The sequence below is a fragment of the Saccostrea echinata genome, unplaced genomic scaffold (genome assembly GCF_033153115.1).
Source record: "Saccostrea echinata isolate AGI-Se365-2 ecotype Australia unplaced genomic scaffold, CSIRO_AGI_Sech_v1 ptg000064l, whole genome shotgun sequence".
Taxonomy (NCBI): domain Eukaryota; kingdom Metazoa; phylum Mollusca; class Bivalvia; order Ostreida; family Ostreidae; genus Saccostrea; species Saccostrea echinata.
In genome coordinates, this window is record NW_026889813.1 from 6,052,501 (window position 1) to 6,111,565 (window position 59,065).

Here is a 59,065-nt window from a genome sequence, read left to right on the forward strand (position 1 = left end):
AGGTAGCTGTAGAATTTGGATGATGAATCAGCAATTAAGCTGGGAAGAAGCAGAAACCAGTACAGTATTGGAAAGTTGAGGGGGGGGGGCAAACTGAATTTACTATATATTCCTATGTAAAACTTTGACCCCCTGTTGCCGCCCTGCCCTACCCCTAGGAGCATGATTGGAACAAACTTGAATCTTCACTACCTCAGGGTACTTCTGTAATAATATGACCAATAATGGCTTTGCTGTTCTTGAGAAGAAGATTTTTATTAAAGACATTTCCTATAAATTTCTATGTAAAACTTCACATTTTTTGTCCTCCAGGTTCCAGATTTATGGGCAGACCTTTAAAGTTTATATTAAACCATATTCTGGGCAGAGTAAAGTATATAATATAGAGTAGGACTTGGATTATTCTTATTGAGACTGAACCTTTTATAATTTTATGTATTTATCATGTTTTCTGACTCTTTTCTCAACTAGGAAAAGGAGTCTTTGCAGTAAAGGATTTTAAAAAAGGAGAGTTTGTCCTTGAGTATGATGGCGAATACATTACCAACGAAGTTGGCAAAGAAAGAGAAAAAGCCTACCCACTTTCATTGGGAAGTTATATATTCTTCTTAAAAAAGTTTTGGTAAGATTTATCAATTTTTTACAAAGCATGTATTTCTTTCAAAAGAGTAAAAAATTCTAACAACTTATGTCACCTCAGGGCTCAAAATAATTGATGGCCTGCTGGTATGGGGCCAGTGAATTTTTAATCAGGGCTAGTACATTGTAGAGGGCGTGTGCCCTTTGGGTCAGTATTTTTTTATGCATTACAAATTCGTTCATGGTCAGGCTAGTTAACTTGACAGGGTTTTGAGTCCAAATTCTGTCATTTCTTGTTTTGTTAAGCTGTACTATTAAGTACTATTAAGTATCATAATGTTAACAAAATATTACTATTTTTATTTTGGGCCAGTCTTTTTAAAATCTACTGCCCCAGTAGGATGGTGAAAATACTGAGTTGACCTGTAAAAATTTAAGGTGATAGCCTGAGTGACCAGTGAAAAAAATAATAGTTTCCAGCCCTGGACATTGATGACCTATTGCTATTTTTTTTTGCCCACACATAACATTTTAACCCAAATGAGCTGAAAGTTCAATTGAACTTTTCTTATCATATGTTGTATAGCTGTCTCTCCGTCTATTCACAATATCGTCTTCTTTAATCATGACTAGGTCAATAGTAGCCAAAATTGACATAAAAATTATTATGTATGACATTCTGAATTATTAAAGGACATGTTAGGAAACAGTTTTTATGCCCCACCATGAATATGGCCGGGGCATATAGTGTTTGTCATGTCCGTCCTTCTGTCCTTCCGTCACACTTCGCGTTTAGCTCTGTTCAAAGCTCAGTTTCAAAGAAACTATCCAAGATATTTTTATCAAACTTCATATGCTGATAGATTTTGATGAGGGCTATGCAACTGTATCAACATTTTTTGACCTTGACCTTTCCTTTGACCTTGACCTCACTTTTCTTAAATTAGTGTTTAGCTCAGTTTTAAAGATACCATTCAAGATAGTGTAATCAAAATTCATATGTTGATACATCTTGATACATGAGCTATTCAACTGCATCAAAATTTTATGACCTTGACCTTTCCTTTGACCTTGACCTCACTTTTCTTACATAAGTGTTTTGCACAGTTTTAAAGATACCATTCAAGACAGTGTAATCAAACTTCATATGTTGATACATACTGATGTAAGCTATTCAACTGCATCATCATTTTCTTGACCTTGACCTTTCTTTTGACCTTGACCTCACTTTTCTTAAATTAGTGTTTAGCTCAGTTTTAATGAAACATTTCAAGATATTTTTCACAAACTTCATATGCTGATACATACTGATGAGAGCTATTCAACTGCATCAATATTTTTGACCTTGACCTTTCCTTTGACCTTGACCTCACTTTTCTTAAATAAGTGACAAACTTCATACGCTGATACATACTGATGAGAGCTATTCAACTGCATCAATATTTTTCGATCTTGACCTTTCCTTTGACCTTGACCTCACTTTTCTTAAATTAGTGTTTAGCTCAGTTTTAAAGAAACTATTTATAATATTTTTACCAAACTTCATATGCTTATACATACTGATGTAACCTTTTCAACTGCATCAACAATTTTTGACCTTGACCTTTCCTTTGACCTTGACCTCACTTTTCTTAAATTATTGTCAAACTTCATATGCTGATACATACTGATGTAAGCTTTTCAACTGCATCAATATTTTTTCACCTTGACCTTTCCTTTGACCTTGAACTCACTTTTCTCAATTTGTGTTAAAATGTTGCATTACTAATATACCCTCGGCGAGGCATTCATGTCCTATGGACATATTTCTAGTTAACACTAGGCAGGTGCAGATCCATGAATTTTTAGCTCACCTCAATGAAGTTGGGGGAGCTTATGTAATACCCTCGGCGTCGGTGTCGGCTTCGGCGTCCCAGGTTAAGGTTTTTGGAGCAGTTTTCTTTTCAAGTACTTCTATGGCCTATATTAGTCAGAGATGCATGGAGGATGCTTCTAGTGTGTTTCATTGTACCAGTCAAGGTTTCAGATGCTGCAATTTCAGCTAAAGAATGACCAGTTTAATGTTTTTGGAGCAGGTTAAAGTTTTTGGAGCAGGTCTCATTTCCAAGTAACTATAGGCCATATATTGACCAAACTTGCATGGATGATACATGTAAGGATGCACACCACTAGACTTGCTTCAGTTGCTGGATCTGACCTACATTTTCCGGATGAGTGACTAGGTTAAGGTTTTTGGAGTAGATCTCATTTCCAAGTAACTAAAAGCCCTATATTGAGCAAACTTGCGTGGATGATACAATTAAGGATGCACACTACTGGACATGCTTCGGATGCTGAATCTGACCTATATTTTCCGGATGAGTGACCAGGTTAAAGTTTTTGGAGCAGATGTCATTTCCAAGTATCTATAAACCCTATATTGACCAAACTTGCATGGATGATACATCTAAGGATGTACACCACTGGACTTGCTTCGGATGCTGGATCTGACCTACATTTTCTGGATGAGTACCCAGGTTAAAGTTTTTGGAGCAGATCTCATTTCTAAGTAACTATAAGCCCTTTATTGACTAAACTTGCATGGATGATACATCTAAGGATGCACACTACTGGACTTGCTTTGGATGCTGGATCTGACCTAATTTTCCGGATGAGTGACTAGGTTAAGGTTTTTGGAGTAGATCTCATTTCCAAGTAAGTATAAACCCTATATTGACCAAACTTGCATGGATGATACATCTAAGGATGCACACTACTGGACTTGCTTCGGATGCTGGATCTGACCTATATTTTCCGGATGAGTGACCAGGTTAAAGTTTTTTAGAGCAGATCTCATTTCCAAGTAAGTATAAACCCTATATTGACCAAACTTGCATGGATGATACATCTAAGGATGCACACTACTGGACTTGCTTCAGATGCTGGATCTGACCTATATTTTCTGGATGGGGAACCAGATTAAAGTTTTTTAGAGCAGATCTCATTTCCAAGTAACTATAAGGCCTATCTGAACCAAACTTGCATGGATGGTGCATCAGGGGACGAACAATCTCAAAACTTGCTTCGGATGCTGGATTACATTTTCTGGATGAGTGACTAGTTTTAAGTTTTCAGTTAAGTCTATTCCCAAGTAACTGCAAGTCCTCTCAGACCAAAATTGCATAAATGTTGCATCTAGGGATGCACACTCCTAGATTATTGGTTTAGTGTGGGACTTTGCCTTACTTAAAGACAACATTCGTTGAGGTGAGCTCTGTAATCTCTGATTACCTATGTTTTTCTGGGGGGTGGGGGTGGGGGGTCCATCCCAGTCCAAAAAATATTTCTAACCCAAAAATTTCTTGACAAGCAAAAAAGAAAAAATAAACAAAACAACTAAATTCCCTTCCCAAATGTTTTAAACCCAGAAAATTCCTTGACAGGCAAAAATAAAAAAAAAAACAACAACGTAAAATTCATTGCCCAAAGGTGATCAACACCTATTTTGTGGTGGTGATGGGGGGACGTTCCAAAGTCATTTTTTATTTGCTTCAGTATACACTTTTTATAACTCTGCAAATTCCAAGGGGAGGTGGTTCTGGACCCCTCGACCCCCCCTCTAGATCCGCACATGCTAGGATATCACCTTTTAGACCTAAAGCTATAAAAAAGAATGTTGAATTACCAGTAGTTATATTTTTTGGCCTTTCCCTTACTGGGAAATAAAGGTGAAAATAATTTCACTAGTTACATTTCTTACTCGCTTATCATTCTTGATTTTGTGGTTTTATGACATCACTGTGATTCACAAAAACCCACTCATGAGAACAGAGGATTAGACTTAATGTAATGTTATCTTTTATCAAGTTAATTTTAGCCATTTTTGTGGAAATAAATGATGTGTTGTCTGATTTCGTAGTTCAGTCAGTTAAGTTAACTAACTCAGTTTTAAAGAAACCATTCATAATATTTTTATCAAACTTCATACATAATACATTCTGATGTAAGCTTTTCAACTGTATCAACAATTTTTTACCTTTGTTTTGTCATATATGACCTTAACTTCATTTATTTTAAATTAGTGTTTAGCTCAGTCCATTGAAAATATTTTTATCAAACTTAATATGCTGATACGTATTTATGAGTACTATTTAACTGCATAAAAAATTTTTGACCTTGAACTTTCCTGTGACCTTGACCTCACTTTTCTTAAATTTGCATTTTGCTCAGTTTTAAAGAAACCATTTAAGATGTATTTGTGTAAGCTTATGCACATAAACATAATTTGGTGAGAACTGATCATCTATATCCAACTTTTTAGATATCAATTTTAAAGAAACTATCCAAGATATTCTTATCAAATCTCATACACTAATACAAATTTTCATGTTGCATTACTAATATACCCTTGGCAGGGCATTCATGTCCTATGGACATATTTCTAGTTACATTTTCATCTTCTTCTCCAGAACCGCTGGGCCAATTTCAACCAAACTTGTCACAGAGTATCCTTGGGTAAAGGGGATTTAAGTTTATATATATATTATATATTTATATAAAAGGGCCACACCCCTCCTCCAAGGGGAGAAAAGTAAGAAAAAGGAAAAATTGGGTGGGGTCATTTTAAAATCTTCTTCACAAGAGGCACAGGGTCAAAAAAGATGAAACTTATCACAAATCTTGCTTGAAAGTACAGTGGCTGCAACTTTATTGTTGACAACTTACACGAACGATCACGTTACACCAACGATTCCGCACGATTAACGCACGATAAAATCTGATACATGCACGATCCTTCACGCACACGATACACTAAATATTTATGTAAGCATTGAGGATTGTTTATATATTTGTAAAAATATCTATTTCTGATCTATAGATTTTGAAAATATCTTGACCATAATTAGCAGTAAACATAATTAACATCAGAGAAAAAATCCTTAAACATCTAAGTACGGTTTATCACAAAAAATCACGCTATTTTACGAGAACACAATATTGGACTTACTATATTACTTATTTCCAGGCGATAATTAAGTTCGTTCTGCTTTCAATTATGTAAATTGCGCTTCATTTATTTTATTATGCCCCGCCATGAATATGGCCGGAGCATATAGTGTTTGTCATTTCTGTCTTCCGTCCTTCTGTCCTTCCGTCTGTCCTTCTGTCACACTTTGCGTTTAGCTCTGTTCAAAGCTCAGTTTCAAAGAAACTATCCAAGATATTTTTATCAAACTTCATACGCCGATAGATATTGATGAGAGCTATGCAACTGCATCAACTTTTTTTGACCTTGACCTTTCTTTTGACCTTGACCTCACTTTTCTTAAATTAGTGTTTAGCTCAGTTTTAAAGATACCATTCAAGATAGTTTTATCAAACTTCAAATGCTGATACATGCTGATGAGAACTATTCAACTGCATCAACATGTTTTGACCTTGCCCTTTCCTTTGACCTTGACCTCACTTTTCTTAAATTAGTGTTTAGCTCAGTTTTAAAGATACCATTCAAGATAGTGTAATCAAACTTCATATGTTGATACATACTGATGTAAGCTATTCAATTGCATCAACGTTTTTTGACCTTGACCTTTCTTTTGACCTTGACCTCATTTTTCTTAAATTACTGTTTAGCTCAGTTTTAAAGATACCATTCAAGAAAGTGTTATCAAACATCAAATGCTGATACATACTGATGAGAACTATTCAACTGCATCAACATGTTTTGACCTTGACCTTTCCTTTGACCTTGACCTCACTTTTCTTAAATTAGTGTTTAGCTCAGTTTTAAAGATACCATTCAAGATAGTGTAATCAAACTTCATATGTTGATACATACTGATGTAAGCTATTCAACTGCATCAACGTTTTTTGACCTTGACCTTTCTTTTGACCTTGACCTCATTTTTCTTAAATTACTGTTTAGCTCAGTTTTAAAGATACCATTCAAGAAAGTGTTATCAAACATCAAATGCTGATACATACTGATGAGAACTATTCAACTGCATCAACATGTTTTGACCTTGACCTTTCCTTTGACCTTGACCTCACTTTTCTTAAATTACTGTCAAACTTCATATGCTGATACATACTGATGAGAGCTATTCAACTGCATCAATATTTTTTGACCTTGACCTTTCCTTTGACCTTGACTTCACTTTTTTAAAATTAGTATTTAGCTCAGTTTTAAAGAAACCATTCATAATATTTTTATCAAACTTCATATGCTAATACATACTGATGTATCCTTTTCAACTGCATCAACAATTTTTGACCTTGACCTTTCCTTTGACCTTGTCCTCACTTTTCTTAAATTATTGTCAAACTTCATATACTGATACATACTGATGTAAGCTATTCAACTGCATCAATATTTTTTCACCTTGACCTTTCCTTTGACCTCACTTTTCTCAATTTGTGTTAAAATATTGCATTACTAATATACCCTCGGCTGGGCATTCATGTCCTATGGACATATTTCTAGTTTGGATTGAAAAAAAAACAGACAAGCGAAATGCTTGTATAACAAAAAACATTCCGCTAAAAACTTATAAAACAAAATTTACACGTTTCTTAACGCATGATCGTGCACGATTAAAAGCGCAAACGTTTGAGTCTGATACACGCACGATCTCGCACGTTACATGAACGATTCTACACGAATGGTTTGTCAACAATAATGTTGCAGCCACTGTATACACTATGACCGAAATACTGATGCGTTCAGTGACAATTCTATTGAATCTGACTGAAACTCAATTGAATCTGACTGACATACTATAATTATGAAATCCAACAAACAATCTGATAGAGTATAAGAAATGTTTCATTCAACCAAAGTGTCAAACAATGAAAATGATCAAAATACAGTGCTGATTGATAAAACATGCAAACACACAATGAAATTTTTAGAAAGAAACACTAGCTTGTTTGTAGAATTCAAGCCCCGTTTCAAGGGGAAGTAATCAAGAAAAGGCAAAAATATAATACAGGTGACTCTCGAACTGTCGAAGTTTAAGGGACCATAAGAAAAGTTCGAGAGATCGGGGAATTCGAGAGATAGAAAGTGAATAAAATCCGGAATTTTCAGTTCCGATCATCATTGCTCTACTATTATACATACCGGAAGTATATGTTGATAATGTCACCTTTTCATTCGTATTTTACAGGTAATTCACTTGATTTCAACAGCAGTGATTGTGTTAAATAAAATGATTAATTTAAGTTTCAATATTTATTTGTTCTCATTTCATGATTACATGAAACCTGAATAGCAATTAGCTAACCCCTGGGCGGGGGCTTGATCTGTCCTTCACAAGATTGCTCGTAATCGGTATACAGTTCTTGAGATAGGATTTCTTGTGCAATGTTTGCAAAACTGGGATTGTGTAGACTCTAGTAATATTAAAATCATAATCTATGGAAAATTACTGACACGTCCCTAAATTATATATTCTCAAAATTATCGTCTCGTCCAATCAAAATAAGTTGTGAAGCGATTTGTTTATAATTTACCAATTAACCAATTAATTATATCAATACTCGGACGACTCAGAGGTGCAGTATCATCTATGTAAACACCCAATTAACACGTCCATCCCAGCCCCAGGCGTTTACTGTTATCCAGATAAGTCCAAGCTGAATTAATTTTACGCTTGATTGACATGTATACATGCGCAATCAAAACTTCGAGAGATAGAGAGTAAAAAACAATGAAATATGTGTAACGGGACCAAGGTCTTGGTTCGAGAGATAGAGAACTTCGAGAGATCGAGAGTTCGAGAGATCAGGAGTAAATTTGCTTAGTTATATAGAGGAAAGAACGGGACCAGAGGTTCACTTCGAGAGATCGGAGTTCGAGCCATCGAAAGTCACCTGTACGGTCATTAAAAACTCTTCCTTTGAAGAACCACTGTACCAGTAAAGACAAAACTTGAATGGAAGTTACCTAAGGTAGTGTAGATTCTAAGTGGTTCAAATCTTGGCCCCGGGTGTAGGGTGGGGCCACAATAGTGGATCAAATTTTACATTGAAATATATAGGAAAAATATTTTAAAATCTGTAAAAAAATAACTGGATCAGAAAAGATTAAACTTAAATAAAAACTTGAGGTAGTAATACCTATGAAATATATAGGGGAAATCTTTTAAAAGCTTCTTCTAAAGAAGCACAGGATCAGAAAAGATGAAACTTAATATGTGAAAGCTTGCAGATGTAGTGTAGATTCTGAATTATTCAAATAATGTCCCCTAGGGGTAGGGTTGGGCCACATTAGGGGATCACTCTTTTACATGTACATTGATACATTGAAATACTTCAGGAAAATCTTTAAAAAATAAAACTTATTCGCTTTACATTGTTCAACGAATTTGTTATACAAATATTTTAACGAATTACTGATATAGCAAAGGAAATATGCAGGTCCCCAGAACTTGCTGAATTTTACTGCATATAGAAATAAATCTTTAAAAATCATATTAAGAAGCACTGCATCAGGAAAGATGAAATTTAGAAGAAGTCTTCCTGAAGTAGTACAGATTGTAAATTGTTTAGATCATGGTCCCCAGGGGTTTCATGGGCCACATAGGGAATCAAAGTTTTACATAGGATTGTATAGGGAAAAATCTTTGAAACTCCTCTAGTTCTCAAGAAGAGCAATGCCATGATGAATTATATGAAAGTGGAAGCTGTGCCTTGGCTGGCATAGATTCATATTCTGTTGAAATCTTGAACCCCAGGGGTAGGGTGGAACCACAAAAGATATATACATAGTTTACATAGGAATTTAAAAGAAAAGATTTAAAGCCTTTTTTCGCAAGAAATGCAAAGCAACGATTAGTCATATTTATATGAGGGCATCCTCTGGTAGTGTAGAATCATTTTGTTCAAATCATGGCCCTAGTGTATAGAGGGGGAAACAAAAAGTGATCAAAATCTTATGAAGGAATACAGTACAGCTCACGAGTATCTTCCGGAAAACACCGGCCATGGTGGACCCTTGGTCCACGCTTTTGCGTGGACTTTGAAAAATGTCGGTGTCTTTGATGTTTCGTTTTAAGCGCTAAGCTGGCACATGGTGCGACACGGTGTGTACACGGTGGGACACGGTGCGTTTGCTCCGTGGAACTCCGTGCTGGTTAATCAACGTTAAGTGGTATGAAATGACTTTAAAATAATTCATTGAAGATTTTAGAATAAAAAGCATTGAAATGCATATCATCCGCAGCGTGCATTTTCCTACTTTCGATATTGTACTGACGTGTCAATGAATTTAACAAAGACGGAATTTTACAATGCAGTCAGCAATCTTTTGTTATTTGGAAGATATCTTCTTAAAGATTATTTTGTTTGTAAAACAAAAGCTAAATCTAAATTTAAAAAAAATAATAAGAAAGGAATATTCTGCATTTGTACTGTGCTCAGGAAATCCATGTGGAATTGTCAATTGATTATCTTATTCGACGTACTTTTTTTTTAAATTATAAATTACTGTAGAAACTGGTGTATATGTAAATAGTTACTACATCAAAATACGACACAGATAAAAATATTGTTTAATTTAATTTGAATCGGATGAAAAAAAATAGTTATGAAAAGATTGACTTAAATTTCCGTCCCGTCATATTGAGATGAGACCCGATGTAGTCTCTGTGTAATGAGTAAATCTCTGCCCAGCCCATCAGAAAATATGAAATGTTGATATTCAGGTATTGAAGATGCCCCACTTTTTCATCTGTGTCTGTAATTGTTCAGAATTATGTGTAAAATATAAACCTTAATATTTAACTTGCATTTTGTGTACAGATCGAAGCATTATGGGCACAACATTTTCCACAAAACTTGTCGCCAAGAATAATCACAATATGTAAACGATAAGATGTAAAACGTTATAAATAATTATGCTCAACAATTGTCAATGACGTCGATAATGGAAAAAATTTCCAGTGATACTATTCAATGAAAATGATATTTCTGCAATATGTTCTATGTTAAACAATGATGTAAAAACTAAAAAGCCAAACAGTTTTCTTCCGTAATGTGTATGGAAAAAAAGTCTGCTTTAATTGTTAATAGGTTCACTGCCTAACTAAGCATATGCATAGGAAATATGAAAAACTAGATTGAAAATTTTATATTTTACTAGTACGTAGTGGAGATTTTTCAAACCATTAAATAAAAGCAAGCATACTGTATATGTGCTCTCCCTACATGTAATAACAGCCCAGCCCCCCCCCCCCCCCCTTTCCATAATGAGTTTTATGGGTAATTTCTACACGGACATGTTAAAAAAAGAACAATATTTACATATGTCTATTTATTGTATTACTTGTCCTTTTTAAGGATTTATTCTAATCCTTTTCAAAAATAGCGTTTTAATGATAAATAAAATCAACGAAAGAGAGACAATTTTACGACATGGAGAGTTATGATTTTTTTTTCTTCATTTCACCAGTAAGTTATGTTACAGTATATAACGACTTTATATAATCTAGATACAGTTGAATAATATTCAAATAATATTCGTTTGTAACTGTAACTTGTTTTTTTTTTTAAATAAGTTGCTGTACTAAAAATTCTATAAACAATTAAATAAATAGTTGTTTATTTTTCAAGTTCCAATTAACTTCCCGACACGTGTAAGTTTCGAAGCCATTTGAGGTGTATAGTTTACACTCGTCTAGAGTGAATAATGTCCCAAGGGCCACAGCAACTGAATGTCCCAATATATTTTTCTTCTGAACAGGTGTGAAATATACTAGCCAAAGAGCGACTCCATACTTACACGAGAAGTTTCTGCAATTCATCGATATCCGGTATTTGATTGACAGGTAGAGCACGTGGATTCCGTGTGTGATGCGTTGAACTTGTACCTAAATTGCACCAATTCTATTTCGTTTCGATAAATAAAAACTGGAGGTGAACTATGATTTCTTAAAAAAAAAAAAACAAGAGAGATACATTATATGTATAGGAGAAAAAAAAAAGAACAGAAGGATGAACCTGAAAGTAAACTCTCTCTTTCTCTCTCTCTCTCTCTCTCTCATATCTTAACATTATAAAATATGGACTTCAAAATAATTTTAAATTATTACGAAAAAAGTGAATAGTATATAATTTGTAAAAGAATTTTTAGAATGCTGCATTGGCAGTTCAAGCGATTTTTTTTTTTACTTTTCGTACTGATCGTAGAAGATTAAGTAGTAATAAAAAAAAAATATCCAGATAGAAATAATGACACTTTACATATTCGACAGAAATAAACGTTCAAACATTGATTTTTTTTTTACATTTATGTCTCTTAATGTCAAGTTTAATCAATGGATGCATACAACTGCTTGATTTTCATGTGAATTTGTCGATTGTACGACTACCAAACTGCGTATAAGATTTTGTAGTGAATGCTACGTGTTTTGCTTTTTTTTTCTTGCATGTACATATACTTTTTCTTCCTCACATGTAGCAACTTAGTATCTTCATTGATAAGTGGTCTACTTTTTTTTAATTTTATTTCTGCAAAATAAGACTTACTCATATACCATATGAATATCATAATATACTGACTAGACATTTCTTTTTTCACTATTATTATTTAAGATGTAGTGATCAGATGATGCTAAATTAGTTATCTGATATCATAGGTATTATTTGTAAATGCCTTTACTGTCAATACCTTAAATACCATATTATTTCACAGAGAAAATAACAACTAAAATTATCGATCCGTATGTATGTTTGGCATTGAATAATTATTAAGTTCAAAGACAATGTACTTGGATTTGTACCTGCGCATTTATAGCATACGTCAGAAATGTATTAATTTGCACAATCGACATGTAGTTGCTTTTGTTTTCAAATGAATATGAAATATGAATTCAACAGAAATCAAAGTAGATTTATTCATTTGATATATACATGTATACCGTCAACGGTGAACCAAAGTCTACACTAAACGCCGTATGATAGAGAGCTGTTTGAATTAAATTTTTTAATTTACTATTTCTTTCTAGCAATTAAACCAACATACTGTACCTATGATTTCAATTCTAAATTTATTTTTATAAACAAACCATTTTCTTCCGTAATTTTCTTGCACGGTGGAACACGGAGGGTCACCCGATGAAATGGTAATGTCCACAGTGTGACACGGTGCGTCTTTGGTGTAATCGCAATATACGCACACGGTGGAACTCCGTGTACACGGTGTAACACGGGGTATTTTCCACCGTGTGTTTTCCACGGTGGGGTGGAAGAAACTCGTGAGCTGTACTGTACATGTATACATACATTTACTGGGGAAAAATCTGATGTAAAAAAGCAGGGCCAAAAATATTAGTTGAGTGTTGTGGCTCATGAACCTCTTCTTTTGGTTTACCTGAGCCATTTAAGTCTTTTAAAAATCTTCTCAAGAACAGTAGAGCCATGTTCAGTCATATTGATTTGGAATCATGTTCAGTCAGTGAAGATCGAAGTTTGTTCTAATTATAATCCCGGGGTGTAGGATGGGGCAAAATTGGGGATCAAAGTTTAAACAGGAATACATAGGATAAATCTTCATATAAGTCTTCTTCTCAAGAACAGCAAATCCATGATTAGTTATAGTCATATGGAAGCATCCTGCCCAGATTTTCTCCCTCACCAGTTGGTGCTTTAAAAGAAGTCATTGTGATCACTAATATTTTAGTACTTTAAATGGTCTTTTCAAGTTGTGTGTTCTGTTGAATTTTTTTCAGCATTGATGGTACATTTTCCACAAGGATGGGGAGGTATGTGAATGATGCTCCAAGTGGTGACCCTGAAAACAATACAGAAATGTTGCAAATATATGTGGATGATCGTCATCACTTGGTTCTCTTTGCAAAACGATATATATATGCAGGAGAAGAAATCAGATATGATTATGGTGTTAAAGGCTTACCTTGGAGATGTAAAAAGGTAAGTCTTTGTTAAGTTAAAAGCAAAATATTACAGGTATGTAATAGGTGCCTGCATATAATCATTACCTGCTAATATAATATAAGTACAGTTTAGAATACAATGGTATGTCGAGGTGACTTGGAGGTCTCAGATGAGATTATGTGATAGTATGATGCCCTGCATGTACCTGGACCAAACTTGCATGGATGATTTATCTAGAGATGGACACTTCCAGACTCGCTTAAGATGCTGGATCTAACCTATGTTTTCCAGATGAGTGGACTTTAGCATATTTTAACCAAATTAGCATGGAATGTGTATCTAGGGATGGATACTTCTAGATTTGCTCCAGAGTCTGTGTCTGTCCTACAGTTTCCAAATGAGAAACCAGTGTAATATTTTAGGAGTAGCTCTATAATTATATGGCCCGTTTTGATTATACTTGCATGGATGATGACCTAGGATGGATGCTACAAGACTTGTTTTGGATGTTGGAACTGATGTACATTTCTGAATGAGTGAACAGGTTAATGTTTTTGGAGCAGGTCTATTTCCAAGTGACTATAAGTCCTAATGAAATCAGACTTGCATGGATATTATTTATCTTGGAATTCACACTAAGTAGTAAAAAAAATATTGGGTGAGATTTGCCTTATTTATTTTCAACAAAGATAACATTCATCGAGATGAGCTTCGTCATCTTTGATTACGTATGTTTTTATATGCCCATCTTAAGACGGGATGTATTTTGTTATGGCGTTCATGTTCGTCCATCTGTCCTTCTGTCTGTCGGTTAGCTTTTTCGTGTGGGGCTCATAACTTCAATATTATTAAGCCTAGAATTATCAAACTTTGTCAGCTGATACATCTTGGGTAGTAGGTGTGTCACACATTAAAAGTAGGTCACTCTGACCTTTAATTAAGATGCTATGGTCAAATATGGGAAAATCTGGTCCAGGTTTTAACTAGAAAATTATAAAACCTAATATCATTGAACTCTGCCAATTAATGCAATTTAGGTAGGAGGTGTGTCACATTGTACTTAAAGGTCACTGTGACCTTTTATTTTAGTGAAATTAAAAAAAACTATGTTTTTACTTCTAAATTACACAATCCCAAAAGATAAAGTATTGCAGTATCATTATTAAAAAATGTTAAATCAACAAAATATACTTTTTTTCCCATTATATTCTTTACAGCATTCTAAAACAAGTTTAAAGTTATAAGAGAAATTCCTTTCCTCCCATGGGTGTAATTATCAAGCACTGGTCCTGGAAAATTTTGATAACAGAAAATTGCATGTCAAATTAGAAATAAATTGATGGGTTTAGTGTGAGGAGATAAGTGGTAGAGCATATCTGATCAAGCAGATGTTATCTGTATCTTGGGAATTGGGCAAGGGAATCGACCTCTTAATTGCTTTTATTTTTTTTAATTGTTAAATTTAATACTTAAATTTCAAAATAAAGTTGGTGTAAAGTAATTTAAAGTAATTTGATATTGTATAATATAATTAAAACATTTGATATTATTTTGTATCTTTACAACAAATTGCAGAGTGTCATGTCTCACTAAGATGACAATTTTATAGACTAAAGAATACACAAATTTTTTTTTGATGTTTTATTAGGTTGTAGCATTGTTAATCAATCATAAATTATACAATAAGCAAAGCTTCAGATGGGCATTTTCTAAGCTTGGACAAAACCAGTTGAGAAATATACGATGCATAATTATAATTAATACCTACACCACAGGAAACATTTCAACATTATAAAGAATGGAAAAAAATCATTGAAATTTATGTATCAAGGTTTACATGATTTTCTTGCACTCTAAACTGTTTATGATAATTGAACAATATTTGACAGATGTATCATGCTGTGATGGGGCACTTTATTACTTTGATGAACAATGTTGCCATGATTACTAAAAAAAGAAATTTCTGTAAAATTCTTGCAAAAGGCTACTCCTCCTACAGTTTTAGTCTGATTGCAATAAATCTTGCCACTAAAATAAATGAAAGATCAATATTCTATATATTGCTGTTGGATAGTTTCAAGTCCAAGTGCAACTTTCTAAAGTACAAACTGTAGAACTACAGTCTCTTCAGGTTTGACCAGAAGTGACTTCGATCTGTTTTTTTTAAAATTGATGAACAGTGTTGCCATGGTTACTAAAAATTGTAAGATCTGTAAAATTTATGCAAAATGCTACTCCTCCTATAGTTTTAGTCTGATTGCAATGAATCTTGGCACAAAAAAAACTAAACCAAGAAACATTATTCTGTTGTTGAATTTCGGTATCTTGAACACGGATACATCTACCTTGAATACCATGGATATGTTCGAAGTGATTTGGAAGTCCCAGCCACTTATACTATAACTTTTTCACCCCTTGAATATCTCAAATACTCTGATATCTCAAAGTTTTTTCTCGGTCCAGTCAAAATTAGAGATAATAAGTTTGACAGTATTTTATGCTGTTGCATAGTGTCAAGTCCAACATGTTCAAGTGTGACTTTTTATGGCGTCGAGCTCTAGAGCTCGAACGTCATCTAGTTATGGCCCCAATCAAAAATGCCATCGAATTTTGCGTGACCGAATGTGTCAGTCGATGCATCCGCAAAAGAAAATAGTAATACATGTAGCTATAAATCAATTTCTTTGAAAATGCTCACAATTGATAATAACTTGAAAAGAAAATTGCATCAATTATACCTACAATTAATTCTGTTACAAAACAAAGATACTATGTTTATTTTCACACAAGAAAAACGTGATAGTTGTTGCGGATGAATTTCTAAAGAAAGGGCGCGTCGAATGACATGAATAAGGTTTCGGAACAATAACAACCCAATAGGCAGTGAAACATTCACAAAATTACATAAACACGAATACTAGAAGACCTAAAATAATGAATTTCAAAATCTGAACTTGCTTTTACAATCTAATGACCAATTTTATCATTAAAACCGAATTTATTGACCTGTTTTACTGTATTTATCCATTTCCCAGTATACCCATATACCACGCTCGATCGTAATCGTAACAGAGCAGAGTTAGGTTGTGTAGATGCAATTACTAAAACAGCGCTTAGAAATTTGCAATTAGGAAAATATTATATAAATTTTATAAAATAATATATAAATTCTTCATTATGAGTTCTTCAACTGACTGGAAAGAGATGAGTTTGATATTCAGAATTAATTTTAGACTGACCTGCCTGTCTGATATGTCGAACGGTGTCTGGTCAATTCAAACCAAGCTCTATTCGGATCATGACATAGAGGCCTAAGACTATAATAATTGACATTTTGTGTACAAAAAATTTTGTTAGGCTACCTGAATCATACAATTGACTTTTGCTTTCTTCAAATTCAAAAAGATCTTTTGACATGCATTGTTTTTCATGTTCGACGCCATTGAAGCCTTTCAGGCTTTTGATCTTTCATTTTAAGTACAAACCAGTAGAGTTACGGTCTCATCAGAGACTTTTGGTTGGTATGTCTCTTGATATTGATGAATCACAGATCAAATTTGAGTTTCATGATGATCATGATTGAACCTATGGCTCAGGTGAGCTTTTTTGATCAAAATTTGTCCATTGTCGTTAACTTTTTACACTCATTTTTCTTTGATCGGAATCACTTCTGGTCAAACCAGAAGTAGTTTTAAAAGGCTTATTTTTAAAGGTATCGCAATGGAATTGAATGACTCAAGTCCTTGGCCGGAGATGTCTGCCTTAAATTTATTTTTCGTCAATAAAAGTTTTTGTTAGAAATATCTTTTTCTTATAAAAAACTAATTCACATTTTCTTTGCTAAATTGGACTGAAGACCTGCTTGTTACTCTGGCAACAAGCTTTGCTCTAGTTTAAATGCTCTTATTTTTATAGTTTATATTTTACTTATTTAGGTGCCAAAAGAACATATAAAACCAACAAAAAAGATAACTAAAGCTGAACAGGTAAGAATAACTTAAAGCTTATTAATGTCCAAAAACAAACAAATTTGAATGAAGCATTTCTCCTATCTTTTTCTCTTCTGTCTTGTTAGATGATTACTTTTGGATTATTTAGAAATTTTGGGAACAGGACCATTGCACTCAGTGTCCTTCCTTTGTATGTAATGAGCTCTGGATATAAATATTTTCTCCATCATCAGAGAAGTTGATTCCTCACTCATAACACTATCTGTATCATGTTGTGCATTCCTTTTATCCCCTTCATACATGAAATACTATAAAAAGTAAATTGTAAAATCGCGTAATTCAAATGGAAAATTATACCAGATATCATTTTAAAGATACAGTATTATATTTCAGCTGAAAAAAGGTACAAAAAATCCAGACATTCTGGAGATTGAGTCCAGGTTGCCCACCTGAAAATTGAACATGCATTACGCTAGCGGGACCATTTCTTATAAGAATCTCTATTATCCCTAGTAAAAAATCAATAGAAAATATTGAGAGACAAAAAAAGTTGAAAATTCAACTTTTCTTAATTCGCTTCTTGTAGCGACTGGAAACTATTGACGACACACAAAAGGCAATTCCGCAAATCTAGAAGTCATGTTCTATCATCTCTAATAAGTCTCGAGTTCATATTTTTAGCCATTTTATAGATCTGTTGGAGAAAAAATTCCATTTAAAAATCAGGAAATTGCCTGGAACATGGAACTGGAAATGAATTTTTTCAAAATTCTTTCAAATGTAACAATGGCTTTTCAAAACGCATTATCCCTGAAAATTAAATGAAAAACTACTGAATATTTCTCGAGATATCGCGTGCACAATATTTGTCTAAAAAATATATTACTAATAATTATAATATATATTTTCAATTTTCAAACAAATTATATATTATGCATTCTGAAAAGAGCCTCTATTAACCCTACCAAAATCATCAAAACATATTGAAAAATCAAATTTGAATGAAGCATTTCTCCTATCTTTTTCTTTTCTGTCTTGTTAGATAATTACTTTTGGATTATTTACAAATTCTTGGAACAGGATCATTGCACTTAGTGTCCATCCTTTGTATGTCATGAGCTCTAGATAAAAATATTTTCAATACACTTACTGGTAAATGCACCAATTACACACCATGCATTATGGGTGACATCACAATACCCCATATCAACGATGATCCAAAAATACCTATCATGTATCAGACAAGTGTGCAAAAATCAGTTTGAAACTGGAAATAATGTTTTGAATTTTTTTGAAATTTAGTTACTTTAATTTTTCTGAAATATTCATGTTAAACAATTCATGCAATAAACTGGCTCAGTTTTAAGGGGAAGAAGGACCTTGGGCTGAAAAAAAAATTGTCTGTCATCGTTGTCGTCGTCGTTGTCGTTGTTGTAAACTTTTCACATTTTCATCTTCTTCTCAAGAACCACAGGGCAAATTTCAACCAAACTTGCCACAAAGCATCCTTGGGTAAAGGGGATTCAAGTTTGTTCAAATGAAGGGCCACACCCTCTTTCAAGGGGAGATAATTAAGAATTAGTGAAAATTTAGTGGTATCTTTTAAAAATCTTCTTCTCAAGAACCACTGGGCTGTAAAATTTGAAACTTATGTGAGACCTTCATTACATAATGTAGATTCAAGTTTGTTCAAATCATGACCCCCTGGGGTAAGGTGGGGCCACAATGGGGGATCAAAGTTTTACATAGGAATATATAGGAATAAATCTTTAAAAATCTTCTCCTCAAGAACAACTAAGCCACGATTAGTCATATTGATGTGGAATCATCCTCAGGTAGTGTAGATTCAAGTTTGTTCAAATCATGACTGCCAGGGGTAGGGTGGGGCCACAAGGGGGGATCAAAGTTTTACATAGGAATATGTAGAAAAAATCTTTAAAAATCTTTTTCTCAAGAACAACAAAGCCACAATTAGGCATATTGATATGGAATCATCCTCAGGTAGTGCAGATTCAAGTTTGTTCAAATCATGACCCCTAGGGGTAGGGTGGGGCCACAATGAGGAATCAAAGTTTTACATAGGAATATATAGAACAAAATCTTTAAAAATCTTCTTCTCAAGAACAGCAAGGCCACAATTAGTCATATTGATATGGAATCATCCTCAGGTAGTGTAGATTCAAGTTTGTTCAAATCATGACCCCCAGGGGTAGGGTGGGGACACAATGGGGGATCAAAGTTTTACATAGAAATATGTAGGAAAAATCTTGAAATTGTTTTTCTTAAAAACAACAAAGCCACAATTAGTCATAATTTATATGGAAGCATCCTTAGGTAGTGTAGATTCAAGTTTGTACAAAATCATGACCCCCGGGCGGGGGGGGGGGGGGGCACAATTGGGGATCAAAATTTTACATAGGAATTTATAGAAAAAAAATCTTTAAAAATCTTTCTCTCTAGAACAACAAAGCCACAATTAGTCATATTGATATGGAACCATTCTCAGGTAGTGTAGATTAAATTTTGTACAAATCATGACCCCCAGGGGTAGGGTGGGGCCTAAATGGGGGATCAAAATTTTACATAGAAATATGTAGAAAAAAATCTTGAAAAATCTTCTGCTCATGAACAAAGTCACAATTAGTCATATTGATGTGGATTCATCCTCAGGTAGTTAAGATTCAAGTTTGTATCAAATCATGACCCCTCGGGGTAGGGTGGGTCCACAAGGGGCGATCAAAGTTTTACATAGGAATATACAGAAAAAAAAACTTGAAAAATCTTCTTCTCAAGAACAGCAAAGCCTTGTTAACTCATATTGATATGGAAGCATTCTCAGATAGTGTAAATTTAACTTTGTTCAAATCATGACCCCCAGGGTTAGGATGATGCCACAATTGAGGATCGAAGTTTTACATAGGAATACATAGGAAAAAACTTCAAAAATCTTCTTCTCAAGAACAGCAAAGTCATGTTTTGTCATACTGATATGGAAGCATCCTCAGGTAGTGTAGATTCAAGTTTTTTCAAATCATGACCCCTGGGGGTAGGGTGGGGCCACAATGGGGGATCATAGTTTTACATAAGAATATATAGGGAAAAAAAAAAACTTGAAAAATCTTCTTCTCAGGAACAGCAAAGCCATGTTTTGTCATATTTATATGGAAGCTTCCTCAGGTAGTGTAGATTCAAGTTTGTTCAAATCATGACCCCAGGGGGTAGGGTGGGGCCACAATGGGGGATCATAGATTTACATAAGAATATATAGGGAAAAAAAATTGAAAAATCTTCCTCTCAGGAATAGCAAAGCCATGTTTTGTCATATTGATATGGAAGCATCTTCAGATAGTGTAGATTCAAGTTTGTTCAAATCATAAACCCCAGGGGTAGGGTGGGGCCTCAATGTGGGATCAAATTTTTACATAGGAATATATAGGAAAAAATCTTTTCATCAACAGAAAAGCCATGTTTAGTCATATTGATATGGAAGCATCATCAGGTAGTGTAGATTCAAGTTTGTTCAAATGATGGGAGGGGGGGGGGGGGTTAGGGAGGGTCCACAATGGGGGATCAAATTTTTAACAAGGGAATATATAGGAAAAAAATTTTTAAAAATCTTCTGCTCAAGAACAGTAAAGCCATTTGTTATATTGATATGGAAGCATCCTCAGGTAGTTCAAAATCCAACTCCCCTCCCCTTTAAACTTTTCAATACTGAAGTGATTTGTGCTTTTTCCTAGCCAATGTGCTCAGGTGAGCGATGTGGCTCATGGGCCTCTTGTTTTCAAATTTTGTATATCCCTTATTTAGTTTGTCCAACATATTTTAAAGCAGTTATATCATTAGGTTTTTTACATTATTGTAGAGATATTGATTAACAAGTACCATGCCCTACCGTGTCCAAGTAGCATTTTGATTCTCCATGTTTAGGGATCCATCATTCTGCACATAATTAGAATTTTTAATTGGAGATAAAAAATGTTAGTGGACATGTATCTCTTAAAATATTTCAGCATACGAATAAGTTTAAAATTCAAAAAAGCAGGGTTTTTTTTAATTACGCTGCATCTGGATAGGGAAGATTATGTACTTTTTCAGACAACTTAAATAACAAAAAACTTAATTTCCAAAAAATCTATCATTCAATATTTGAAAATTTACATTGAAACTGAAGTCCTTCATTTTGTTGATTAACTGTAAAAATATCAAAAGGTGAAGCTTACTTCAGTATTGCACAGGACTTAGTCAAACAAGACATAAGCACAGTAAAAACCTGTAATGTTTACTTTTACTGGAAAAACCAACTATGGCGTCACACATAAGCTAAATAAGTGAAAGAAGATATATCTACAAAAGATTTTTGTCAAAAACCATGTAAAAATAATTTATGTAAAAATAATTCATGTGCTTCCTAATTTACAAATACCCTACCAAGTGCTGATTATGATCCATTTTTAGGTCACCTGAGTCACTCAGGTGACCCATTGCTATCCATTTTTGTCTGTCTTTGTCAGTCATGCGTTAACTTTTGAACATTTTCAACTACTTCTCTAGAACCACACAACCAATTTCAACCAATTTTGGCATATAGTATTTTTGGGTAAAGGGGAACAAAAATTTTGAATTTCATGGTCCCTGCCCCCCTTGGGCCCCAGGGGTGGGGCTAAAACCACCAAAATTGATGCAATTTTTAAAAATCTTCTTCTTTACTCCTGGACATCAAGCAGTCAAACTGTTGGCATGATTGTAAAAAGCATTGAGCCCTTTGCCTAAATTGTGAAATTCATGGCCCCAGGGTCAGGGGTTCTGGTGCTAGGGTGGGGCTATATAGATCATATAGTGAAAGTGCATTATTTCTTTGAAAATCTTCTCTTCTCCTGGGTATTATTTAAACAAACTAAGTGCATGGTTATGACAAGCAATGATGCCTTCTCCAAAATTGTGAAATTCATGGCCCCTGGGTCAGAGGTTCTGGTGTTAGGGCATGGCTCTATTGATTATATAGTGAAAATGATTTAATTCTTTGAAAATCTTCTCCTCTGCTACTGGATATTATATAAACAAACTAAGTGCATGGTCATGATAAGCATTGATGCCTTTTCCAAAATTGTGAATTTCATGGCCCCTGGGACAGGGGTTTTGGTGTTTGGGCGGGGTCTATTGATTATATAGTGAAAATGCATTAATTCTTTGAATTCAAAATCTTCTTCTCTGCTCCTGGGTATTATTTAAACAAACTAAGTGCATGGTTATGATGCACAAAGGGGGGGGTTGGGGGGGTAATATTAAGTAATAAAATGAAAATGTGTTAATTCTTTGAAAATCTTCAACTAAGTGCATAGTAATGATGATGAGGGAGCCTCTACCAAATTTATGAATTTTACAACCCTGGGACATGGGTTTAAGTGTAAGTTGAGGGGTGTGTTGAATCTGTAGTGAAAATGCATTATTTCTTTGAAAATCTTCTCTGTTCCTTGGCATATCAAAGGCAAACATAATAAAAGTTTTAATAAGCAAGGATATTTTTACCAGATTTTTTAACATCAGGACCATTTGGTCAAGTGTTCTGGTCTTAGTCAGGGCTCTATTAATTTGTATTCAATGTGAGAAGTTATTCCCTTTTGCCATTTACTTTTGATAATTAGTCGCTGTAAATAATGTATTTGAAAGTTAATAGAATAAGAGAATTATGCAAAAAACATTATTGAATGATACAAAAAGTACTTTCATAGTTTTAATGATCAGATAGACTTGTAAATAAAAAATAGATAAAAATGAGACAAAAATAACTTATTGAATGTTCTTGAAAGACCAAGAGAGGCCAATGTGAGAGGTCACAATGTGAGGTTAAAAGTAGTACAGAGGAACTAATAGTTTGTTGATAGTCTGCATGGTGATAGTGTTAAATGGGGGATAAGTAAGAATTTAATGTATGGATCATCCTATTTCTCTTGCTTTTGGGCAACAAAGCTTCATCTATCAGTTTATTTTATACTCTATGGATCCTCTAAATTGTTGTATTATACTCAGGTGACCGTTAAGGCCCTTGGGCCTCTTGTTAAACCTTATGGTCTCCAGGTATTTCTCGGGCCGAAAGGGGGGGGGGGGGCTATATTGATAGTAAAGTGAAAATGTGTTAATTCATTGAAAATCTTGAATGTTTTGTTTAGCTTACAGGTGCTAGTGACACATATTTACTTTAAGATTTGTTTTTGGGTACTAAACTAATTATTTTGTTGATCCCTGATCATCCTACTTTTCTTGCATTATGGCAACATATCCCCATCTTTTAGATTATAATGTTTTTTTTTGTATTTCCATGGATCCTTTACATTGTTGTATTATACTCAGGTGATTGTTCAGACACGTTGGCCTAGCTGTTGTTAAATATGTACAAATCAAATGTACCCAGACACCATTTTGTATGATTTTGTTTGAAAAAATTGATATGGTGCAAGAGGGATGGTAGTACACTCCCTATGTAAGTAAATAAATCTTTTCCTTCTTAGTGGACCATTTTCATGACCTTCATATACATGTGTATAATGCTAGGACATGATGTGTTATTACGACTGTTACATCTACTTTTCTTGACTGTATCATATTTTATGCAATTTTTTTAAGGTGAAGGATTGTTCTGTCAGATTGACAAGAATTCCAGTGAAACAGCTGGCTAAACTTGACAGAAAAAGTAAGTTGCATATAAAGAAGAATATAACAAATTTAATAGTTAAAAAACCCAACTAAAGCAGTTCGTCTGATACATGTTAATCATTGTCCATAGTTTTACAAGATTAAACTTGATTATTTCTCAAATGACATATTTGTATCATATTTATTTCAAAGACAAAGTTTTAGTTTCATGATATTTAAATGTCATTTTTCTTTAAACCAATCAAATATAAGTAAAGTAAATTCCCATTTACATATTAGCAACAACCTTTCTTTTCTAAGATTTATTGAATTGGGAGCAGTACATTGAGTTTGGTGAGATATTTGAATTAATAGAATGGATTTTATAAGATTAATGTTGAATAATCTGAAAGTTGAGACATATTAAAAGTAAAGTGTTTGACCTTGATGGCTTGATTAAAACATGTTGTAGACAAAAACAGAGGCGATGTAGTTGACCTGAAAAATTCAAGATGGTGACCGTGACATACCTTGTTGTTATTATAGTATCAGGATATTTTTAATAATGAAGAGAAAAGGTTTAGCTACTGACATCATATTGGTCATATACCCTTTCCAGGTGATCTACTGACTAGATATAAATTTCAAATACTGTTTTCACTTGAAATATCAAGATCAAACTTTTTGTCTGTTATCTGTCCTTGTCATTGTTGTAAACTTTGCACAGTTTGATCTTCTCCAGAACCCCTGGGCCATTTTCAACCAAACTTACCACAAAGCATCCTTGGGTGAAGGGGATTAATAGGGCTGTGCAATAATATTGATATTCCAGTATATTTGGTAACAAAAAATATCGTATTGCGATACGTTTTTCCAGTACCGGTATATTAGTAAAATACTTGGGCTTGGATTTTCTAAAGTAAAATATGAAATTTAACATGCCAGAAACGCTTTCAAGCATGCCAAACAATAAGGTTGCTGTTGTATGTTTGTATTTTGTTGCAAAACTGAAGTGAAATCGGCAAGAACTTTTTTTGCTACAGTTTTAAATATTGCAATATATTGCAATACAAAATTCCCAGCCGATACCCAGCCCTGGGGATTTAAGTTCATTCACAGGAAGTGCCACGCCCTCTTTCAAGGGGAGATATTTAAGAATTCATGAAAATTTGGTGGTATCTTGTAAATATCTTCTTCTCAAGAACCACTGGGCAAGAAAAGATGAGAATTATGTGAAAGCTTCATTATGTACTCGATTCAAATTTGTTTATGTCATAACTCCAGCGGGAAGTGTGGGGCCACAAGAGGGGTCGAAGTTTTACATAGAAATATATATTAGGAAATGTCTTTAAAAATCTTCTCAAGAATAGCAAAGCCATTATTAGTCATATTATTATAGAAGTATCCTCAGGCAGTGTAGATTCAAGTTTGTTCCAATCAAGACTCCTGGGGGGTAGGATGGGGCCACAACAGGGGTCAACGTTTCCCATAAAGGAATAAATAGGAAATGTCTTTATATAAAATCTTCTCAAGAACAGCTTAGCCATTATTAGTCATATTAATATAGATCTGAAGTATCCTCAGGTAGTGTAGATTCAAGTTTGTTTAAATCATGACTCCTGAAGGTTGGGCGCAGACACAATGGGGGGCCAAGAGGTAGGGTGGGGCCACAATGAGTGATCAGAGTTTTGAATAGGAATACATAGGAAAGAATCTTTAAAGTTCTTTTGCTCAAGAACATCAAAATTAGTAATATTGATATAGAAGCATTCTGAGGTAGTTAAAAAAATTCAAGCTCCCCCCCCCCCCCCCCCCCCCCCCCCCCCCGGGGAAAATTTTCAATGCTGAACTGTTATGCTTTTTCCTATGCAATGTGCTCAGGTGAGCAATGGTCCATGGGCCTCTTGTCATATTTATTTTTAGATGAGGCAGTTGTTGAGTCTACTGCAAAGCAGGCAAGAGTATATGGGCCAGAATTTGCAGGTATATATAGTTCAAAGTTAATTCAAGCTGTATAGTCTGCATAGTCTTTTATATACATCATAGATTTTTTTTTTAGTTGAGTCAGTGTTTGTAGTTGAAATTGGTATTGCTACACCTTTGGAGAAAGCAGTTCAAGACTGTGCAGGTACATGTATTATGCATATTATATATATATGACTGTATATATATATTACTCAATGAATTAAATCTCAGTATGTGTCTGAGCTCATTTGAGGTGAAAACTTGAGAAGGCTTAAGTGGTATTTCTGAAGAAATTTTTCTCTTCCTTTTTAGCTCACCTCGACGAAGTCGAGATGAGCTTATGCTTTATCGTCGGCATTAGCATCTGCACCCCAATTAGTTTTCGAAGCAAGTCTATTCCCAGGTAACTATAAGCCTTACCTGGACCAAACTTGCATGTATGATGCATCTAGGGATGGACATTACCATACTTACCTTGATGCTGGATCAGACCTACATTTTCAGATGAGTGACCAGGTTAAAGTTTTTGGAGCAGGCCCATACTTAAGTAGCTATAAACTCTACCTTGACCAAACTTGCATGGATGATGCATCTAGGTATGGACACTACCACACTTGCTTTGGATGCTGGGTCTGACCTAGATTTTCCAGATGAGTGACCAGGTTAAAGTTTTTGGAGCAGGTCCATTCACAAATAACTATTAGCCCAATCTTGACCATCTGCATGGATGATGCATCTAGGGATGGACACTACCAAACTTGTTTTGGATGTTGGATCTGACCTAGATATTCCAGATGAGTGACCAGGTTAAAGCTTTTGGAGCAGGTTCATTCCAAAGTAACTATAAGCCCTACCTGGAGCAAACTTGCATGGTGTTCAGGTGTTAAAGTTTAAAGTTTTTGGAGCAGATTTCTTATTAAAGTTCTTCTATGCCCTATATCAATCAGAAATGCTTGAAGGATGCTTCTAGCATGTTTCATTGTACCAGTCAAGGTTTCAGATGCTGGAATTTCAGCTGAAGAATGACCAGGTTAATGTTTTTGGAGCAGGTTAAAGTTCTTGGAGCAGGTTAAAGTTATTGGAACAGGTCTCATTTTCAAGTAACTATTAGCCCTCTGTTGACCAGACTTGCTTGGATGATACATCTAAGGATGCACAATACTAGACTTGCTCAGGATTCTGGATCTGACCTACATTTTCCTGTTGAATGACCAGGTTTAAAGCTTTTGGACCAGGTCTCATTTCCAAATAACTTTAAGCCCTATATTGACTGAACTTACATGGATGATACATCTAAGGATGTGCACTACTGTACTTGCTTCGGATGCTGGATCTGACCTACATTTTCCAGTTGAGTGACCAGATTAAAGTTTTTGGAGCAGGTCTCATTTCCAAGTTACTTTAAGTCCTATGTTGACCAAACTTGCATGGATGATACATCTAAGGATTCACACTACTGGACTTGCTTCTGAATCAAAAATTTTCTCAAGAACCACTGGACCAGGAAAGTGGAAACTTATGTGGAAGCTTCCTTAGATATTGTAGATTCTTAATTTTTGAAATCTTGACCCCCGGGGTAGGGGGGGGGGGGTACTGTAACAGGGAATCATAGTTTAACATTGAAATATAAAGAACAAGAAATGGTGGTGAAACACTGATGCCCCCATATGGCAACTTATAGCAAAGGTTAAACTTTCTCAAAATGCAAATCAAATATGTTGGTACCCAAAGTAAGGTCTTGTCTTGAGGAATATACCTGTGAAATATGAAAGCCCTAGCAGCAACCTTTGAATAGATATGGAAAAGGTTAAAGTTTTTTCAAAAGTATGTCAAACATCAAGGTCAAGGTCAAATGGTCAAAATTAATGGTGCCCAAGGAAAGGCCTTCTTCCAAGAAATACACAGGTGAAATATGAAGGCGAAGCACCAATCATTCAAAAGTTTTTCAAAAAAAGGTCAAATTTGAAGGTCAAGGTCAACTGATTACAATTGTTGATATCCAGAGGAAGGACTTGTCACAAGAAATAGACATCAATCTGGGGTCAACCGGCGTAAGACACTGTTTTCCCTCTATGACATGACCAAATTTTGGGGGTAATATCAAATTCGTTTGAATAGTACCCTAGCACCAAAAGTTTTCCAAAAGTAGGTCAAACTCCATGGTCAGATCAAAAGGTCAAAGTTGTTGGTATCCAAAAATAGGTCTTGTCACAAGGATTATATATGTGAAGTATGAAAGCCCTAAACAGTTCAAAAGTTATGGCCAAGGTTAAAGTTTTTTAAAAAGTAGGTCAAATTACAAGGTCAAGGTGTCAAAGTTGTTTGTATCCAAAGAAAGGTCTGGTCACAAGGATTACATATGTGAAGTATGACAGTCTTATCACCAACCTTTCATATGTTATGGCCAAGGTTAATGTTTTTCAAAAGGAGGTCAAACTCCAAGGTCAAGATCAAAGGGTCAAAGTTGTTGGTATTCAAGGAAAGGTCTTGTCACAAGGATTACATAAACGAAGTATGAAAGCCCTAGCACTAACCATTCAAAAAATATGACCAAGATTAAAGTTTTCCAAAGGAAAGGTCAAACTCCAAGGTCAAGGTTAAAGGGTCAAAGTTGTTGGTATCCAAAGGAAGCTCTTGCCATATGAATTACATATGTGAAGTATGACAGTCCTAGCACCAACCGTTCAAAAGTTATGGCCAAGGTTAAAGTTTTTCAAAAGTAGGTCAAACTCCAGGATCAAGGTAAAAGGGTCAAAGTTGTTGGTATCCAAAGAAAGGTCTTGTCACAAGGATTACACATGTGAAGTATGAAAGCCCTAGCTCTAATTGTTCGAAAGTTATGGTCAAGGTTAAAGTTGGATAAAATTTTGCAAAACTGGGTCAAAATCCAAGGTCAAGGCCAAAAAGGTCAAATATGATGGTACTTAAAGAAAGGTCTTGTCACAAGGAATACACATGTAAAATATGAAAGCCATAGCTCCAACCAATCAAAAGTTATGAGCAAGGTTAAAGTTTTTGTGGACAAACAGACAGACAGACAGATGGATGGACAGGGCAAAAACTACATGTATATACCCCAGAATCTTTGATATGGGGGCATAAAAAAATCTTTAAAATGTTTTTTTCAAAAACCACAGGACCAGCAAAACTTAGACTTATTTGGAAGCATCTTGAGGTAGTTTTGATTCTAAATTGTTCAGATCATGGCCCCCGGGGATAGGGTTGGGCATAGGGAATCAAAGTTTTACATTGAAATATATAGGAAAGATGTTTTAAAAACTTCTTCTCAAGAACCATTGGATCAGGAAAGCTGAAACTTATGTGGAAGCTTATTGAATTAGTATAGATTGTAAATGTTCAAATCGTGACCCCCGTGGGGCCATAATAAGAATTAAATAGTGAAATATCCTTGAAACTCCTCAAATCCATGATGAATCATATTAATGTTGAAGCATTTTCTGATTGCATCGATTCATTTTTATTTAAATAGTGGCCCCAGTGTATAGGATGGGGCCATAAAAGGTGATAAAATATACAGAGAAATAAATTTATGTTTGGGAAAAAAGCTGATGCAGAACAGCTAGGCCAAAGTGATTCTGGTGAGCGTTGTGACCCATGGATCTCTTGTTATTTAAAAAAAAATTGCTTGTCCAAGTAGACCTAAGTGCAATCTTTATTTAAGTATTACTTGATAGATAATTACTTTTTTAAAAAATTTTCTTGGTGAATCTTGTTTGACTCTGAAATTAAAGTGTTTAACTAATATAAGAATATTGTATGATTTATAGATATTTAAGGAGAGATAATTTGGTCCTAATTGGGATGGAATATCTAAACATAAAAATATGGTTTTTTTTTTTAAATTAAGCCTGAAATGATTTCAAATAATGTTAGAAAAAATAAAGTTGTTTAGAGCTAACAAGATTTATATTTAATTTTTTGTATGTGTTTCAAAGTTAAATCAGTGATTGAAATGGATGAAGAACCAGTTTTAACAGAAACAGCTCAAGAAACAATTGGTAATGATGGATAACATGAAAATTTATGTTTGTATATCGACCCAATTTCTATTTTTGGGATTTTCCTTGTTTTGCATTGTCATAAAGGGAAAACAGATTAAGAGTCATAATTTTCTTTTGTTTTGAAGTTGGTATTGAAATAAATGAAGGAGCACTTTTAACAGAAGCAGATCAAGAATCATCAGGTAAATATCTGATCTGTTTTTAAATTTGTTTAAGTAATGCTCCCATTGTCTAGGGTTTGGTCAATATATGGGGTCAAAATACTTTCAAATTGCTTTTGTTATTGCTGTTGCAAAGTTGAAGTCCAAGTGCTACTCCTCCTTTGTTATAAGTACAAACCAGTAAAGCTACAGTCTTGTCAGATACTACTGGTTATAACAACTTTAGTTTATATTTGTTCAGGCATACTTGACCAGGATGAAGTAGACAATCAAATATTAAGCAAAGAGTCAGGAGTACAATTGGTGAGTATTAATGACTTAAAGGATCAGGCTTGATTCATTGTAAATGAATGCTTCATTCCTTTTAGAACTTGAGCTTCAAATTACCATATTACTGTGTTGGTCGGCCTAGTTTGATTAATGGTGGCCAGATAGCTTAGTTTGTAATGCTCCTGACTAGTGATTCAGGGAGGCATGGTTTGAATCCTGGTCTGGCTCATCTATTTTTTTTTCAAAATAATGGATTTCATTACTACTCTACAGTTTTTCTCAAATGAAAACAATTCTTTATATTTTTACCATTTTAATGCTCTGCCATGAATATTGGGCATATTGTGTAATTTGTGTTTGTTATGTTTCTTCTATCCTTCTGTCCTTCCATTCTTCTGTCCTTCCATCACAGTTTGCATTATGCACCTTAATTTTCATGAAATTTTATTTAAGCATGTTTTAAATGAGTAAACACTTTGCATAATGATTTTCAAAAGAGTAGCAAGAAGGAAATATGATGTGTATGCCAAAAAAGGCTAGGGGTCTAGGGCTGCCTAAAGGGCCCCAATAGTTTCAGGGAAAAGCACTTAGGGGCTCTGGGGTCCATGCCCCAAAAAGCTTCTATGTTGTGTGGGGGTTTTTTCTGGGAACAAAAAACACTTAGCTCGAGTTAACAAGCCCTTTTTTAGCTCACCTGAGCTTTTCTGATCACATTTTGTCCGGCGTCCGTCTGTCTGTCCGTCTGTCCATCTGTCTGTCTGTCCGTCTGTCTGTCTGTAAACTTTTCACATTTTCGACTTCTTCTCAAGAACCACTGGGCCAATTTCAACCAAACTTGCCACAAAGTATCCTTGGGTAAAGGGGATTCAAGTTTGTTCAAATGAAGGGCCACGCCCTCTTTCAAGGGGAGATAATTAGGAATTACTGAAAAAATAATGGCATCATTTAAAAATCTTCTTCTCAAGAACCATAGGTTCAGGAAAGATGAAACTCATGTGGAAGCATCCTTAGGTAGTGTACATTCAAGTTTGTTCAAATCATGACCCCCGGGGGTAGGGCGGGGCTGCAATGGAGGATCAAAGTTTTACATAGAAATATATAGGAAAAATCTTTAAAAATCTTCTTCTCAAGAACAGCAAAGCCATGATGAGTCATATTTATATGGAAACATCCTCAGGTAGTGTAGATTCAAGTTTGTTCAAATCATGACCCCGGGGGTAGGGTGGGGCCACAATGGAGGATCAAAGTTTTACATAGAAATATATAGGAAAAATCTTTAAAAATCTTCTTCTCAAGAACAGCAAAGCCATGATGAGTCATATTTATATGGAAACATCCTCAGGTAGTGTAGATTCAAGTTTGTTCAAATCATGACCCCGGGGGTAGGGTGGGGCCACAATGGAGGATCAAAGTTTTACATAGAAATATATAGGAAAAATCTTTAAAAATCTTCTTCTCAAGAACAGCAAAATCATGATGAGTCATATTTATATGGAAGCATCCTCAGGTAGTGTAGATTCAAGTTTGTTCAAACCATGACCCCCGGGGGTAGGGCGGGTCCGCAATGGAGGATCAAAGTTTTACATAGAAATATATAGGAAAAATCTTTTAAAATCTTCTTCTCAAGAACAGCAAAGTCATGATGAGTCATATTTATATGGAAGCATCCTCAGGTAGTGTAGATTCAAGTTTGTTCAAACCATGACCCCCGGGAGTAGGGCGGGGCCACAATGGAGGATGAATGTTTTACATAGAAATATAAAGGAAAATATCTTCTTTTGAAGAACTGCAAACCATGATTAGTCATTTTGATATGGAAGCATCCTCAGGTAGTGTAGATTCAAGTTTGTTCAAACCTTGACCCCCGGGGGTAGGGCGGAGCCACAATGGAGGATCAAAGTTTTACATAGAAATATAAAGGAAAATATCTTCTTCTGAAGAACAGAAAAGCTATGTTTAGTCATATTGATATGGAAGCATCCTCAGGTAGTGTAGATTCAATTTTGTTCAAATGATGACCCCCAGGGGTAGGATGGGGCCCAATGGGGGATGGAAAGTTTTACATAAGAACATATAGAAAAAATATTTCTTCTCAAGAACAGAAAAGCTATGTTTAGTCATATTGATATGGAAGCATCCTCAGGTTGTGTAGATTCAAGTTTGTTCAAATGATGACCCCTGGGATAGGGAGGAGCCACAATGAGGGATCAAATTTTTACAAAGGAATATATGGGAATTTTTTTTAAAAAATCTTCTCAAGTACAACAAAGCCATTTGTTATATTGACATGGAAGCATCATCAGGTAGTTTAAAATTCAAGCCCCCCCCCCCCCCCCCCCCCCCCGGTCTTTTCAATACTGAACTGATTGTGCTTTTGCCTTGCCTATGTGCTCAGGTGAGCGATGTGGCCCATGGGCCTCTTGTTTGCCCTGCCATGAATATGGCAGGGGCATATAGAGTTTGTCGTCCGTCTTCTATCAATCCATTTAGCTGTCCTTCCATTGTGCTTTGCGTTTAGCCCAGTTCAAAGCTCAGTTTCAAAGAAACTATTCAAGATATTTTTATCAAACTTCATATGCTGATAAATATTGATGAGAGCTTTTAAACTGCATCAATATTTTTTTACCTTGATCTTTCCTTTGACCTTGACCCCACTTTTCTTAAATTATATTTTGCTAAGCTTTAAAGAAACCATTCAAGAGAGTATAATCAAACTTCATATGCTGAAAGATACTGATGTAAGCTATTCAACTGGATCAACATTTTTTGACCTTGACCTTTCCTTTGACCTTGACCTCATTTTTCTTGAATAAGTGCTTAGCTCAATTTTAAACAAATAGGGTTGTTTTAATTGGTTTTTAGCTCACTTGAGCCTTCGGGTCAAGTGGGCTTTTCTAATCAAAGAGTGTCCATCTGTCGTCTGTAAACTTTTCACATTTTTGACTTCTCAAGAACCACTGGGCCACAACAGTGGGTCAAGGATTACGTATGAATATATAGGTGTAATGGTTATGGTAAGGGGCATTGGAGTAAAATGCGTTGAAGACTTCAGATAGTGGAATGACCTGACAACCCTTGGAATGGACTAGCCTAAGGGTATGTAATGCAAAGCTTTGGTAAAGTCAGGCATTCAGAAGGTAGCTTAAGAAACGGGATGACAACCCTTGGAATGGACTAACCTAAGGGTATATAATGCAAAGCTTTGGTAAAGTCAGGCATTCAGAAGATAGCTTAAGAAGTTGGATGTTAAATCAGCAATAAAGAAGTTAAGGTATTCCATCCTAATAGCAAAAGATTCAATGAGATTGAATACATTACAGATGTGTGGGTGTTGAATAGTCAGTATATTTAGACATAATTCCCATTTATCACTATTAGCATGTAAGGGTGGGATGTGTCCTAATTTATGACCTTGAATAGAAACACGGTGCAAGGAGTACCTTACCCAGTCCCCATCTCTAGATAAGAGAAAATTTAAGTACTATGTGATATACCCTCAGACATAGCTGTCTTAATAATCATTCCAATCATTAACTCAGAGTAAAAGGAAAACCTATATATCCCTTGTAAGAATCTGATCATACATGTTACAGTGTACATAGGAAATATCTTTTAAATCTTCTCAAGAACAACTAAGCCATTATTAGTCAACTCATATGTATACAGAAGCAACCTTAGGTATTGTAGAATCAAGTTTGTTCAAATCATGATCCCCCAGGGGTTGGGGCACAACAGAGGGTCAAAGTTTTGCATAAGAATATCTTGAATCATCTTGAAAAATTTGCTCAAGAACAGCAAAGCCATGATTAGTCATATTATTATAGAAGCATCCTCAGGTATTGGAGATTCAAATTTGTTTAAGTTTACCATGGGTAGGGAGGGGCCACAATGACCAATCAGAGTTTTACATAGGAATACATGGGAAAAAAATCTTTAAAATTCTTCTGTTTAAGAACAGCAAACCCATGGTTAGTAATATTGATATTGGAGCATCCTGAGGTAGTGTAAATTTAAGTTTGCCCCTCCCCCCCCCCCCCCCCCTTTAAAAGTTTTCAATATACTGAACTGATTTCTGCTTCTTCTTAGCCAGTGTGCTCAGGTGAGCGATGTGGCCCATGGGCCTCTTGTTTATTTTGGTGAATGCTGTTGCCATGGTTACTTAAATTAGAAATTTCTGTGAAATACTTTCAAAATGCTTCTCCTCCTACAGTTTTGGTCTGATTTCAATAACTTGGTACACAAGTAGACTATGCTAAGATACATAATTCCATTTATTGTTTTTGCAAAGTTTCAAATCCAAGTGCTACTTTTCTTTTCCTTTGTTATAAGTACAAACCAGTAGAGCTACAGTCTCATCAGAGACTTCTGGTTTTAAGAGCATTAATTTTTTGCAAGAGGTTTCTGAAATTCAATATTTTTTTTCATATTAGACCTCGTCACTTTGACCTTGAAGTTTGATGCAGTTTTTCGAAACTTTTAGCTAAACCATGACTTTTATCAATTCAATAATTTAAATCATTCTTTTTAGGTCACGTATGTCATTAAGGTGACCTATTGCTATCTCTTTTCATCAGTTCTCATTCATCGGTCGTAAACTTTTGAACATTTTCATATTCTCCTCTGGAATCAGTGAACCAATTTCAACCAAATTTGGCATATAGCACCTATGTGTGAAGGGGAACAAAATTATGAAACTCTTGGCTCCTGCCCCCTTGGACCTGAGGGGTGGGGCCAAAACCAATAAAATTAATGCAATCTTTAAAAATCTTCTCTACTCCTGGACATCAAACAAACTGTTGGCATGATTGTAAAAAGCATTGAGCCCTTTGCCTAAATTGTGAAATTCATGGCCCCAGGGTCAGGGATTCTGGTGCTTGGATGGGGCTCTGGTTTTTAGCTCTACTGGTCAGAGACCAGAAGAGCTAATGTGATGGTAAGGTGTCCGGCGTCTGTCTGTCTAGCTGTCTGTCTGTCAGTCTGTCCATCTGTCTGTAAACAATTTTTCAAAATGCTACTCCTCCTACAGTTTTGGTCTGATTTCAATCTAACTTGGCACACAAGTAGACTACACTAAGATACATAATTCAGTGCATCGGTTTTTGATTTCAATGAACGATGTTACCATGGTTACTAAAAATAGAAATTTCTGTGAAATTCCTTTAAAACGCTACTCCTCCTACAGTTTTGGTCTGATTTCAGTATGATTTGGCACACAAGTAGACTACACTAAGATACATAATTTAGTGCATCGGTTCTTGATTTGGGTGAGTGGTGTTGCCATGGTTACTAAAAATAGAAATTTCTGTGAAATTCCTTTTAAACAATACTCCTCCTACAGTTTTGGTCTGATTTCAATATAACTTGTCACACAAGTAGACTACACTAAGATACATAATTTAGTGCATCGGTTTTTGATTTCGATGAACAGTGTTGCCATGGTTACTAAAAATAGAAATTTCTGTGAAATTCCTTTTAAACGCTACTCCTCCTACAGTTTTGGTCTGATTTCAGTACAACTTGGCACATAAGTAGATTACACTAAGATACATGACTTAGTGCATCGGTTTTTGACTTCAATGAACGATGTTACCATGGTTACTAAATATAGAAATTTCTGTGAAATTCCTTTAAAACGCTACTCCTCCTACAGTTTTGGTCTGATTTCAATATAACTTGGCACACAAGTAGACTACACTAAGATACATAATCTAGTGCATTGCTTTTTTATTTTGATGAACAATGTTACCATGGTTACTAAAAATAGAAATTTCTGTGAGATTCCTATAAAATGCTACTCCTCCCACAGTTTTGGTCTGATTTCAATATAACTTGGCACACAAGTAGACTACACGAAGATACATAATTAAATGCATCGATTTTTTTATTTCAATGAACGGTGTTGCCATGGTTACTAAAAATAGAAATTTCTGTGAAATTCAATAAAAATACTTCTCCTCCAGTTTTTATTTGATTTCAATTTAACATGGCACACAAGTACATGTAGACTTTATTAACTAAAGATACATAATTCTATTTATTGCTGCATGTTGCAAAGTTTCAAATCCAAGTGCTACTTTTTCTTTCTTACATGTATATGTACAGACCAGTAGAGCTACAGTCTCATCAGAGACTTCTGGTTTTTTATGTCTCATTATTGATAACTTACAGATCAGGTTTAAATTTCTTGATGAGTGACTAATTTTTAAGAAAATTTAGGCCTTTTAACTTTGAAAATTACTAATAATTTACTGCCTTTAGGACATCTTCCTGTGCTTGTTGAGAAAGAGCTAATTTTTTAGTTCTACTGGTCAGAGACCAGAAGAGCTTATGCATCCGTCTGTCTGTCTGTCTGTAAACAATTTTTCAAAATGCTACTCCTCCTACAGTTTTGGTCCGATTTCAATATAACTTGATACACAAGTAGACTACACTAAGATACATAATTTAGTGCATCGTTGTTTTTTTTTTATTTCAATGAACGGTGTTGCCATGGTTACTAAAAATAGAAATTTCTGTGAAATTTATTTAAAACGCTACTCCTCCTACAGTTTTGGTCTGATTTCAATATAACTTGGCACACAAGTAGACTACACGAAGATACATAATTAAATGCATCGATTTTTTTATTTCAATGAACGGTGTTGCCATGGTTACTAAAAATAGAAATTTCTGTGAAATTCAATAAAAATACTTCTCCTCCTACAATTTTGTTCTGATTTTAATATAACTTGGCATACAAAAAGACTATATTAAGATACATTTTTTGTTGCATCGGTTTTTGATTTTGATGAACGCTGTTGCCATGGTTACTAAATATTTTAATGTCTGTGAAATTCCTTTAAAACGTTACTCCTCCTACAGTTTTGGTCTGAGTTCAGTCTAATTTGACACTCAGTTAGAATACACTACGATACATAATATGTATTTCGGTTTTGATGTCAGTGAATGGTGTTGTCATGGTTACTAAAAATAGAAATTTCTGTGAAATACTTTCAAAAGCTACTCCTCCTACAGTTTTCGTTTGATTTCAGTATAACTTGGCACAGAAGAAGACTACATTAAGATACACAATTCTATTTATTGTTGCATGTTGCAAAGTCTCAAATCCAAGTGCTACTTTGTTATATGTACAGACCAGTAGAGCTACAGTCTCATCAGAGACTTCTGGTCTTAAGTCTCTTGATTATGACAACCTACCCATCAAGTTAGAGTTTTGTCATGATTGACCTATTTTGGGGGGCCTTGATTTGTCTCTTTGGTAGCCCATGTGGCACAGTGGTTAGAGCTTCTGCTCTAGAGTCACGGAGTAAGGAGTTGATCCTTACGTCCGGGTTGGAATCCCACTGCAGGATGTGGAGACCAGTCCTTCGGATGAGACTATGTAAACCGAGGTCCCGTATTGCAGTAGGTGCTGACACGAAAAAGATCCCTCAATGCTCAATGGCCCAGAGTGCCAAGTATAGGTCAAAAATTTGTAGCCCTCCACCTGCAAGTGGTGTCGTCTCTGTATGAGTGAAAAATTCTCAAGAGGCAAACAATCAATCAATCTCTCTGTATTGATGACTTGCATAACAACTATGAGTTTCATGTTAATTGTCCAATTCTTACAGAAGTTATGACCCTTAATTTTTTTTTATTTTGCATTGTTTTTGGACTTAAATATTATTTTACTTGTAAGGGGTCACAAATTTATGTATCTTAAGTATGTTGTGATGTAGACATGTTATTCCAGATATCAAAAAAAGGAACAGTATGATGTTTTATTTTTCTGTCATTTTCATCCATTATTTTCACATTCTTGGTAAAGATATTAAGTACAACATGTTTAGGCCAAAATAAAAAATACCTTTGTTTCCCCTAACGTGAACGACCCAATTAAATCCCGCCGACTGAAAAGTTTTTTTAAGAAGATTATTCCAATATTTTTTTTTATGTTTATCAACTTTTATAAAATACAATGTCATGAAAACCCGTTCTTATCAGAAAATCAGAGTGTATTTTTAAAGCTGCTGTCAGGAAAAAAAAATTATTTACCTACCTACCTACCCAACTTCTAATTTGTTTAAAATGACTTACATTGAATTGAACTCGTATACTGTGCCATCGCTGGCAGATTCCAGTATGTAGAGGTAATGAGTTGTCTTTTTGATAAGATGTAGTGGTAATGAGCTCCCATAATTTAGAAGAAAAGTATTGGTAATGAGTTAGAATTTTTTGCAATAAAGCAGTAATTTTGAACTCCCTTGTACATAAATAAAATGTACATGTAAGTAGGAGCATTTATGTTGACAACCTGACACTTCTAGTTTATAATTTATAATTTTGAAGGTATGATCAATTGAATTCAAAGTAATTAAAAACAATTCAAAATAGTATCAATAATAATATAATAGTATTTTATAACATTTCAACAGAGTAGACAGGAAGATGAAACTAGAAATATGGTGGCTGTGATGGGACATTTTCACCAATGTACACCACAACAGTTTAAACATGCAGCTGCTGGCAGTCAGTGCACTAGCATCTGCGTTACAGCTATTGTAGCAGCAGCCCTGAGAGCTGTAAATGACTGGAACTCTGATTTCATAGACGAAGTTCTTGTTGGAGGTGATCAACTTCATTTAGATATTCTTCAGAAGAAAGGCTGGCCATTCAACAGATATGAATCAAGGCTTGATATTGATGAGATACCGGATACAATTCAGTGTCGAATTGGCATGACTGGTATAAAAGCAAGTGTTGGAGTTCTTGAAGAAGGTTCATTTGGATATTCTTCATATATTGACACTTTGGTAACATCTGCTTTGGTTAACAAACCAAACCAAAGTTTTATTCTCAGAATGTTTGGCTCAAGCATAGCAATCTTATGCACTGGGCATCAAAAGTATTCTATTTTCGACCCACATGCACGAAACCAAAATGGCTTCATTGATGCAAACGGACTTGCAGGTCTTTTTCATTTTAGAGATTCCTCAGAGATGGTAGCTTATCTTAAGCATATCTCTGCAGGCAGGAATGAACAAATTGATATTTACCCAATATTAGTAAATATATTATGGAAAAGTTTGATGAATTATGCTGAAGACTCCACTGTTCCTGAGGTCACATGTTCTACACCAACAGATATGCATGATGAGAGACAGGAAACCTCAGAAGATTTATGTAAGTCTTTCTTTCATCCTTTCTAATCTGTGTACAGGATGTTTCATATTATTTGTCCCTATTACAATTGCCATTTAAAACTTGAACATGATCCCACCCACTCATTTCCCTTGGATTGGATGGGGTTCATTTGGCAATTTTAAAATTGTCAAAAAAATATGTAGGGGAAAACTTTTCAAATCTCCACAAAAACAGCAAAACATTTATATATATCCTTAGGTAGTGTAGATTCAAGTTTGTTCAAATCATGGTTGCCAGGATCAGGGTGGGGCCATTTTAGTTTATCATAGTTTTACATTGGAATATATTATAACAACCTTCTTTTCAAGAACAGCCGATCGTTCATGGTAGCTCAGTCGGTAGAGCAATCGCTCCTTGATTGGGAGGTCGTGATTTCCAATCTCGGCCACGACTGACCTTAGTCGATAAAAAATGGGTAGCAACTGTTCCTTCACCATGCGCTTGGCACTTTGAAGTGAAAGTTGCAGGTCCTTTGGATGAGACCATAAAAACCGAGGCCCAGTGTCATTTCAGATGTTGACACAATAAAGATCCCTCACTGCTCAATGGCCCTGAGTGCCGAGTAAAGGTCTAAATTTGAAGCCCTTCACCAGTATATGGTGACGTCTCTATATGAATGAAAAATTCTCGAATGGGACGTAAAACTACATACAATCAATCAAAAACAGCAGAGGGATGATTAGTCATATTTATATAATAGTATCCTCTGGCAGTGTAGATTCAATTTTGTTAAAAATTATGGCCTTTGTGTAGAGGGTGGGACTACCAAAGGCAATTAATTTTTTTTTCATGATGATACATGTATATATGGAGAAACAAATCTGATAAAGAACAGCATGGTTAAAGTGATTCAGGCAAGCATTGTGGCCCATATGCTTATAGTTTAATATGGTTACTATAATTAATGCATTGTGAAATGAAATATATGAAGATAACAAACAGTATTCAAGCTCAAAAGTCCATTAAACAATACAAATTTTGGAGCAGAGGAAACATGGACCTCTAAAACATCAGAGGTGGGATCAGGTGTCATGGAGGATTGAGCTCTCCCTGCGGACTGGTCACACCCGCCGTGTGTTCCTTGTCATGATCGGGAAATAATGGAAAAATTTGTTGACAATTCAGTGGTAAATAATGGCCTAACAATTAGTATGAAAAACGTTAGTCAGCATTTGACTTAAAGATAGAAATTTGTTGACAAGGTCATTGTATCGACCATAGAACTTACGAAATTATAACTTTAAATAGACTGCTGATTTTCTTGTTTCATCGACTTGTTTGTCAATTTAATAATTTACCTCGTTTTGTACATATGTAGAGCATGCTCTAGAGTATCGAATCAACTGAGAGATATAAACCCTGTATGTAGGTGATGAAGGTATATTGCTGCATAAGTAAGGGAAGTTTATGATCGAAGTCATCACGTTTATCTTAAAGCTTAGTTTTTAGATTACCATTAATGTCTTTTTGTAGTAAAATATCCAAATATGAAACAGATATGGGATGTGTCAGACTCTGTGGTATCTTTTATTTCAAGCTCACCGGGATATATCGTATCGGCATGATAATGGTAATAACCATTGTTAACCCTAGTAGTGCTATATAAAATACACAGTGTTAGTGCTCTGAGCTGAATATTTTTGCCTGAGTTGGGGTGCATTTGTTTAATCAATTTAATTCAGATTTCTTGAAAAAAACATAGACATATCATACATCAAAATGTTCAGCAGAGATAGGACTTCAATACTTTGTTAGCCAGTTTTCATTTTTAGCTCACCTGAGCTGAAAGCTCAAGTGAGCTTTTCTGATCACCCGTTGTCTGTCGTCCGTCCATCTGTCCGTCTGTCGGTCCGTCCGTAAACTTTTCACATTTTCAACTTCTTCTCAAGAACCACTGGGCCAATTTTAACCAAACTTGGTACAAAGTATCCCTGGGTGAAGGGGAGTTTAAATTGTTAAAATGAAGGGCCAAGTCCCCTTAAAAGGGGAGATAATCAAGAAAAGACAAAAATAGGGAGGGTCATTAAAAAATCTTCTTCTCAAGAAGCACTGGGCCAGAAAAGCTGAAACTTATGTGGAAGCATCCTTGGGTAGTGTAGATTCTAAATTGTTAAAATCATGACCCCCGGGGGTAGGGCGGGGCCACAATAGGGAATCCAATTTTTACATTGAAATATATAGGAAAAATCTTTAAAAATCTTCTTCTCAAGAACCACTGTGCCAGAAAAGCTGAAACTTATGTGGAAGCATCCTTGGGTAGTGTAGATTCTAAATTGTTAAAATCATGACCCCGGGGGTAGGGCGGGGCCACAATAGGGAATCCAAGTTTTACATTGAAATATATAGGAAAAATCTTTAAAAATCTTCTTCTCAAGAACCACTGGGCCGACTGGTTGTGTAAAAATATTTCGACCCAAGTTTAAATGAAGCAAAACTTCAACAAATTTACAATTTCCTTAGAATTTTTAAGTATCCACATCTGATTTACACCACTTCTTAAATATATTGTTGCACAGTACTCCTGAAGTTTCTCCATCACTACTGTTAATATTTTAGTAAAGAGTAAAGAAAGAGGCTTGTTGGAAAATTTACTGGAACCTGCTATGTATCTTTGTTTGTAAGGATTTTTATGAAGTTTCGGAATCCATTATAGATATGGTAATTCAAATTCTTTTTGGTTGTTGGGAATATTGAAAATATTCAAAACTGACATTTGATTTTGAAGAATTTTCTCTTTAGAAAGGGAGTTATGGACAAAGTTGGATTATCACTTGTAGAATTGAATCTCAGTTCCTCTAAAATAAAACTTAAAAATAATATATAATGAAAAAATCTAAGAAAAAGAAAATAATTGATGAATATTGAAACCTAAGTAAATAAACTAATATGCTGAATTCTATTCCAGTTTGTAATGGGGATAGACATTTTGAAACACCCTGTATATCAGCATTATTGAATGGCTGCATCGCTTTAGGAGAGCAATATATTTTTAGCTCTTTTGAGCTGAAAGTTCAAGTGAGCTTTTCTGATTACCCATTGTTTGTCTGTCTGTCTATTCGTCCATCCATCTGTAACTTCTTTTCAAGAACTACAGGGCCAATTTTAATCAAATTTGATACCTAGCATCCTTGTGTAAATGGGATTCTTAATTTTTAAGTAATAGTGCCAAGTCTTTTCTAAAGGGGAGATAATAAAAAAAAAAGTGTTGGACCATGAAAAAATCTTCTCAAGATTAATTTGGCCAGAAAAGCTAAAAACTTAATTGAAGCTTCCTGAGGTAGTGTAGATTCTAAATTGTTCAAATCATGACCCCAGGGGTTAGAGTGAGGCCACAATAGGGATCCAAAATTTTACATTGAAATGTAAAGGAAAAATCCTTAAGAATCTTCATCTTGAGCATGTTGAGAACAGGCCTGTAGGAAGCAATTTCAGTTTGGGGGGCACAGCCATATATTTTCAGTTGTGAGCACTATCAACTACCAAAATATCCTTGACAAGGAGAAAAAAAAGGTCATCAGACATTTTTATTGAGTGGGAACAAGCATATAGTAGAGTGTTTTCTATAGTATTCTATTTATCGGCAAAATGATGGGGGGGGGGGGGGGGCATGCCCCTAAGGCCATGGAGAACCATTGGTCAAGAAAAGCTGAAACCTATGCGACAGTTAAATGAAGTAGTGTTTATTCTAAATTGACCAGACTATGGTCCCTTTGGGGTTAGGGTGTGAGCACAATATGGATTATACATATTCCTAAAAAGAACCCTGTTTTACTCAAATAATTCAAAGGAATGTCATTGTCAAAAATCATGTGTATAATTAAGAATAAATGAATTTTTCAGTCAGTCAAGCAACCAAAATTTGTTGTACTCTTGAAAACTCCAACTTGATTTCTCTCAGTTTTACAAAGGTCCCTTGAACTTAGGTTATTAAGAGTCTTTTGTTACAGGGACAAGATTTTTAGGTCACCTGAGTCACTCAGGTGACCTATTGCTATCTGTTTTTGTCTGTCGTCGTTCGTCATTCGTCGTCAATCGGTCGTAAACTTTTGAACATTTTTAGCTTCTTCTCTGGAACCACTGAACCAATTTCAACCAATTTTGGCATATAGCATCTATGGGTGAAGGGGAACAAAAATTGTGAATTTCATGATCCCTGCCCCCCTGGGGCCTGAGGGGTGGGGCTAAAACCACCAAAAATAATGCAATCTTTAAAAATCTTCTTCTTTACTCCTGGACATCAAGCAGTCAAACTGTTGGCATCATTGTAATAAGCATGGAGCCCTCTATCAAAATTGTGAAATTCATGGCCCCAGGGTCAGGGGTTCTGGCCCCAGGGTGGGGCTATATAGATCATATAGTGAAAGTGCATTATTTCTTTGAAAATCTTCTTCTCTGCTCCTGGTTATTAAATAAAGTTACTAAGTACATAGTTATGATGAGCAAGAGTGCCTCTTCCAAAATTGTGAAATTCATGGTCCCAGGGTCAGGGGTTCTGGTGTTAGGGTGGGGCTCTATTGATTATATATAGTGAAAATGCATTATTTCTTTGAAAATCTTCTTCTCTGCTCCTGGGTATTAAATAAAGGAACTAAGTACATAGTTATGATGAACAAGAGTGCCTCTTCCAAAATTGTGAAATTCATGGCCCCAGGGTCAGGGGTTCTGGCCCCAGGGTGGGGCTATATAGATCATATAGTGAAAGTGCATTATTTCTTTGAAAATCTTCTTCTCTGCTCCTGGGTATTAAATAAAGTTACTAAGTACATAGTTATGATGAGCAAGAGTGCCTCTTCCAAAATTGTGAAATTCATGGTCCCAGGGTCAGGGGTTCTGGTGTTAGGGTGGGGCTCTATTGATTATATATAGTGAAAATGCATTATTTCTTTGAAAATCTTCTTCTCTGCTCCTGGGTATTAAATAAAGGAACTAAGTACATAGTTATGATGAACAAGAGTGCCTCTTCCAAAATTGTGAAATTCATGGCCCCAGGGTCAGGGGTTCTGGTGTTAGGGTGGGGCTCTATAGATTATATAGTGAAAAAGCATTAATTCTTTGAAAATCTTCTTCTTTGCTCCTGGGTATTAAATAAAGTAACTAAGTACATAGTTATGATGAGCAAAAGTGCCTTTTCAAAAATTGTGAATTTCATGGCCCCAGGGTCAGGGGTTCTGGTGTTAGGGCAGGGCTCTATAGATTATATAGTGAAAATGCATTAATTCTTTGAAAATCTTCTTCTCTGCTACTGGATATTAAATAAAGTAACTAAGTACATAGTTATGATGAGCAAGAGTCCCTCTTCCATAATTGTGAATTTCATGGCCCCAGGGTCAGGGGTTCTGGTGTTAGGGCGGGGCTCTATCGACTATATGGTGAAAATGCATTAATTCTTTGAAAATCTTCCCCTCTGCTCCTGCGCATTAAGGTGATAAACTAAGTACATAGTTATGATGAGGAGGTGGGCCTCTTCCAGAATTTTGAAAGCCATGGCCCCTGGGACAGGGGTTCTGGTGTTAGGGCGGGGCTCTATTGATTATATAGTGAAAATGCTTTAATTCTTTGAAAATCTTCTTCTCTGCTCCTGGGTATTATTTAAACAAACTAAGTACATGGTTATGATGCATAAGGATGCCTTTTCAAAAATTGTGAATTTCTTGGCCCCTGGGTCAGGGGTTCTGGTGTTAGGGCGGGGCTCTATTGATTATATAGTGAAAATGCATTGATTCTTTGAAAATCTTCTTCTCTGCTACTGGAGATTATATAAACAAACTAAGTGCATGATTATGATAGGCAAGGATGCCTCTTCCAAAATTTTTAAATATATGGCCTCAGTTTTTGGGGTTCTTGGGGGGGGGGGGGGCTCTATAGATTATATAGTGAAAAAGCATTAATTCTATTAATCATTAATTAATCCTGTCTGCTCCTTTGTGTTGAGCTGATAAATAAATTGCTTAGCTATGATGAAAATGGGAGCTTCGAACAGAATTTTTAAATCTTGTGGTCCTAGGGTCAGGGGTTCTGGCATAACGAAGGGGGGGGGGGGTCGGCGGCTTTTGATAATATAGTGGAAAAGTGTTAATTCTTTGAAGTCCATAGTTATGATGATGAGGGTAACTCTTCCAAATTTGTAAATTTCTTGACCCTTGGTCTTGGGTTCTGGTGTTAGGGTAAGGCTTTGTTGAATCTGTAGTGAAAATGCATTGTACCTGTGAAATTCTTCTCTGCTTCTGGACATATTGGAAGAAAACTGAGTAAAAGTTTTAAATGATATGAGTAAGCGTATTTCTACCAGATTTTTAAACATCTGAACCATTGGTCTAAGCATTCTGGTCCTGGGCAGGGCTCTATTAATTTGTATTCTACTGAGAGAAGTTATTCCCCTTTTCCATTCACCTTTGATAATTAATCACTGTAAATAATGTATTTGAAAGGTTAATAGAATAAGATAATTATGCAAGAATGTTTATCGTATAATTAAAAAAGTACTTTCTTAGTTTTAATAAACAGGTAGACCTGTAAGTTATGGATAAATAAAAATGAGACAAAAATAACTTATCTTATTAAAAGTTCTTCAAAGACCATAAGAGAGGTCAATGCTAGAGGTCTTAGTATGGGTTATAAATAGTACAGAAGCACTAATAGTTTGTTAATAGTCTGCATAGTATTAAGTGGGGGACAGATTAGAACTTAATTTATGAGTTGATACTGAATACTAGACTAATTATTTTGTTGATCCTGATCTTCCTACTTCTCTTGCTTTAGGGCAACAAAGCTTCAACTATCAGTGTATTTAACTTCTAAATTGTTGTATTATACTCAGGTGACCGTTAAGGCCCTTGGGCCTCTTGTACAAAGATATATTTCATCCACAAAACCTGTTCAGTAATAAATGCTTTGCTAAATAATTGTTTTACATGTATATATATTTTCAATGTTTTTTTTTGTTTATTAAATAGTGAACATTCCACCTGTCAAAGCTTACTCACCAGGAGAAAGTGACCATGATTCTGAAATTCCTGCCCCAATGACACCTTTGCAGAAAGGTTAGAATTTCAAAAGTCTTCTGGGTTTTTTTTTTATAAAATATGTTGAACCTTGATTTGAAATAATTATAATGCAAGCTTCTATTTTATATACATGTACCAAATTCTCAAGAACTATTTAACTCACCTAAGCTACTTTTGACCAACTTTTCAAAAGACCCTGACACAATTCTCTGACTTTGCTTGTATATTTAATCAAATCAAATGAAAGTAAAAAAACGTAAATAAATTAAAAGATGTAATTTCTTTTGAACATATTTAGAACCAGCTAAAAACAATTCTGCTAAAAGTGCCAAACCCAAAAGACCTTGCCCTTTCTGTGGTGAGATGAAAGGCCGATTAACTGACCATCTGAAAGCTAAGCATAAAAATGAAGAACAAGTTAAAAATGCATTACAATTACCTAAACACTTGAGGAATAGAGCATTTGATGAAATGAAAAAAGAGGGTATTTTCAAGGCTAACAGTGAAATGATAAAAAGTGGGGATCTTGAGGTATCAAAACTTATTAGAGAAAGAAATCAAGGTAATCCGTCCTCATTGAAAATGTGCTCAGTGTGTAAAGGGTTTTTCAACGCTAAAGTCATATATAAGCACAAAAGAACTTGTGTGGCAGCTGAAGGTTCAGCAGTTTCACCATTATCACTCTCTATGAGATGCTTGACTGAAGATGATAAATATCCTAAAGAATATACACAAGAGATTTTGGAGAGCTTTAGAGATACTGACTATGGGGCATTAATACGAAAGGATGATTGGATAAAAAGATATGGTTTCCATTTGTATCAAAATATTCAAGGGAGCATTAAGAAAGTGGAGAAAAGATTATCTTTGAATTCAAAGTTGAGAAGGCTGGCTCATCTTTTCTTGGCATTTAAAAAGATTTTTGAAGAGAAAAGAAAGAGACAAGTTAAAAGCTGCAGTGAGATGTTCAGTAGAAACCATATTGTTGAGCTACAAGAAGCAATACTGAAGATGACTGTGGATGAAAATGCAAAAAAAGTAAAAAACTCATTGAAAGTGAATCTTAAATATCTTTTAAATGATGTCTGTGAGGTGATGCAGGCAAGTTATCTAATTGAAGGGGAAGATGATTTGGCAGCAGAATTGGGAAAATTTGTAGTGATTTCTCGTCAACTTTGGCCTTCATTTTTCAAAAATGCAGAGGAATCAGTTGCAACACAACGTCAGGCTGAATTAAGAGCACCTATTAACCTTCCTGTTAGACATGATCTTTTTAAGCTCAGGGATTACACAAAGCAGTTAATTAAAAAATTGACTGGTGATGGATATTCTTTGTATGAGAATGCAGAGTTTTGCAAACTGAGGGATGCACTTGTTTGCAGACTTACCATATTTAATGCACGGAGAGGAGGAGAACCAAGCAGGATGCTGTTATCAGAGTTATCTGATGCCTTGAATGACAAATGGATTGACCAGTACAAGAAAGAAAATTTGCAGTTTGAAACTGAAAGACAGCTTTTTGGTGAAACAAAAATTGCATACATTCATGCCTCAAAAGTTGCAAGACTTGTACCTGTTATAATCCCTAAAGATTGTTGGAAGGCACTAAATATCATAACAGATGATGAAGTTAGAAAAACAGCAGGAGTCAATCAAAGGAATGAGTTTGTTTTTCCAAATACAAAAACCTCTATGAGTCATGTGATAGGATGGGATTGCGTACACAGAATGTGTCAAGAAGCAGGACTTCAACGCAGCCTTAATGCCACTGGGATGCGTCACTTTATTGCAACAGAGTATGCTGCATTGGATGTTGCCCCAAGAGATCGAGAGATATTCTACAAACATATGGGACACTCCGAAAAAATTAATGAAAATATTTATCAATGCCCCCCAGCACTGAGGGAAATTACACATGTTGGACGGGTTCTTCAACAAGTGGATATGATGGAGGATTGTGAAGGTATTTCATTATTTACTAAATCAGTGAAACTTATCTAATCCTAATGTTGTGTATTCTGAAATCTAGCCTAATATTTTCTCAATTTCAAGTTCCTTTGAATAAATTCAATTGTTAAAAAAAAATGTTGTTTAATCTGGGACATTGTCTAATCCGGCCAATTTCTATGGAACCAGTGGTGTCTGAATTAGACAAGTTTTACTGTATTATCATATGATATTATCTTTGTGCTTAAAATTGACAAATAAAAATTAAACAGTATACTTAACATCTACAGATGAGCATTTTAGTTGCAATGAAGTTAAATGAATTGGCAAATGGTGGTTATCAAAAGCAATTAAAGAAATCAGGATTTAAAATACTATAGAACATTTTAATTTGTGGGGGGGTCAGTGTTCATGGGCAAGCAAAATTTTACTTGTTCGTACGGATGTAATTTCAAGGGTTACTGGTTTATATGGTTGCTACAAAGAATCAATATGTTTGTAATTTAAAAATAGATGTTCATATGAATGTAAATTCACAAACATTAGTCCACCACGAACAGTGATGATTCCACAATTCCACAGTATGCAATTAAGCACTTTTATTGATGTAGAAAAAAAATCCAATTTAAAAATGAACAAGATTTAATGTAAAGTAAATTGTATTGATATGTTGTTCTCATATATATGAAATAATTTTTTTTTAATCTTTCAGGTACCTTAAATTTGCAGGATCAAAATATCACTGATGTTGATCTTGATGCTCTAGAAGGTATGTACAGGATAAAGAAGTTATTTTAGATGATTGAGTAAAAAAAAAAAAGTAACTGACAAGTGATTTTTTGAGGAGTGATGGTATAATTTTTCTTCTTACTACTACTTATTGTAATTCATCATGTTCATATAAGAGATAAATTATAAATGTGTGAAAATAATGAACTGTACATGAGTGTACAGAAATCTTCAGAAATAAACTTTTAAACTTGGAAAAATTTTTTTTTTTATATCGGTCACATTTTTATGAACAAATGGTATGTAACTGGTATGTAAATTAGCTTTTGGTATCTACATATCCAATATTACAGAATTTATAGGCCTAGTAGCAGAGGACATTCCATTTTGTCAGTTGCTGGATTTTTCAAAGCAAATACAGGAGGAGGATGTAGCTGTGAGGCCAGAAACTTTGATGCAAAGCAAAAGTCTACTTTTGAATAAGAAATTGCAAGATTGTGCCAAACAATTCTTTACAGAAGATGCCTGGCTTGCTGTTAAGACGACACTGCAAATGCTTGGAGGTAGATTCCTTAGCATGCTTAATTTATATTAGCTGTGAATTACAATTAATTGATTTATTTACACAACTAATCATATTATAAACATTATAATGTAATATGAAAATGATGCAAAACTAAAGCAATATATCACAGCAGAATGTGCCACATATATTAAACGTATGTGATTCATATGTGACTTCAAGTACGTATCACATGAAAAAAACACCATGTACTTTAAATGTTCATAATCACACGTATAAATGTCATGCGTGACACATACGTTAAACATACATATTGACTACCATATGTTGCACACATACATTATTCATACAGATCACGTATGAATAACGTACGTTGCAATGTGTTTGTAACGCACATTTTGAGAAACATGCATTTAACACGTTTGTTAAATGCACTGCTCATAATATAATACCATACATGTGCCAAACCATCATGGTTAAACATATGTTTTGAACATTTTTTTCACATATTGTAAACATAGGTGAAACAAAAATGATATGCGATTGAAATATTCAATTGATGCATTTGACATAATTTTCTTCAAAGGCTTATTTTCTTTTCATCTGTTGAATGATCCACATTTTGAAGGTACATTTCTGGATATTCTTCACCTCAAATTTCCTGATCCTAATTGCTCTTTTGGCAATCACAACAAAAGACATTCATATTTAAGCCAAATTTAATGTTGCGTTTTTTTTTAACATCATTCTTCTGTAATTCCCTTTTATCTTAATTTTAAAGAAAAACAAAATATTAAATGAATTTGAATTCGGAAAAACACAGCTTTTTTATACCCCCGTCCGAAGGAGAGTGGGGGTATACTGTTTTACCCTTGTGTGTCTGTCTGTCTGTCTGTGTGTCCAGCTGTCTGTCTGTCTGACTGTAACAAAGGATGACTGCACTTAAGGACATGAGAAATTTGCGACAAAATAAACTTTCAAAACAAGCATTTTTCTTTTCATTGCATGAATGGTCAACATCTAATCTACAACTTTATGTAATTACGTTTAATAAAAGTGTGTATTTGCGAAGTTTGAATCTGTTTTCAAAGGCAGGGGTCATCACAATTTCTTGGATCTCCGTTCGATAATGAGGACACCCACTTTTTTACTGACTTTATACATAGTCAGCGCATGTTTGTCTATTGTTCTACGTTTAACAGTATTTGTATATTTGCATGAATAATAATGTGTCAAAAGGAGATTAATAGACAAACATGCGCTCATGGTTAAAAAGAGAAAAAAACTGCTTCTTCTTACATTCACTCTCTGTGTTGTAACCAAGGATTGTGACATGTTGAATATTATAATTCACCACGTGATTTCTTACCTCAGGAAACATGTCATTGTTATTTATCAAGTCTAATTTTAGACCCATTCTTACAATATTAGCTCCACCTCTCATGCATATCTAATGTTCAATCAAGGGCAGGCAAGTGTAAATTCACTATATTTGGAAAGCAGTAAGGACAAAAAAAACATTTAATCATTTTATTGTATCACAGTCTAAAATCATTTTAAGATTTAAATTTGGTTCCAAATTGTCAGGATTCTTTCATAAACATACAAAAGTGAAATAAGGTTTAGATATAAAAGCAACAGAAGCAATCGAAAAAGACCCAAAAACAGGCATTAAGTGCAGTCATCCTTTTTCATCACAGTTTTCTCAGCAACTACTGATTGCAGATGCTTGAAATATTAGCACATACTTTGTTGAGGCATGCCATATGGTGGGATCAATTTTTGTATGAATCCGATGTCAACTTCCTGTTTATCTGTATGTCTGTCCGTACCATACATAACAAATTTTTGTCGCAGTTTTCTCAGCAACTACTGATTGCAGATGCTTGAAATTTTAGCACACTTTTTGTTTAGGCATGCCATATGGTGGGATTTATTTTTGTACCAATCCAATGTCAACTTCCTGTTTATCCGTGCATCTGTCCATACCATACTTAACAAATTTTTGTCACAGTTTTCTCAGCATCTTCTCATTGCAGATGCTTGAAATTTTAGCACACTCTTTGTTTAGGCATGCCTTATGCTGGGATTTATTTTTTAGCTCACCTGAGCCGAAGGCTCAAGTGAGCTTTTCTGATCGAAATTTGTCCGTTGTCATCGGCGTTGTTGTCGTAAACTTTTCACATTTTCATCTTCTTCTCCAGAACTACTGGGCCAATTTCAATCAAACTTCGCACAAAGTATCCTTGGGTGAAGGGGATTCAAGTTTGTTCAAATGAAGGGCCACACCCTCCTCCAAGGGGAGATAATTATGAAATAGCAAAAAATTAATGGCATTATTGAAAAATCTTCTTCTCAAGAAGCAATGGGCCAGGAAAGATGAAACTCATGTGGAATTATTGTCAGGTAGTGTAGATTCAAATTTATACAAATCATGACCCCCAGGGATAGGGTGGGGCCATAATGGACGATCAAAGTTTTACAATGGAATATATAGGAAAAATCTTAAAAAATCTTCTTCTCAAGAATAGCAAAGCTATGATTGGTCATATTTATATGGAAGCATCCTCAGGTGGTGTAGATTCAAGTTTGTTCAAATCATGACCCCCAGGGATAGGGTGGAGCCACAATGGACGATCAAAGTTTTACATAGGAATATATAGGAAAAATCTTAAAAAATCTTCTCAAGAACAGCAAAGCTATGATTGGTCATGTTTGTATGGAAGCATCCTCAGGTGGTATAGATTCAAATTTGTTCAATTCATGACCCCCAGGGGTAGGGTTGGGCCAAAATGGACGATCAAAGTTAACAAATTAGGTGTACATGCTAGGAAAAATCTTCAAAAATCTTCTTCTCAAAATCAGCAAAGCCATGTTTGGTCAAATTTAAATGGAAGCATCTGCAGGTGGTGTAGATTCAAATTTGTTCAAATCCTGACCCCAGGGGTAGGGTGGGGCCACAATGGACATCAAAGTTTTCATAGAGTATATAGGAAAAATCTTTAAAAATCTTCTTCTCAAGAACAGCAAAGCTATGATTGATCATATTTAAAAGGAAGCATCCTCAGGTGGTGTAGATTCAAGTTTGTTAAAATCATGACACCCAGGGGTAGGGTGGGGCCACAATGGACGATCAAAGTTTTACATAGGAATATATAGGAAAAATCTTCAAAATCTTCTTCTCAAGAACAGTAAAGTTATGATTGGTCATATTTAAAAGGAAGCATCCTCAGGTGGTGTAGATTCAAGTTTGTTCAAATCATGACCCCCGGGGGTAGGTAGGGGCCACAATGGACGATCAAAGTTTTACATAGGAATATATAGGAAAAATCTTCAAAATCTTCTTCTCAAGAACAGCAAAGCCACGGTTGGTCATATTTATGCAGAAGCATCCTCAGATAGTGTAGATTCAAGTTTGTTCAAATCATGACCTCCAGTGGTAGGGTGGGGCCACAATGAAAGTTCAAGCTTATAGAGAAAAAAGTCACAGTTAGTCAAAAAATTATGTAAGCATCCTTAGTGTAGATTTAAATTTTTTTCAAATCATACCCCCCACTCCCTTTTAGGGGTAGGTTGGGACCACTTATGCATTTAAGCTTTTCAATACTAAACTGATTTTTCCTTTTTTCGTAGCCACAGTGCTCAGGTGAGCAATGTGGCCCCTGGGCTTCTTGTTGTACAAATCAGATGTCAACTTCCTGTTTTTCAATGCATTTGTCCATACCATACAATTTTTGGTCACAGTTTTCTCAGCAACTACTGATTGCAGATGCTTGAAATTTTAGAACACTCCTTGTATAGGCCTGCAATATGGATTCACTTTTGTAAGAATCTGATGTCAACTTCTTGTTCATCCCTTTGTCTGTCCATAACTGAACTTGTGTACATTCACATCAGAGTGTATATTCACATCAAAGCAGGGGTATTACTAGTGAGCATTGGCTCACAGACTTCTTGTTTCAACATTATTACTTTCCACATAAAACTCCTGGTTGATTCCCTGTAGAACTAAGATATGGTGTCGGATAACTACAGTTTTTTATTATTAATATCCTTCAAGTTGATTTTTAGCTCACTTCAACGAAGTTGAGATGAGCTTATGCTATACCCCTGGCATCGGCGTCAGCGTCGGCGTCCCGGTTAAATGTTAGGAGCAAGTCCATTCCCAAGTAACTGTAATCCCTACCTGGACCAAACTTGCATGGATGATGCATCTAGAGATGGACACTTCCACACTGGCTTTGGGTGCTGGATGTGAGATAGATTTTCCGGATGAGTGAGCAGGTTAAAGTTTTTGAAGCAGGTCCATTCCCAAGTCACTATAAGCCCTACCTGGACCAAACTTGCATGGATGATGCATCTAGGGAATGACATTACCATACTTGCTTTGGATGCTGGATCTGACCAATTTTTTTTAGATGAGTGAGCAGGTTAAAGTTTTTGAAGTAGGTCCATTCCCAAGTCACTATAAGCCCTACCTGGACCAAACTTGCATGGATGATGCATCTAGGGATGGACACTACCATACTTGCTTTGGATGCTGGATGTGAGCTAGATTTTCCACAAGAGTTTCCAGGTTAAGACTTTGGAGCAGGTCCATTTCCAAGTAACTATAAACCCTACCTGGACCAAACATGGATGATGCATTTAGGGATGTACACTAATCAACCTGCTTCGGATGCTGGATTTGACCTATATTTTTCACATGAGTGAATTTTAACCATATTTTCACAAAATTAACATGGATGATGTATCTAGGGATGGACACTTTCAGACATACTTTGGATTCTGAATCTAATGTACATTTTCCAGATGAGTGACCAGGGTATTTTTTTTGGAGTTGCTATACAATATTATGGCCTATTATGATTAAACTTGCGTAGATGGTGCATCTAAGGATGAAAACTTCCAGTCTTGCTTTGGATGTTGGAACTGACCAAAATTTTCTTGATTAGTAAACAGGTTAAAAGTTTTTTTGAGAAGGTCTATTTCCAAGTAACTATAAGTCCTACTTAAACCAAACTTGCATGGATATTTATCTTGGCATGTACACTAACTAGAAAATAAAAATATGTGAAATTTCTTACTTGTAGATAACATTCATTGAGGTGAGCTTCGTCATCTTTGATTACCTATGTTTTAAACTAGACTTTTCACTATTCTCAAATATCTACCTTATAATTCTTTACATGACAAATTTAAAATAGAAGTATTGTGAGTGAACTCAGAAAATTAAAACTTGTTCATCATATCCATGACTTGTTTGCTTTAAACTCAGAAGCATTATATAGATTTTCAATGAATCGATTCATTTTCACTATATGATCAATAAAACCCTGCCCTAACTCCTGAATCACTTAACCTGGGGAAAGAAATTTCATAATTTTGTGAATGGAACAAAAATAGTGAATTTCATGGTCCCTGCTCCCCCTGGGGCCTAAGGGATGAAGCTAAAACCAACAAAATTTATGCGTTCTGTAAAGCTGGACATCAAGCAAACTGCTAGCATGATTGTAATGAGCTGAGTGAATATGTGGTTGACAATACACATGTAAACCATGCATTTATTAACGTATGTGTAACATGTGGTAGCACATACTATATGTTACATATACGTGAAACATACGTAACACATACGAATATTTTAACTGCACATTTCACGTACTTTATGTACATCCATGTTATCTGTTCTTTGTATGTGTTACGTATGTGTAACATATAGTATGTGCTACTATATGTTACACATACGCGGCACAATTAGCTGTGTAAACATGTATATATATACATAATGATTAAACTATCACCGCGTGGTCCAGTGGTAGAGCGTCTGCTCTAGAGTTGCAGAGTAAGGAATTGATCCTTACGTTGCGGGTTCGAATCCCACTGTGGGACGTATAGACCGGTCCTTCGGATGAGACCGTATAAACTGAGGTCCCGTGTCACAGTAGATGCTGGCACAAAAAAGATCCCTCACTGCTCAATGGCCTTGTGTGCCGAGTATAGGTCAAAATTTTCAGCTCTCCACTGGCAAGTGGTGGCATCTCCATATGAGTGAAAAATTCTCGAGAGGGACGTTAAACAACAAAAAAACAAACTGATTAAACTAGCCTAGGTCTTTAAAGGAAGAAAAGAAGGTTGAGTTGAGAAAAACCAGGTCGTTTTTAGACGGGGTCACGTGACCCCATCTATTAATTTAATGTCAGTTGAGGCCTCAAAACGGAAGCCGTGCGTAGAACACATGAATAAAATCTACGCTGTATGAAAGAGTGCAGAAATTATTTGATCGAAATACAAACACTCTGGATAAAACTGAGGAGAGTGATATGAAGTTTTTCTTACTCAAATTAATGAAGCATTTTGAAAACTTTAAACATGAAAAAATTAATTGTAAATCACACTAGTAAACAAACTACTCGCCTGTGTAGTATTACGATTGCGTAACGCATCATCGATTGTTTACTTTCGGAAATATATTAATTCAGACCCGGTGAAATTCGGATAATTCAAAAAGGTTCCTTGACTTAGTAATTACTGAATTTTCTACTACAAAGTAAATGAAAAAAGTGAAGATATATCTTTCACAGTTTTTTGTATATTAATTAAAAAAATTAAGTTGGTATCAAAACCCTATAAAAATTTTGACAATGCAGTAATGAAATTTGTGAAATCTAGCATGAAGTTTATTTTGACCCCGTCTTTCAGTACTGTCTCAGTACTTTGATTATAATTTTTAGCTGTACTCATGGTCAGATTCCAGAAAAGCTATTGCATTAGTAAGGTACCTTGCAGCTTGTATGGGTTGGTAGCAATATGGATTTAAAATATTTCAAGGGAAGTAAAGAGGAAAAATCTTTTTAAAATAGGATACTAGGACCCATCTGAATATTTATATGCTTGTTGTAATACTCCTAGGTTTAGATCGGTCACTGTTCGTTATCTTCACCTTTTTCACTTAAAATGCATTGTTTATTTAAATTGTAACACAATATGTTTGCTATATTTTGTAATTCTATGTATAACGTTAAAACATATGTTTTAGGTCAAGGATTAAAAAGAAATATGGAGATTGATGCTTCAGCAGGAGAGGTAAATTTTATTATGCACTAAAAGAATATATCTAAGAAGTGTATTTCAGTTTTGAAAGTTCATCAAAGCAAAGCCATGAAATATGCCAGTTGAAAATCAAAACTGATGTCGGGAATTGATGAAATTGAATGCTGTAAAAATACTTTTTCAAATTGGTATTAATTTATGCTTTGTAAATGATCACGAATCTAAAAAGTATGTTTGTATATGCAGTACAAGTATATCGGTCCTTCATAAATGGTCAAAACTGAAATACCCACATAATATCTTCTTCCAACATTCACTATTCATTTAGTTGCAGTTCTTGGAATTTTTTTTTCTTATAAATTTTAAAGAAATCACATCTTACGTAAAAATGGTATTTGAGATTAATATTCAAGGAGGAAAGAAATGATACGAATTGACCTGTGTTGCGGCATGTATTTTTAATTTGACATATATAAGTGAAGGAAAATTTGCTTTGTCCCTGTGCCACAAAAAATTGTCTTGTATGGTTTGTCTTCATGAAATATATATGGAGAAAATGAACAGTATTCAAGCTCAAAAGTCCATTCAAACAATAGAGATGAGGAGCAGAGCAAATTACGTCAGAGGTGGGATCAGGTGCCATGAAGGAGTGAGCATTCCCTGCTGACCGGTCACACCCACTGTGTGCTCCTTTTCATGATTGCGAAAAACCTAACAATTAATATGAAAAACATCAGTAAGCATTTACTCAATGTTAGATAGTATTCGCTGACAAGGTCATTGTATCGACCAAAAAACTTTTGAAATGATGACTTCAAACCAGACTGTTGGTGTCCTTGTTTCATCAACTTGTATGTCAATAGTTTGCCTTGTTTTAGAAATTGTACATAAGTAGAGCATGCTCTTGCATATCAAATCAACTGAAAGACATAACCCCATATGCAGGTGATAAGGATATGTTGCTACCTAAGTAAGGGAAGTTCAGGATTGAAAAGTTGAAGTCAAAGTTTTTTTTGTTTTTGTTTTTTGTTTTTTGTTTTTTGGCTTAGGATTCCACTGACCCATTGAAATTAATTTTATCTCTGATATATCAGTGCTGTATCCTTTTTTTTTTTTTTTTTTTTTTTTTTTTTTTTTTTTTTTTTTTTACATTGAAATGAATTTCATACTGTGTTTGGTTAAACATAAAGAGGATATTACTGAGGTCCTTCATTTTTATTTGTGTAGATGAATAAGCCTTACTTAAAAAAAAAAACCTACATGTATAGGAATATCACTGCATTGTGTAATTTTATACAATTAACCAATTAATCGGTTGGAACATGTTGCTGTTAACCGAGTGACAGTTTTATATTCGATTGCTATCCCTAATTTATACAATTTTCTTAGATAAATTATGTAAAGAAAGAACTGAATTTCAGCATATTTTGGGTTTAAAGGTGCCAGGGCCTAGTAATCTGAAAATTCCTAGAGTGGTTAGTTCGAAAATTGATGACAATGTATTAAGAAGGGGAGAAGCTGAGTTTGTGGCCGATTTACAGGAATTTTCAAGTGAAGATGAAATGTCTGATGATCTAGAATTGGAGAATGGAGAAACTGAATCATTGACAGGTATTTTGTTCCCTTATTAATTGTTAAAGTTTGAGTGAGCTTTTCTGATCACCTGTCATCCATTGTTTTTACTGTATATATGACTGTTTGACTGTATGTCTAGTTGTCTTTTCATCTACATTTATTAATGATTCACATTTTTGACATCTTCTCAAAAACCACTTTAGTTAAACATTTCACCAAACTTACCATATAGCATCCTTGGGTGAAGGGTCATATGTACTTGTAAAGACAAAAGTTTGGGGGTTTTATTCATGGTGTAGGATGAGTTGTGGAAAAGAGATGGGTACTCCCTGTTATAGAAAGAATGGCAGATTCTATGTTTTACATTGTGAAACATTATTTATCCGCCCAATCAAAAAATAGAATATAGGAGTGGCACAATGTCATTATGTAATAAAGATTCAATGAAAATCTCATTAAATTTTATCCAGTGGTATAAGAGGAATTGTGAATAATAGACGAGTTCCCGGAAGTAATACTGACATGCAGAAAAATGTACAGAAGGACAGACACTCCCATCACTTTATACTTACTGCTTTTCAAAGGGGTGGGGTTA

General features: G+C 34.9%; 1 protein-coding gene and 1 long non-coding RNA gene across 2 annotated transcripts in view; both read left to right on the plus strand.

Moving 5' to 3' along the window:
• Positions 1–562, plus strand: part of LOC133175949 (uncharacterized) — a 37,122-nt gene extending 36,560 nt beyond the window's left edge. The window contains exon 3 of the long non-coding RNA XR_009719357.1: positions 472–562. This is a non-coding gene — a long non-coding RNA (uncharacterized LOC133175949). The remainder of the gene's footprint in view (positions 1–471) is intronic.
• Positions 563–38,870: 38,308 nt separating this feature from the next.
• On the plus strand, positions 38,871–49,914 carry LOC133175710 (uncharacterized). Its single transcript, XM_061310819.1, has 5 exons — positions 38,871–39,618; positions 46,593–46,679; positions 46,942–48,606; positions 49,303–49,359; positions 49,673–49,914. Exons 1-5 carry the CDS (start codon positions 38,898–38,900, stop codon positions 49,912–49,914), a joined length of 2,772 nt encoding a protein of 923 aa, XP_061166803.1. The 5' UTR covers positions 38,871–38,897.
• The last annotated feature ends 9,151 nt before the right edge of the window (positions 49,915–59,065 follow it).

What these genes read in the sequence shown, in the direction of transcription:
- LOC133175710 (XM_061310819.1), top strand. Translation starts at nt 38,898, where the DNA reads ATGGTGGCTGTGATGGGACATTTTCACCAATGTACACCACAACAGTTT. An exon ending in GGAAACCTCAGAAGATTTAT is followed by an intron (nt 39,619 to 46,592) that starts GTAAGTCTTTCT and finishes TTTATTAAATAG; the next exon opens with TGAACATTCCACCTGTCAAA. An exon ending in AATGACACCTTTGCAGAAAG is followed by an intron (nt 46,680 to 46,941) that starts GTTAGAATTTCA and finishes GAACATATTTAG; the next exon opens with AACCAGCTAAAAACAATTCT.